The 70,456-nt window shown below is 32.0% G+C and overlaps 9 protein-coding genes and 2 non-coding genes across 13 annotated transcripts in view; 5 read left to right on the top strand and 6 right to left on the bottom strand.

Annotated features, from left to right (window-relative positions):
- The window catches only part of LOC129321012 (uncharacterized), a 5,051-nt gene extending 4,803 nt beyond the window's left edge, over window positions 1-248 (bottom strand). Inside the window, exon 1 of one of the 2 annotated variants that reach the window (XM_054966738.1) lies at window positions 1-248. This exon is cut by the window's left edge and continues 1 nt beyond it. In XM_054966738.1, the coding sequence (XP_054822713.1) occupies window positions 1-78 (78 nt within the window). In that variant the 5' untranslated portion in view covers window positions 79-248. The other variant, XM_054966739.1, reaches the window with a different exon arrangement.
- A 3,385-nt stretch (window positions 249-3,633) lies between these two features.
- On the top strand, window positions 3,634-5,805 carry LOC129320537 (uncharacterized). The gene is made up of 5 exons (XM_054966043.1): window positions 3,634-3,731; window positions 3,839-3,959; window positions 4,119-4,222; window positions 5,303-5,434; window positions 5,525-5,805. The coding sequence occupies exons 1-5, from the start codon at window positions 3,729-3,731 to the stop codon at window positions 5,549-5,551; spliced, it is 387 nt and encodes a 128-aa protein (XP_054822018.1). The 5' UTR covers window positions 3,634-3,728; the 3' UTR covers window positions 5,552-5,805.
- Window positions 5,806-7,073: 1,268 nt separating this feature from the next.
- On the top strand, window positions 7,074-7,155 carry TRNAS-AGA (transfer RNA serine (anticodon AGA)). The gene has a single exon. It is a non-coding gene; the product is annotated as a tRNA-Ser (tRNA).
- A 4,129-nt stretch (window positions 7,156-11,284) lies between these two features.
- On the top strand, window positions 11,285-16,144 carry LOC129320573 (protein NRT1/ PTR FAMILY 6.2-like). Of its 2 annotated transcripts, XM_054966089.1 has the most exons (5): window positions 11,285-11,425; window positions 12,479-12,698; window positions 12,990-13,540; window positions 14,076-14,419; window positions 15,197-16,144. In XM_054966089.1, exons 1-5 carry the CDS (start codon window positions 11,304-11,306, stop codon window positions 15,721-15,723), a joined length of 1,764 nt encoding a protein of 587 aa, XP_054822064.1. In that variant the 5' UTR covers window positions 11,285-11,303; the 3' UTR covers window positions 15,724-16,144. The 2 variants fall into 2 exon arrangements, with proteins under 2 accessions (XP_054822064.1, XP_054822063.1); XM_054966088.1 differs by lacking the exon at window positions 11,285-11,425 and having other exon boundaries at window positions 12,190-12,698.
- A 1,037-nt stretch (window positions 16,145-17,181) lies between these two features.
- Window positions 17,182-18,773, bottom strand: LOC129320574 (probable sugar phosphate/phosphate translocator At5g25400). The gene has a single exon (XM_054966090.1). The coding sequence runs from the start codon at window positions 18,558-18,560 to the stop codon at window positions 17,523-17,525; it is 1,038 nt and encodes a 345-aa protein (XP_054822065.1). The 5' UTR covers window positions 18,561-18,773; the 3' UTR covers window positions 17,182-17,522.
- Window positions 18,774-29,365: 10,592 nt separating this feature from the next.
- On the top strand, window positions 29,366-32,262 carry LOC129319839 (beta-glucuronosyltransferase GlcAT14B-like). Its single transcript, XM_054964919.1, has 4 exons — window positions 29,366-30,022; window positions 30,997-31,072; window positions 31,201-31,316; window positions 31,449-32,262. Exons 1-4 carry the CDS (start codon window positions 29,467-29,469, stop codon window positions 31,961-31,963), a joined length of 1,263 nt encoding a protein of 420 aa, XP_054820894.1. The 5' UTR covers window positions 29,366-29,466; the 3' UTR covers window positions 31,964-32,262.
- On the bottom strand, window positions 31,911-36,088 carry LOC129319838 (pentatricopeptide repeat-containing protein At5g66520-like). Its single transcript, XM_054964918.1, has 2 exons — window positions 34,448-36,088; window positions 31,911-32,036 (listed from the first exon to the last, which is right to left on the bottom strand). Coding segments are annotated over exons 1-2 (1,539 nt in total). The 5' UTR covers window positions 35,985-36,088; the 3' UTR covers window positions 31,911-32,034.
- Window positions 36,089-37,206: 1,118 nt separating this feature from the next.
- LOC129319201 (2-alkenal reductase (NADP(+)-dependent)-like) lies at window positions 37,207-39,365 on the bottom strand. The gene is made up of 5 exons (XM_054964195.1): window positions 38,970-39,365; window positions 38,651-38,828; window positions 38,207-38,373; window positions 37,982-38,064; window positions 37,207-37,645 (listed from the first exon to the last, which is right to left on the bottom strand). The coding sequence occupies exons 1-5, from the start codon at window positions 39,243-39,245 to the stop codon at window positions 37,267-37,269; spliced, it is 1,083 nt and encodes a 360-aa protein (XP_054820170.1). The 5' UTR covers window positions 39,246-39,365; the 3' UTR covers window positions 37,207-37,266.
- Window positions 39,366-46,972: 7,607 nt separating this feature from the next.
- On the bottom strand, window positions 46,973-51,485 carry LOC129320950 (heme oxygenase 1, chloroplastic-like). The gene is made up of 4 exons (XM_054966639.1): window positions 50,657-51,485; window positions 49,013-49,236; window positions 47,452-47,559; window positions 46,973-47,189 (listed from the first exon to the last, which is right to left on the bottom strand). Exons 1-4 carry the CDS (start codon window positions 51,111-51,113, stop codon window positions 47,097-47,099), a joined length of 882 nt encoding a protein of 293 aa, XP_054822614.1. The 5' UTR covers window positions 51,114-51,485; the 3' UTR covers window positions 46,973-47,096.
- Window positions 51,486-52,245: 760 nt separating this feature from the next.
- TRNAS-GCU (transfer RNA serine (anticodon GCU)) lies at window positions 52,246-52,327 on the top strand. Its single transcript has one exon. It is a non-coding gene; the product is annotated as a tRNA-Ser (tRNA).
- Window positions 52,328-53,385: 1,058 nt separating this feature from the next.
- Window positions 53,386-56,210, bottom strand: LOC129319516 (SPX domain-containing protein 1-like). Its single transcript, XM_054964621.1, has 3 exons — window positions 55,781-56,210; window positions 55,128-55,254; window positions 53,386-54,156 (listed from the first exon to the last, which is right to left on the bottom strand). The coding sequence occupies exons 1-3, from the start codon at window positions 56,090-56,092 to the stop codon at window positions 53,714-53,716; spliced, it is 882 nt and encodes a 293-aa protein (XP_054820596.1). The 5' UTR covers window positions 56,093-56,210; the 3' UTR covers window positions 53,386-53,713.
- Window positions 56,211-70,456: the final 14,246 nt, after the last annotated feature.

The raw sequence follows: 70,456 nt of genomic DNA, 5'->3' as shown, positions 1-70,456 counted from the left end.
AAGATTGACCACCTGGATTAGAGCTTGTCTGAGTTGAAAGGACTTGAAGGAATTGGCAACGTCTCCGATCCACCCCATTGGCTTTCTCCCGAATCACAACGAAACGGAGAGCGTTACGACTCGAATAAGCAGTGGAATGGGTTATGCGCTAATGCCTCTCTGGTCTCTACCTTGCAGAATTGCATAGAGCCATCATGCAGCTTGAGCTTCTGACAATCACTAGACGAATTTTGCATCCAAAAACCTGCAGCTTCAGAGTTCTGTTTTTTTGACCTTAACCTTCAGACACGCATATACGTGGCTTTATGAATGTGCATATGACACGTGTATTTCTATGGGCTGATGCGGACAGATGACAAAATAGGAATTCTCGTAGATAAATGCCCCCCGGGCTAAAAAAAAAGTATTAAATATTTTTAATTAAATTTTACTTCTATCATTTATTAATAAGAATATTTTTTAAAAAAATATAATAATTTTAAAAAATTAAAAATACTTTATATTTTTTAATATTTAATTTTTAAAAAATATTTTATATTTTTAAACGAAGAGAATATAATTTATTTGTCAAATTTTATATAATAAATGAATATTTTAAAAATATTTTAAGTATTCTTTTTGTAATAGTTGAAGAACACATTTCTTAAAAGGTTATATATTAAAAAATATAAAATATTTTTAGTATTTGAATATATAATTATTATTATTTTTTTAAAAGTATCTATAATGAATAAATTATTTTATATTTATTTTAGAGTAAAATACCTAATTAAATAGTAAATATGAAAATACAGTGTTATTTTAAAAATAAGTAACTACTTTATTGAAGATGATTAAAAATATCTTATATTTTTTAAAAGATAGAGCATGCATTTAATTTTTGAAAAAATAGTAAATAAATTAGTTTGTATGATAAATAAATTTAAAATATAAATAGAAATTTAAAAGAATATATGAAGAATGATATTTTAGTCTAACATATATGATTTAACTGTCAACTAATGATTAGATGAGTGAAAATAAAAATTTAAAAATAGAAAGTATATTTGTATTTTGTAACTTTTAATTATTAATTTTAAGAGGAATTTGTATATATTTTAAAAATAAAAAATAATTATGATTAAGATAAAATAGAGGGAAAAGTAACATATTTTACTTTAAAGATATTAGAATAACTTTTTAATAGTTATATTTGTGTTTATTCTCAAGAACTAAAACATGTATAAATCTAGTTCTTTTTGTATTTTTCCTAGACATTAAGACACTGTGAAGAAAAAAATCATATAATTATATAATACATAATATAATATCAATGTCATATTTAAATTATTACAGAGCTTGCTTGAATACTACTATAAAAATGCCTTCACATCTATGCAGCAAAATCATATAATTATATAATACGTAATATAATATCAATGTCATATTTAAGTTATTACGGAGCTTACTTAAAAACTATTATAAAAATGCCTTGACATCTATACAGCATCAATATTTCAAATGATCTCATATGTTCGTATCAGTATTATACTTGTCAATACTTATTCAATACGTATTCATAAAATATTAAAATATTATTTTTTTTAATTTAAAAATTTTTAACCTTCAATTCGTGTCTGATGCTTCTCAGTTGTGTGTTAATACTTCAAGACCAGTTTTAAGAAATTTAAATTTGCTAAATATTGTGATATTAATCTTTTTATTCCTAATACGTCTAGAAAATAAGCTTTAGACGTAAAAAAATAAAGATTATATTTTCTTAATTATGAGACATAGGAATGAAAACTTTTGGTTTGTAAATCCTACGCAGGGACTTATTAGTATAGATGTCAAGCAGGAAAAAATTAGGCATAGATAAAGTAATTATAATCGACGATCAAGATTATGTTTTATTTGGTGTTACTATATGGTGTTATTTAAACATACTAGTTTGGATATTTTTAAAATTAAAATTTTAATATTTTTAATACTTGCGAATATATATAAATATACATAACAATAACATTTATTCCACTAAGTGAGGTCCATTATATGAAAATTACTGTGTCATTATACTCTATTATTTATAAAGTTTTTAGAAAATGTTGCTAACTATAAAGTTTTGATCAACAACTTCTATAAATATTTTTTTTGACCTTCATATACTTATTCTCACAGGATTTAAAATTATATATTTCACTCTTTTATTGATACTTCCCATTGTCTTCTCCATGTATATTCAAACCATCTCAAACAATTTTCTACTATTTTTTCTTGCTACACCCACTTTTTCTCATTTATGTTCATTTCATATTTTATCTTTATATGTATGCCTATATATTTATATCAACATTTTCATATATGTTACTTAAGCTTTATGCTTCTACTATCCCTTTAAATCCTAACATTCATTACTATATAATATAACCAATTTTATAGCAGTTCAATATAATCTCTTTTTAAATTTATTGGATAGCTTGTGATTACAAACAACTTCTTTAACATTTCTCCAATTAAACCACTCAACTTATTCCAATGTGCAAAATTTTCATCAATTTTTTCATTATGTTGAATAATAGCTCCCAAATATATAAACTTTTTCATTTAAAGTATGATCTAATTTCTCAATTTTATTTTCAAATCACCACCTGCTGACTTCTTATCAAAACTACAGTGCCAATACTCCGTCTTACTTTTACTTGGATGGAAATATTTTGACTGTAATATTATTTTTCACAACTTAAGTTTGTAATTAATTTTTTTCTCAGTAAAAATTATATCGTCCACAAAAAAGCATGCATTTGAAAATTCATCATTGAATATGCTTGTTGAAACATCTAAAATTATGATTTAATGATGATTCTTGATGTAGTTCAATCTTTATAAAAAAATTATTTGTTTTACCGTCAAATGCTCTTACACTAATTGTTATCATTTTATACACGTATTGTATAGCTCTAATATAAATAGCTCAGAACCCTTTACACGTACAGCATAAAAATCACATTTGGTACAAATTAGATCCTGTACTTTTTAAAAATAAAAATCGAATATCCGATTCGCGTATCATATCCATGTAACATAACTTCACATCAATATAAATTAGAGGCTCTTGAAAACGTTCCTTCAATTAAGAATAACAACAAAGATGGACAATCCTCCGAAAAAATTGCATTTTGTCATCAATATATAATATAAAATTTATTTATAACCAATAATATTATTTTTCCAGCCATTGCTAACCATTGTAAAAAACCCTGTAAAAAACTCTGCCCATTATATGGTGTTTCTGCAGCCATTGCTGACCATTGAAAAAAACCCTGTCATGTAAATCACGCCATTCATTTACCATATTTTAACCAAATGTTACATTGAAAATGAAAAAAAAATCAATAATATGAGCTAAATATCCATATGATTGATAATCTTTAATTTTTTCTGGTATAATTTTTGTTCTGTTTTGCTTTTGTTACGTAACAATAAATCGACGACGACGAAACAGAATTTGCGTTAGAAAAGGGAACTTACTAGTGAGCCCAAACCAACGTAAATTTGGGCCTTCAATAATAGAGATCCATCTTCACTCCACAAAGCCCAGACCAATACAGAAGAATTAAAAAAGACTATATATGACGATGTTTCCGCTGACAAGCAGCTTCTGTTACTTAAACCTCAAGCTCGGGTGCGCTTCCCCTCGTCATCGCAAGGAAAAACCCTAGCCTCTTTTTCGTCTCTCGACGCAACCAATAATGGTAACCTTCCCTCTCTTCGTCGTTGCCTGATTGGTTTTCTTTAGTTCAGAATCATTTTCCTTATTTCTTTCAATCTTCCGTGGTTCATTCTTTGCTTGCCGCTGCAGACCGGAGAGGCTGTGAATCCTAAAGCTTACCCTTTGGCGGATGCCCAACTCACAATAACAATACTGGATCTTGTCCAGCAAGCTGCCAATTATAAGCAGCTCAAGAAGGGTGCTAATGAAGGTCTGGGTCTTATATTGCCGCGTCTAATTTGCTTCCACATGTGTTATTATTATTATTTGCCGTATTTGCTCGTTTTCTGTTGTTATTTTAACAAGTTATTATCCTGGTCCATTCACAAAAAGCAATGTATTAATATTGATACTCTTTATCTTGTTTCAGCAACCAAGACGCTGAACAGGGGTATTTCTGAGTTCATAGTTATGGCAGCAGACACTGAGCCACTTGAGATTCTTCTCCATCTTCCTCTACTTGCTGAGGATAAGGTGACTTTGGATGTTTCTCCTCTTCTCTGCGAACTCTGTTTTCTTACTCTGCAATGAATGAATTAGCAGTGTTATCTCACGCATTCTTGGCCTAATTGCTATTCTTTGCTGCATCGATGTTTAGCCAAAATTTTTTGTTTGATTATTATGGAACTCGATATTACGATATAGATGTGTCTTTGTTACTTGTTAGCTGTGCCGCTCTTGTATAATGATCAGGAGATGACATTCGCGTATATCATCATCTTTTGTTTCTGAACTTAATGCGGACTAAATTGTTAATATAGAACTATTTCGATTTGACAGGAATTTAACACTGTTAATCCTATGTGAAAGTGGCTTTCCTTTGTATTTAGAGAACTCAATACAATTCCAACTCTTGTTTAGGGACATGGAGCCTGAAACTACTGAATTTGCTATTTCAGTATTGGCTAGCGGGTCCGTGTGTTTTTGGCGATAAACTGTATTTTTTTTCCTTTTGCTCAATGAGGCTAGCATTTAACTGCAATAATTTTCTGATGGAACAAGAGACTTGTGATGGTCATTTCATTTCTTTTTTTTTTGTAGCATTACTATCCATTGTTCAGTAATATGCTATATGTTTGTAAATCTGCCGTTATTGTTGCTTGGGACAGGTGTTGTTTATATAAGATTTTTTAATTTGTATATGACTGGCGATATATGTCCATATAGACTGTGATATATGTGTTATGCTTAACCTTATTGATCTAGGAAGAGGTCCATTGATGCAGATTGGCTTATTATTTTTTCCGTATCCATAAAGTACTGTGTTATGTCTTTGTCAAGCTTTTATCATTATAGAAATTAAACCCCTAGATTCACAGCAAGTGTGATTAATCAACGACATCTTGTGGTTGGACTGGACGATTGAAAAAATTATCTGACGTAATTTTGTTAAACTTAAGGTAGCTTAAGATGTTCACTTCAGAGTGGAGTCTTGCGCATGTCTCAGCATTCCAGCTGCTTTCATTTGAATTTAATATCTTTGATTTTACATCTATGTTACTGTTCGACGACTTGTAATGCTATGATATGAAATTATGCCCTTAAATTTTGTAGAATGTTCCCTATGTATTCGTTCCATCAAAACAAGCACTTGGACGAGCATGTGGAGTCACACGGCCAGTGATAGCGTGTTCTGTGACAAGTAACGAGGGAAGTCAATTGAAATCCCAGATACAACAACTAAAGGTAACCCTTACTGTTAGTTGCAAATTACATCAAGTGTTACCATATATATTGAATGAATATGCATTCTGATGATTTTTGTGTGGAATGCAGGATGCTATTGAGAAGCTTTTAATCTGAGAAATGCTATTCGGTATGATGGGCTTCTTGGGTTGTGGCGATGCTCCTCCAGAGGCTTTGACTGGACGAGATGTTGTGTTATCTAGGGGAATATAGATGTGTGTTGACCTACATTGTCGTTGATTATAAAAGATTATCTGAGTGGTATTTTTTGCTTTAGTATGAGTGATGCTTTGAACTGGGATTTTAAGTTTTCTATGTGACTTCAGATATCTCGAGAAATTACGCACCTCTCTCTTCTACTTCGAATCTAACGAAGTCTCTTTAAAGCAATAATTAATTTTTTAAAACTTAAGGTCCAGGTGTATCTAAGCTAGGCTAGTGTTAGCTGGATCACTTACCACGATCGGCATGCTAGGCTGTTTTTTTTTTCCCCCCGGAACTAGTCACTTGTTGCACTTGCCTACAAATTTAAGTCGTTCAATTGTGCACCGCGTAAAATATTTAGATTGCGAGTTGCGACAGTTTGAGATTGTATAAAATTTCAACCGTTTAGCTTTAGATTTATTTCACTAAGCTTTAAATTGTTAAAAATATTTAATAATCTTCAATCTTTATTTTGCGGAAGGGAACAGTTGGAAAATACACGATTAAAAAAGTACCAACGGGTTGATTAGGCATCGTCGTTGTTGTTTAAAGATTCCGTAGTTCGTATATTGTTTTTCAATAAGTGTTGATGTCAATCGAATTAAAAGAAAACGGTAAAACCTAGTTGTAAAAACGTGATTACTGGTTTTGAAGTCATTGATAATACTTCATGTTTTAGTGGTGCATGATATTTTCAAGTTTTAAAATTTCATGCTTTGATTACTTCTGATAATATTCAATAAATATTAGTAATTCATTTGAAAAGTGATTGAAAAAGTCAACCAATTAACTCAATAGATAAGTGGTTAATGAAATGTGTTATACACATGCATCTTTAGAAAAAAGTTAAAACCAATTAACTCAATAAGTAAGTGGTTATATATTCAATAGAACTCTAGGAAATATAGCTTATGAGTAGTATATTGTTTAGCTTATCTCAATTTCATTAATTTTAACCATTGACTCAAACTCTTTTTTTTAATATTATTTTCCCTAAAACATTTATCAATAAGACCATGGGATAATTGTGTAAAGAAACTAAAGACTAGTCATGATATAGTCAGGGGCTAGTTGTCAAAGATAAGAATATTAAAATTTTTATAAAATATCTTATGGTCTAATGCATAAGTGCATTTGTTAGCTTTTTTGTAAATATAATAAAAAAAAATCATTCAATCTTTCATAATAAAATTTTTGATATTTTTAATGATTACGGAGAGGGGATAGATATTATAACAGTTGTTATCAATAAATACGTTAATTTTGAATAGTCTTTCATTTTAAAAAAGGTTGATACCTTTTAAAATTCTCAAGAAGTCAGCTGGGCCTGGGCATGAGTCTCGTTCTTTGAATTCACTATCTATCTTTTACGTCCTAAAGATAAGTATTAATTTCACTTTATTTAATAGTTCTAGTAGAGAGTGAAAAGATCAAGGTGGGCGTGCCGGAGTGGTTATCGGGCATGACTAGAAATCATGTGGGCTCTGCCCGCGCAGGTTCGAATCCTGCCGCTCACGTTTTGCAAAACATAGAGTGAGGGAGATTGAGTGTGAGCACAGCATTCTACCAATGCCAATCCTCACATTCAATGAATTCATACCTGGAAATGATAACGTTAGCTTTATGTCTGTACGATTCCTTAACTTCCACCATCCCAGGGCTTAGGATTGTGGCATCACCATTCTGGGCCACGTACGTCATTAGTGGTTCACACCCTCTCTCTCCCCATCCCCTTTTCCTGTTTCAAATCAATCAAATCCTTTACCCTTCATCTCATTGTCAACTCCATTAAACACTGTTCACCCAATATGGTGGGATCGATTTACCACTTGACTGTTTCTCACCGTCTGAGGTACCCAAAATCTGATTCTTTCCAGGTCAAATTCAACAGTCTGTATCACCACCACACACCATCCCACATTTGCTTATCCAAGATTCTGCACAATCCTCCTTACAGTGTTCCCACCACGTTCATCAGAATCAATTATTTGCATACTACTAAGGCCTCACAGAAACCTGTAATTCACAATAATTGGTGTTTCCACAAATCTTGAAAATCGAAACACAGGCAGCGTCAGAGATTTCTCCCCACCCCTTCATGTTTTGATTCTATGGTAATAAGCAATAAGAACACATGCCACTGCCATTTGAGTAAAATCACGTGCTTGCTCATGATTAAAACCATCATGGCATGATATTTTTACTGTGGATGAGCACACGTTTGTTGGAGAATAAAGTTCAGATTTAAATGTATAAGCTCGCGTGCTTTAGGATAGCACAGAGCTTCTCCATTTGGAGAATTAAAAGAAAATAGTAAGTTTTAAGAGTAAGGGAAAATCATAATCAAGGATTATGTAGATTACATGATTTTGATACTATTCTGCAAGATTGAAAGACCTAAATATAATTAAAATGAAGTAATTAATTGTTGTTAGAATGAAAATGAGACTTTTTTTAGAGTTGTTAATAAAAAAATTAATTGTTGTTAAAATAAAAATAAATTTTTTTTTCCTAAACGGGGACTTATTTTACTAAATCACAATACTTGTTCCTCTCTGATATAAAGTTAATTTTTTGAAGTTATTAATAAGGGAATTGATTGTTGGTAAAATGAAAATAAAATTTTTTTTCTCAATGGGAAGTTGTTAAAAGTGTGCGTGTATGGGGGTAGTTTTATCTTTTCAAAATAAATTTTAATTCAACTTAGATTCTTTATCTTGCAAAATAATTTCAGAATTATTTAGTCTTGTAATGCAATTAATTGTCTCCAATGATCCTTAATTGTGATTTTTCTTAAGAATAATCATAAGGATGCCCAACACTCCTCTTGTAACAAGAGGAAGTATGTCTGAGCCTAGAATGGGTGTGAGGGGTATGTGTGTTTCCTTCTTTAAGGAAGGATGTTAGTGTCGTACTAAAATAAAACTTTTGAATGTTTTCCCGTTGCGTCCAGTAACAAAAAAAAATAATAATAATAAACTTTTAAGATGAAATGCTTTTGCTCTAGCAAGACTTTTGTCCCTAATTGGAAATGAAAATTTTTGCTTTTGAATGAAGTTTTCATCTATTAAATAGAGATTAACAAGCCAGACGAAACAATGATTCTGCAAGATTGAATTTTTCTGTGAAGCAGAATTACAAACAGATTTTTTTAAAAAATATTTAAAAAAATAAAAAATTATATGGAAATGATTATTATTTAATTTTTTTTTTAAGATTGAATTTGATATCCACCTATCAATGTTAGTTCAAAGCATAACCAATTTTCTCACTCACGTAAGTTGCAAGTAAACTGCAGATTGTAAGCTGCGAGCATAAGAGTTATTAAATATTATAAATGGATATACATTTTCTAAGAAGTCATAGCAGGAACATTTAACACAACAAAGAAGGAGAACTACTAGAGCTGATATTAAAACAAATATACACCATGGATGGAGAAAATAAATGACTTATTCCAGTGATACAATGGATGCAGCATTTGATTGCATAAACATTAGAATCATGGTGAAATCGTCAATTTAAGCTCTTATGCTCTTATTCATATCAATTATTCAGAATTCACAAAATTCAAATCAGACTTCTAATGAAGGAGAATAAGAAATCTTCCGATACTAGACATGATAGAATCCTCGTTCACACAACAGAAACTCATATTTCTTCTGTTCAAGAAACTAGCACCACAGATACGACTATCATGGACCATACTGAAGGATTAGAGTCAAGAAACTAACATTCTTGTGGGATTCATGTTCCCGGTCCGCAATTCCTGGTGGATCATTTTCTTGATCACCATAATAAATTGGTGAGCTGTAGTAGCTGCTGGGCTCTACTGTACTCTCATTCTAATTGATAGGCATGGCTCCCACTGTTATTATATTTGTTGCCTGCTTTTCAAAATTAATCTCAATTCTCCATACTTTTCAAGAAAGAAATTATGTATTTTTTGATAGATCTGAAGTGGAATAGCTGTTATGGGTAGGTTCTCCTACCCAATAGGCTAGTATTTTGGAATAGGCTCTCCTTTTGCACCTTTGCTCATAACATTTGAGCATTTCATTGAGAAGCTAGTGTCATAAAGAGAGTTACTTATGGAGGGTTCTGCTGGATAGAAGGCTAAGCGAAATGTCATGGAGTAGTTTACCAAGGACTTTGGCTTTCAAAAGAGATGACATTGTTATAAGTCCTGCATTAAGAAGCCTAACAAGTGAAGCGGGGTTTATAAATGTGAGGGACTCTCTTTCCTAATAGGCTCTAGTCTTTTGGGATGAGCTCTTTGTTTAAACTAGTGCTCATAATAGTAGCCACGTATGTATCTAAACCATTACTCAAGATTTCTAATTTCCTGTAGTACTAATGAAAATGCCAACCAAAATTGAAATTTAGTAATTTACTTTACATACATATATATCAGATATAAAGTAAAGCATATACAGTGTCAAGAACTTGCTTGCAAGCAGTAGTCAATAGATAGATTTGTCAAGGTAAATTAAATTTCAAATCCCCACTAAGAGAGGTGCCCACATTTAGTATTTGATTGTGCATTAAACAAGATTGCCTCTAATAAAAGGACACTAGTGTATAATCAAAAAAAGAATAAACTAATTTTTTTAAGGTACTTCTATAATGCATAATTGCATACTAATGATTAGCAGAAAGAATTAGAAAGTAAACAGTAGATTCACCAAAAAGCTTTTCCATGCTGCTGCTTGCTCTAATGGCTGGTCACTGTACAATTGTCATGGTCTTGTCTGTTAGTATGTGTGGCCTAGCACAGAATGTACAGTCCAGATCACACGCATTAGGAATTATGAGATTATTAGAGCCACCAGTTTAAAGTCAAACCATTATGCTTTATTGAACGTTGAAACAGTATTTAATAGCAAAATCTCTCCAAAAAGGCGTGGCTGAAATGCTTTCATTGGATTTTCGTCCAATGGGTGTTCTACTGTATTTTCAAGTAATCAGAGACAAGAAAGTTCTATGAAAAGTGATTATTCAATTCGATATTGATCAATGGGAGTTAGAATACACTTCAGGGATAAGTAAATTAATGGATGGCTTTGATTCTATTTAAAACTAGACTATGAGCACTATGCTTAATTTACAAAAAATGAGGCAAGTTGCATAGTTCATAACTTATAAATAGTATGACTTTCTATAGATTTGTATCATATATTAATATATTAATATTGTACTAATTTAAATGGAGACCTGACTATAACTGATATGGATAAAAATCAGTCATACATGGAGGGATAGTGGCAATGGTAAATACAATAATGTTTTTTATTATTCTCCTCAATCAACATCATTTTTTGTTTCTTCAGCAATATTTTTAACACTAGCTGCGTATAAGACAAGAAGTTTGAAGCCATCCGAGAAATATCCACTTGCTATTGCCGCCACTAACATAAACGTTCTGAAGTGGGAATGATGTGATTTCCCTACTTGCCCATGTGATGTTCCCACTGAGTTCATGTTATATGATGAATGCTCTGCCTTTAAAAGGGGAAGCTCTGAGATCTCAAATCCAAGTTGCGAGTTGAAGCCAAGAATTATAAGTTTCTGTGCATTCTAATTTTAGCACCTCATTGAATGGTTAGTGCTTCCTTTTTAGTATTGACTTTTGATCACTGTCTGATATGTCACCTTAGTTTTGCAAATGCTTTCATTTCCTATGTTTCAGGAGAAGTTGAATTCGACAGTTGAAAATGCTGTGGACTACAAAGGTTCTCCTGCTGACAGATCTAAGACTGGTGGTTGGGTGCCTGCCTCTCTCATTCTAGGGTTGTCTTTCCACTTCGACTTGATACTATTGGCCTTGTGAATTCTGAAAATAGTTTTTCGATTAATTGTAATCTGTAATAAATCAGAACAAAGTATAGTTACAATGTAATATAAACCTGACTATAATTGACCCCTTGACATTGTAAGATTTGTTATTTGATTTCATGTTTGTTTTCTTAGCTACAAGATGGTGATTCATGCAGTACTTGCAGGCTTGAAAAAAAGTTGATGTTTCATAAAAAGGCAATATAGAAACAGATAGAGTGTACCTAGTACATTGCGAGTAGGACCCATGCTTGGAGTTCTGTCCCTTGTCATCAGGAGCTACTCATAATATTCCATTTGATTCAATCCAATTACTATTCAGGGAGATAATTTCATCACAGAGTGGAGAAAATTGTAGTGAGACATAACTAAAGCTGACACATTATACCATGCTACTAGAGTTGGAGAACATGCAAGTAGAATAGAATACATTTAGCTATCTAGCATTCCAATGTATTGTTTATTTGGAATGGAGTTGGAAATGGCATAATACCATACAAGGTCCGTCCAAGCAATTTTTTTTTTCTTTGGTCATTCGACTAGTAAATATAGATGACTTCAATACTATTAGCCAGAGTGCTAATGGCTTATTTTGGGTCTCCGAAGCAATACAAAGGTTCAACTTGAAGAATTTTCCCCAACCTTTTATTTTAAGAGACTACTTGAGTAGGTCGCTGACGCTAAAGTGATCTCTCTTGAGTGAGTTAAACATCAATTGAGAATACAAGTCGTACGGGGAGATTTGAAACCTTACTTGTGGAGATGCAAAGAATTTTATGTAGTTTATTTAATCTTATTTTATCCCACAACTGTTTCTAAAGATTGAACCTTATTTTCTGCAAGAATATTATGCTTTTTCTTAACTAAGAGCTTCATTAGTTTTCTTTTTGACACAACACATTGCTCAAGTTACATAATAACATCTGCCCAATGAACTGAAAATAGTAATACCAATCTTCACAATAGAAACCAAATTAAATAGAAATTAATTTTCAAAATTCTTGCAGGAATTGAAATTGTTGAGAGGCTATCCACCATGGGGATAGCAGTGAACCTGGTGACATACTTGATTGGAACCATGCATCTGCCAAGCTCAACTTCAGCCAATGTTGTCACTGATTTTATGGGCACGTCGTTTCTCCTGTTTTTGCTTGGAGGTTTTCTTGCTGATTCCTTTGTTGGAAGATACAGGACAATCGGAATCTCCGCTGCAATACAAACACTGGTTAGTTCATATTGCACCTAAAAGTTGCATTTATTTATGTTGAGCTATTAGTTAACTCATTCAACTTCCAACTGCCAAATTAACCAGTCAGCTTTGGCTTGGTTGGTGGATGCAATTGGGGTAAAAAGACACATTAAAAGCATTTGAAGGAATACAAGATTAAATTGAAAGAAAAAATTTGTAGAGGACTAAACTGCAAGTTCACCAAACAAAAATAGGATTCCAAAGATGAATTTTCATGTTATCATGTATTCTCATTGGTTTTGACTTTGAGGAGGATGGTGATTCCAGGGCACTGCAACATTAGCAATCTCAACAAAATTGCCACAACTACGTCCACCACCTTGCAATGCTACAACAGGCGGTGAGAATTGCAAGCAAGCTAATGGATTTCAAATGGGATTTTTTTACATGGCTCTGTACATTGTTGCTTTAGGGACTGGTGGCCTGAAGTCTTGTGTTTCTGGGTTTGGAACAGACCAGTTTGATGAGAAAGATGAGAAGGAGAAGTCTCAGATGGTCTATTTCTTCAATAGGTTCGTCTTCTTCATTAGTTTTGGAACTCTGATGGGTGTCACAGTGCTTGTGTATATAGAAGATGAAGTGGGTCGAAGCTTGGCATGCGGAATATGTTCTGCTTCTATGGTTATAGCCATTTTGGTATTCTTATCTGGAACTAAAAGATACAGATATAAGCAAGGCTTGGGAAGCCCCATTATCCCTATTTTCCAAGTCATTGTTGCTGCAATAAGGAAAAGGAAGGTCAATCTGCCATCCAATGTTGAATCTTTATTTGAGGACACCCCTGAGGCTTCAAGAATTAAGCATACAGATCAGTTCCGGTAAGGTGGACTTTTAAGTGTCACATCATTGTTTACATCATATTTGAATTATCTGCTTTTGGCTGTGGATATTAAAGAGACTGATCATGGCTATAATAATAATGCGGGCTACTATAGACGATTATTTTATGCTTATCCATTTCATAGTCTTGTATCTTTAACAAGGAAAAAATAATCCAAGACACATCATTTTAGCATTGTGTTCATAAAACAAAGAAAATCATTTTGCATACAAATCCATCCTCTAAGGATCTATGAGCATAGTTCTCACTCAACAAATTCATGTTACATCATTGTTCACTAGCATGCATAGCTCAAACCAAGAAAACATCATAGAAGGTTTTAGAGGTTTCTCTCTTCTTCCTCGCCTCACTCCACTGAATCTCCCCTTTTTTTCTCCTTCGAAGCACAAGATAACTCTTAAGAACCTTGATTACTGGAAACAGTTTCTCATCCCTTGGTTAAGAATTTTGCTGAGATTAGAGGGATCTGTCTTAATGATTTCTTTTTTTCCTCGTTTCATTTTCTGCTATAGTTTCTTGGAGAAAGCAGCAATTGTGGCAGAAGGTGATTTTGAGAAGACGGTATCTGCTTCTGCTCCGAACCCTTGGAAACTATGCTCATTGACAAGGATAGAGGAGGTTAAGATGATGGTGAGTCTGCTACCAGTGTGGGCCACAACCATCATGTATTGGACCACATACGCACAGCTGATCACCTTCTCAGTTGAGCAAGCCTCCACTATGGACAGATCCATTGGGAATGTCCAGATTCCTGCAGGCTCTCTCACTGTCTTCTTTGTGCTAGCCGTACTAATCACTATCGCTGTTTATGATCGTCTCATCATGCCCCTTTGGAAAATGTGGAAAGGCAAACCGGGTAAACTTCTGTGGAGAAAATATGAAATGATAAGATATTCCAATTTGTTTGGGTACAAAAGATAAGAGAAATGGAGAAAGAGAGTAAAGCAACTTGGTTTACTGGTTAAAGATTGATGCTAGTCAAAACAATATATACTTGCCATGTTTAAGTCATTCATTCATTCATTCACAGACATTACATGTCACAAAAGTACTTAGCTCAACCTGCATAAATTATTGGTATTTGTCACGTCCACGTCAATTTTTACTACATACCTTACATCAAAGGTAACTGTCAGAAACCCATAACAATTTATCACAATAAGTGCGTCTATACGTTTTATGAAAATTCCGTGCACACACCATATGTACATACAACAGTTTTAATTAGCATAAGTTGGCATGTGGATCTCACATGTTCAGACCAAATCTCAGCCATGTCATATTTATTCGTGTGGTGAACATAAGAATTTGTTACGAGTTATTGGTCTTTGGTGTTATTTTGAGTGCAGTTATCACATCTAAACAATTTTCAGTGTTCTCTACATAGCTGACAGCTATGACTAAAAAGTTGACATGAAAAATCCATTGCAGAAAATTTTGAATAACAAATCCACCCTTTAAAACAGTTATAGGTAACTATATTCCACGCAACGTTGGGATACATATGTAGATGCAGTTGCATATAAATATTTTTACCATATGTACACAAACAAATTTAGAAACCAAAGCTATCTTCAACGCCTAAATGTAACAACACTATTCACAAGAGAAGTTACCTCTTTCTGTGAAATAGGTTTTACCAACCTACAGAGAATTGCAATTGGGCTAGCACTTTCAACTTGTGGAATGGCAGTTGCTGCATTATGTGAGAGAGAAAGATTGAAGGTAGCAAAAGGAGCGAGTCCAACCTTAAGAAAGCTTCCTATAAGCGTTTTCCTGCTAATTCCACAGTTCTTGTTGGTTGGTTCTGGCGAAGCCTTCGTATATGTAGGCCAACTCGACTTCTTCTTAACGCAGTCCCCAAAAGGCATGAAATCCATGAGCACGGGTCTCTTCCTGACCACCTTATCTCTCGGTTTCTTTGTCAGTAGCTTCCTAGTCTCAGTTGTGAAGAAAGTGACTGGGACTAAAGGTGGAGAGGGATGGCTAGCTGATGATATAAACAATGGAAGGCTGGATTTGTTCTATGCACTGTTAACCATTCTATGCTCAATAAACTTTGCTGCATTTCTGGTGTCTACAATGTGGCACGGGCCTAAAAGATCTAAACCTGCTCCGCAAATGGCGGTAGTGGACAAGTCATTGGCAGATAGGTTATAAGGATTTTTTATGGTTAATTGTAGCCAGCCAGAAGGTTTTACAAAGTTTGGTTTGTTATTCCTAACAACGTCGAGGACTCAGCATAGATATTAGAAAATAAACCATGACTCCTCACCAAAAAGATTTTGGGTTGAGCCGCCAAAGCTGATCAAATAGAAGTACTTCCGATTCCACTGGTGAGCGAATTTCCCTATGCTCGGAGAATTCTGAATTTTGATGCAGCATGGCATGAAGAAACAAGAGATTTGATTTGCAGTTTGATATGTCATTTTGTTTGCAAACTGGGTGGGTGTTCAAGCTGGAGCTCGAATTCCTTGTCCGGTGAAATAGTAAAATAATTGTCTTACATATTTTTGTCTGTCGTGTTTGTCATTGTTTGGTTTGTTTATATAATCTGTTATTTGAGTCTCGTTCTGTAATGTTCTGGTTGAATGAATAAAGTATATTACCATCGTCCTGCTTGTTAAATCTCATGGGCACGCGCACGTGCACACATGCATGCATGTATGTTTTAGTTTGTAAGATGGTGCTAGAGCTATCGTCAAGTGTTCGAACGTTAACCCCATAGTTATACTTATTGCCAAGTGCACAAGTAGAAGAGAGGCAAAAAGGACTATATCTCTTTGTTAGTTTGACAAACTCTATCTATAATCACCATTTTTATTCTCAGAACATCGATATAAGCTTGTAATTATGCATGTCAAGTCGATCATGAGATGCTAAATATAAACAGTGATAAGAGTTTAAACCTTTCACTGGGCAACAACAAAGGCACCATATACCAAACATCAACAAGGGGCTAATAAGCAAACCTAAACGTTTGCAGACGGATGGGTGGCCAGTGATAGCTCCATTACTGTCGTTTCAAAGTTCCTCAATAGTTGCGAGGGGATAGAATTTCAAGTTCTGTTTTTGCCATGATAGTTGAAATTAGATCAAAGGGCTATTTCTGGCCTACATAACACCAAACTACTCAGATAGTACACAAAGTTCCAATGAGCCAAGCAAACCAGCAAGAAGTTGAACAAAAATAAGACTGTTAACCAACTGCAGGCTGTCCTGTTCTTTTTCGACGTTTTCTTCTCAAATTTCGTAATAATATAGATCCACGCTTGTAAAATGAATTCAACATGCAGCAATGTGAACAGCAGTTCTGAAAAGCTCAATTATATCAGACCAGAACCTAGAGAGTAGAGACTAAAGTTATATACATTGCTCTAAAATTCCACATATTGAAATTTCTTCGACATTGAAAATGCATTTTAGTCCAAGAAACGGAAACGGATTTCAGGTGACCAGGAGTTTAATAATATGACTTCTTCAACAATCATACATTAACATGTATGAATCAATCTTCCAGACTTCCACTTAAGGCAACAAATATATGCTACCTGGCTCTAGATAGCAGAGCCAATTCCATTGCCAAGGGGTGAAATTGTAGTGAAAGTGGGAGGCATAAACATAAACATAGAGAATTACATATCAATTATAATAGATTTTAGTAATCGTTCACAGGGTTTTCTCCAAAATAAGGTACATGGGTAATATTTAATTCATCCTCTAGTCATCTAGGTGAACTGGAAATACAAGGGGCAAATGCCGATCGTAACCCGTCGCGCATCATCTCAGCTAAGACCTACATACATCGAAAGAAATTATAAAGGGATAGTAACATAAAAACCACACCCGTATACCACAAACCCAAAAACGCAGCCAGCCTCTTCCAACTTCAATCAAGGAATCATAATTATAAATCTCTTAGAGAATCCAAAAAAAAAAAAATTAGATCCGCAGTTACTTCAATTCTGGTTCTCGTTCTTCTTTCCGGTGTTTCCTGCTTCTCTCTCTTCTAACAATCTTCCAGCCTCCTCATCAGCTTGCTGAGCCTTCTTCTGTGCCTCCGAGGCCTTGAGAGCCTGCAACTTGGAATGGTTATAGTATGCAACCCCCAAAAACGCCAGTCCATATCCAATTAAATTGACGGGTGTGACTGTGTCTTTTATCACAGACCAGGAGAATGCAATCAACAACCAATCCTTCACCACTCCAGCAACGTTCATGGTCAAAGCCGAAGTCTTCCCGACAAGTAAAAACACCGCAAGATTCAAAGCAAAAGCACAAAACGCATTTGTCCCGAAGATTTTGAAGTCCAGATGAAAACTTGAGTGATCCCTCAAAGACGGGTACTCCACGAGGAACCAAGGGATGGACAAGAACACCAAACAACACGGGGCGACATAGTAAAGTGAGGTGATGGGGTTTAGTGAAATACCCTTGGAATTCAGCAAAATCTGAATCAAAACCAGCCTGGTGGCTTCGAATGCAACCGCCAAAAGCTGCAGAGTAACACCCCACGCATCGAATTTAGCTTCACCGTACGCGGCAATCGCAACCCCAAGAGAAATCGAGATCATGTTAGCCATAGTTTCACTCTTGAAACCCTCCTTCTTAAACAAAACCCCAATTGAATAAACAGCGACGGGCATAAGAGCTTTAAGCATTTGAATAAAGGATACGGAAAGGTATATATATGCGGAATTGGAAAACCATAGGGAAAGGGAGTAGAGTGCACCGATGGGCACGACGGACTTGAGGTAGAGCTCGCGGGACATTGAGACGGGCTCAACGAGCTTCAAGACGCGAACGAGGAGATAAGCGATGGAGGAGCAGAAGGCCATGTGGATCATGGTGAGGGAGATCGGGAACGGCCAATTGTACATCTTGCGGTCGAGGATGTACTTGTTGTAGACGATGACGGTGAAGCTGAGGAAGATCCATATTGCAACATAGGTGTAGGAGAGGATGACTTTCTTAACAACCCCATCGGAGACGGCCATTTTTGTCGATGGAAGACCCAACCCGTACCTGAACCCTAACTCAGATGAGAAAGTAAGGGTTTTGGAGAGAGAGAGAGAAGGATGGGGCTCACCGTTCACATAGATCTCAGGAGTAGATCATTCAGTTTGAAATGGGGTGTTTTGAAAAGAAGACGAATACGACAAAGTGAGAGGTGGAGTCTATAGATGAATGTGGAACTGGGAGTTTCAGCTTCTTGAGTGGAAAGTCAACAACTCTGAGCAATTCAACTTTGGTCGACACTCGGTGCGTCCATGATCCAACAACCTAAGAGATAGGATGCAGCGACTTGGATCCCCGTGATTGGTTGCTGCATTCCGAACTTAATTACTAATAAAAACGGTTAAACTTAGCCAATGTCTAATCAGTAAATAAATGTATATTCGGTGTAAAAATAATTGTACACTATTTCTAAAGTCATAGAACTCCAACAAAAGATATCTTCCATTTGAATCAACCAATATCCCATGTTCAGCTGAATTTGACCACCAAGCACCGGAGATCTTCCATTTCTGTTTTCTTGACTTTAATGAATGGAATTACGGGTCTTATAAGTAACGTGTGCCATTATTAACGCCGAAATGGAAGGAGCCCCCAATCTTCTACATGTTCATGTACTTCAATAAATACAGGGCGAAGAACTCCACAACTATTAAAAAATAATACTCCCCTAAATTCAGATTAAAAAAATATTTTTAAATAAAATTTCACATATCAATAAACTTTAATAACTACACTTAATAATCTTACCTTTATACAATAAAAATATAATTTTTTAAAAATACTTCTTATTATATTGAAAAGGGATAATGATGAATATTAAATAAAAATAAAATACTATTATAATAAGTTTATTAATGAAATGTTAATATTATCAAAGTGTCTTGTATTTTATAATTTCGAATCTCTCTTAAAAGTATCTTATAATTTAAAATGAATGGAGTAACTAATATTCCTATAATTATAAAAATTGTTTATCTTTAAATTTTATCCTTCTTTAAAATCAATAACCATGATAAAATTTTTCTAAAAGTTACAACTTAGTGCAATTAAGGAGGGATAATTTTAAAAAAAATAATTATTATTCTTTTCATCTCAATTTATAAGGCACTTTTAAATAATATTATATATATTAACAAAATTTATTAAATGCACTTTATAATGTTTTGTTTAAGATAGAAATATAAATTTTTAAAAATATTTTAAATTTAATATTTCTTTTGTAAAAGAATATGATAGAAGGAGGGGGGGAGAGAATAATGAAAAAATATTATTAAAAAAAATTATTAATAAAATATTATTTTTATTATAGTATCTTGTATTTTAAAATATTAAATCTCTTCAAAAAAAAATTTAAATTAGGATGGGGTACTACATCTTTATTTTATATTTAGAAGCGAGTGAGGTTTTAAAATGTTGTCATGTAGTTAGCACCGAAATAAGTAATGTCACTGGCTTGAATTTTATGCACCGCTAGTTGCAACTTCTTTTGGACCTTTTCTACTTTTTTTTTTGTTTTAAATTTGGACGTTTACTTTAAAGTAAATTTTATTTTCCTAACATGTGAAATAATACTTACTCTGGAAAAAATACAATTAAAATGAAATTAAAAATAATAAAAAGCAAGGAAAGTCTCTTTTTCCATTGCATACAAGTATCATTCTATTCAAAAATATGGTTGGACATTAAGTTTATATTCAGTATATGAAAAAAAAATTTCTAAAAAAGAACTGAGAAATGTATCTAAAAAGAAAGCAAGATAGATACTCCATTCGATTAAAAATGTAAGGTATTTTTTTAAATAATTAGATATTTAAAAATGTAAAACATAATCTTTTAAGGTGTAATTATTACTTTTTTTTCAAAAGTGTTCATATTGATATTAATTTTATATTTATTGTAGCATGTTTAATAGAAATAAATATAAAAAGATAAAGTTAGTTTGAATGGAGGGAGTATATTTTTTCCCTAAAAAATAATTTTTTCACCTACTAAACATGAATTCATCACATTGTGAAGGATTAAAGCATCACTCAACTCAACCTCATTAATAACAAAGAAGGGTCTCATTGTTATAACTTAGGACACAACACTAGGGAATTTTTTATAGGAAGAATTCATACAAAAAAATTAATTACCATAATATTTATTAATTAATTTTTTTTGTGAGGGATCTATATGTAATTTTTTTTTATATTAAAGAAAAAGTATTGGAGACTATTGTCCATTGAGTAGAATGGGTTTAAATTGGCAATGGCATGATTGTTAGCCGTGGTGGGCATCCCGACTTGGGACCCAATACACACTTATTGTCCATTCATCAAAAGGCCTCTCATCATCCTATCATAGCCCAACACTAAAAGGCTAATCAATTTCTTGTTGTTTTTCGGCCAGGAAGGGGTAGTCAATTAAAAGTTAAAAACTTTCCACAATTTATTATCTTTTCTCTTTAGTGTGTGTGTAAGTAAGTATTATATTAAAAAAAATTACAAATCTTTCCTCGAGGTATAGCTTATACTTTACTTTTAATAATGAATATTATATTTTTTGTTGTCGTAGCTCAGTTCTGCGGTAGTGTCTTACCTCAACTACCTATCTATTATAAGAATATATAATATAAAAAATGTAAGAAGCCATCCCTTTTATTTTGATAAAAACAGATAAAAGTTATTCTAATTACAAATCATATTGCATCTCATTTTAGGTTTTATGCAAATGCAAATACAAGGTCTACTGGTGTATATTCTAATTGCATGTATGCTGTAAAATTTATTTTAAAAAATATCAGACTAGCGATGATCAAAGTCCAAGGAAGGCAAAGCACCTTGTGATGTTAAATATAACCAAAGAGGCTTCATATAAAATGCCAAATGCGCGCTAAAATTGATTGAACATGAATGTCTAGCTATGGTTTGGATCGCTTGTTAAGTGGTGTGAAGAAAATTGTAGCACGTACACTCACTCAAAAGGATCCATATTGTCTGGTTAGATGAAAAAAAAAAAAAAAAAGGATCAATGTTTGAGGACCTTTCGAGTATTTTGTTAGTGATTAGTTTATAAGTATTTTCATAAGTGCCTTTTAAATCTAGAGACATGTTTTGGCCCTGATATGTCCCGAAACTCAAGTCATATAAAGTTTTCTATATAAAAAAAACCCAATATTTATCTTATGGTACTTAATATAACTTATGAAAAATAAAAGGTTGGCTAAAATACATAAAACTTTTCTGGACTTTGAAGCAATTGTATATAATTCTCCTCACTTGCAACAATGTTATTCAACTTAAAAATTCTTCCTCCATACAACACAGCTATAAGCAAGATACTGCAGAAGATGTATTGAATAGCTAGACAACAACACCAGATGTAATACTATTAGTTCCCTATAACATGAATTTATTTTCCCCTTATTTTATTTCCAGTGAAACCACGCCATGTTGTTTCACTTATTTGAGATTGACAATGAATAGAATTTGGACATGCATAAGAAGAAGCCGAGATGCATTGCTTTTTCACTGGTTTTACAATTAAGAGAATTTGCAGCCCCAATACGTACCAAAAAACCAGATTGTGGAAAATATATGATAAATTATACTTGATAAAAATTATATGATAAATTATAATTTATGTACAAGTATAGTAAATTATACATAAAAATGATATCATAAATCATATGATTTATTATACTAGATAAATCATATGATAAGGGAGACCCGACTGTCGTCACTTTCATTACTGACCAACTCAATTTTTTATGTAAATTATATGTTTATTTAATAATTAATAAGTATTGTTGAAAAATTAACAAGTAATTTAGTTGCTTTTTTGGAACAACGGTTAAACAAGTCTTGTTATGGTATTAACAAGTCAAGTTATATAATTAACAAGTGTTGTTTCATAATTAACCAGTAAAATTACAAGATTAACAAGTATTACAATTTAGTTGAAGGAGTCATGGATTTAACAAGTAAATTTAAGTGATTAACAAGTCTTGTTAAGATATTAATAAGTATAATTATATTATTAATAAGTAATGTAGTTATGTTGTGGGAGTCGCGGACTTAATAAAAAAAGTTAAGTAATTGACAAGTCCTGTTAAGGTATTGACAAAGTATAGTTTCGTGATTAACAAGTAATGTAATTTTGCTACAGGAGTCATGAGATTAAAAAGGAAAGTTAACTATTTAACAAGTTCTGTTAAAGTATTAACAAATAAAGTTACGCGATTAACAAGTAATGTAATAATCAAGTGGTTTGAAAATAAAGTCTGTTATATATATATATATATATATATAATTTTATTCATTATATGATTGAATGAGTTCAATGGTTTAGTGGTCCATAACCTTTTGGTAAGCCAAGGGGTTATGGGTTTTACACCCACCTTAGCCTCCTTTAAAAAATTAATTCTCCATAATTTTCAACTACTGTTGGTGGTGGTCTAACTAGCGCTTGGAACTCCGGTGGAGCTTTGATCACTTGTGGTGGTGCTTTGACGATAGTGGTTGATAATGACTCTCATTTCTGTACTTGAGAAGCAACATTAATTGTGTACAAAACATTAACTCTCTATTTCAACATTCTGCTTCAAAATAATCTCTCTCTCTCTCTCTCTATATATATGGAAGAGCAGTGCTAATTACACTTGGACATCAAGTTTTTGCTAGACAACAACAAAAATTAAAGTTGCTCTCTTTGAAATCTCAGTCACCTCAGGCACACTTTTCCTTTTGTTTATAGTCGTCAATTAAGGTAGAGTCTGTTAAGCCGACCCTTGTAAGCCTAAAAAAATTTAGGGCCAGGCCACTTCTTTAATATGTAAAATGATAAATTAGGTTTAAAAAAATTAACCCTTTTTACCTCTAAATAAAAGGGTTAGCCCATTTAGGTCCTCTTATATATATATATATATATATATATTAAATTTAATATAAAAAATAAACACAACATATTAAAAGTAAAAGAATTAGAAAACTAAAAACCCTAGCTTGCCTCCTTCATAGTCGTTTGATTTCTATCATTCATGCTTTTTGCATGGTTTTGAGTTGAATGGTAAATTATTATTTACTTTGAATACTTTTGCATATTTTAAATATATTGAAATTATGTTTTTGGTTTATTATCTGTTGTAAATAATGATGAAGAAGAAAGAATGTATGAAAAACTTAATATCTTTACCACTGATAAGGCTTCACAATGAGAATAATCAAATTATATTGATGTTAATAAAAACCATTAAGATTTAACTAATGATACTCGCAAAGTTTAATTGTCATTAGTGTTAATTTTGTAATGTTGCTACTTTTGATTAGACTTGAATTTGTTATTGTATATATTATCTTAAATTTATATTTCCAGACTTAATATTATGTATAATAACTTTTTAAAATTTTAAATATATTTTTTATATTTTAAAATTAAAAAATAAAATAAATTTAGAGTTGAGGCCTTGAGGGCCGATCCTTTAGCCCTTAGGGCTAGGGCCGAGTTGGCAAAAATAGAACTCTGAAGTATAATCGAGTTTAATAAGACCAACCCATTTAGACCTTAGCCCTTTAAGAGTTAGGATGATTCTAATTGACAGCTCTACTTTTATTAAAGCATGAATACATCCTAATAAAAAAGGCTCAACATTTAACCCATTACTAATAACATTACTGACACCTATTACCTAGAAGAAGTGCAGGGTTTAAGGTTTGCTAGATTTTCTAAACTTTGAATTCTAGATTTAAGGGATTTTTTTTTATGCTTTTACATATTACTTTTGCTAGGAAAGACTATTATACAATTCCAAGTATTAGATTTGTAAAAGAAGTGTTCAATATGAACTTTCTCAAAGCTATATGATAAGGATAGTATTTACGAACGCTAACTGGAATCAAACGAAGATTACCTATTGCGTTTAAATAGTGTATGATATCAACAATGTAAAATATCGTAAGTACATGGCAAATGTTTTGGCAAAATGACGGTTAAGGTAATGTTATAAGATGGATGCACAGTTGGTTTGGAAGAAATTAAACTAAATTTTAAAGGTTGGTATACAACTAAATCTTGCCTCAAGGTAAATTTCAATCCTAATGCTAAATCCTCAAGTTTTCCAATTTATTTCTCACGTTAAAAGTCAAGGTATTACAACTACCCCAAAGCTAGACATGTTTGGCTTAAACTTATTGACTAGTCCAAATCTAATACTTTCTTCTCTCTTCCCTTACAAGATTAAATTGCTTGGAAAGCTAAAAAAGAAGCAAGAAATGGAAATTCCATGAAACTCAATTGGCAAAGATTATTTGCTCATGTCTGCTTGAACATTTAAAAACAAAGATGATAATTTTTTACTTAATGGATGATGACACTGAGACACCTAAAAGATTATCTAAAAAATCCAAACAACCTAATAATGGTAAAATCTATTTTTGTTCCTAAACATTAATTTCCTTAAATCTATTTTACCTAAATTTTTATTTTTCGATTGCTAAACCAAATGGGATCCTAAGTACAAGATTTTGAGTTAGAATGTTTTTCTGCCCAAAAATTATCTTTGGAAAATTATTCCTATTCAAGCTATGTGAATTTTTAAATATAGTCTGATATTCATAAAAAAATAGTTTAATGATATCAAATATTAGAGATTCTTTAATTCTCTAAAACATATGCACACTATAGGGTCTAGTGTTTAGGGTTTAGGGCTTACAGTTTGAAAGTTTTGGGGCTTGGGGTTTTAGAATTTAGGGTTTGGGGTTTCAAGTTTTAAGGTTTGGCATTTAGGGTTTGTGTTTTAAGGATTAGGTTTTTAGGCTTTCGGGTTTAGGTTTTAGGCTTTGGGGTTTTTAGGTTTTGAGGTTTGTGGTTTTAGTGTTTAGGGTTTAGGGTTTGGGTTTAAGGGGTTTAAGGTTTTAAGGTTTTGGGGCTTAGGATTTTAGGGTTTGCGGCTTGGGTTTTAGAGTTTTAGGGTTTAAGATTTGGGGTTTAGGGTTTTAGATTTTAAGGGGTTTGGCACTTAAGGTTTAAGGAGTTTAGCATTCAAGGTTTGTGTTTTCAAGTTTAATGTTTTAGGGTTTCATGTTTAAGTTTTAAGCTTTGGGGTTTTTAGGTTTCGAGGCTTGTGGTTTTAGTGTTTAGGGTTTGGAGTTTGGGTTTAAGGGGTTTAGGTTTAGTGTTTTAGGGTTTAGAGATTAGGTCTTAGGTTTAGGGTTTAGGGTTTGGACTTTTAGGTTTTAAGGTTTGGGGGTTTTTTGGGTTTAGGGTTTACGATGTAGAATTTAGAATTTAGTGTTTTAAGGTTTGTGGTTTAGGATTTTAGGATTTAGTGTTTATGGTTTAAGGCTTTATGATTTAAGGTTTAGGGTTTATAGAGTTTAGCATTTAGAGTTTATGGTTTAAGGGTTTGTGTTTTGGGTTTAGGTTTTTGTAGATTTAGGATTTGGGGTTTAAAGGTTTTAGGATTTAAGGCATTTATCAGCTACAATTTTAGAGATTTAGTATTTAAGGTTTGCGATTTTAGGATATAAGGGGTTGACCAGTTAGAATTTTAGAGATTTAATATTTAGGGTTTGGGGTTTTTATTGTTTGAGGTTTATTGTTTAGGGTTTTGGTTTGCATTGAGGGTTTTTGCCCTTTAATACAAGAAAGCTATATATTATTGATAACAAAAACAAAAAGGGATACAAATAATACAAAAATAAATATTTAAAATTTTATATGGTAATAATAATATTTTTTTGTCTATCAATGCCTCAACTATCTAAAAAATATAAAAAATTTATTAGCTATAATTTTACAATATAATGTTGTGTTTAATAACGTTTTTTTAGCTAAATGACTTTTTAACCCTCATGCAAAAATAATAAAATTATCAATAGAGGCTTTGAAAAATAAAATTAAAAATCAGTAGGGTTAATTTTAAAATTTAAATATGAGAAGGGTCATATGCATCTATTTCAAAGTTTGAGAGGGTTTTATACATTTTTGTCTAAAAAGTTAAGTAAAAAAGAAGTAAACTAATAACAAATAGATTTCTGATTAAATTTTTTTTAAAAAAATAACTTGCAAATATTAATTTAAATAATTAAAAATCTATAAATTTATTGTAATTATATATAAAATATTTAAATTTTAAATATAATTCTTCCATCATGATTGTAGTTAATGGTCAATGGAATTGCTTTCAATTACAGTAAATCTTGTTTTATTTCACTAGACACCTGTCCGCAATCCACTTCTAATCTTAAACCGAAAACAAAGCGCGTCTTCCTACTTTCGAGACTTGTTCTTTTTGACTCTTTAATTTTTTTTTTTTTGACTCTTTAAAGTTTAATCGACGGTAATCATACCTTTTGCTTATAATTCATACCTCTTTAATCAACAGTAACCACATTATATTGCCTCCACTCCTTAAGTAACAGCTACACCAACTTAAATCTGTACATCTTTTTTCTTTATGCCAACTGAAACATCAGATATAGCATCACATATTAGATTTTTTTTTATTTGAATGTTTAAAAATAGTATATTTTATTAAAATAATTTAAGTCACTGAGTTAGATATTTTTTAAATTTACATATTTATTATTTATCTTTTAATATTTAGATATAAGAATTTTTTTATATTTTAATACTTTCTCTACTATTTTTTTTTCTCTTCTTTTTTTTTTTTCATTTTTCTTCTACCTAAGTTTGTACTTTTTTAAGTTTTAGAGGTTTCACATGGATTTAATTTTTTTTCTCCTTCTCCTCCTCTCTCTCTTTTCTTTAATCACTTGGTTTTTTCATCTTTCAGTCTTTCATTGTTTTTTCTTTTTTTTTTCTGATCAAATAACTCATGATATTATATTAGATTTTTAAATATTAAAAGATAGATTATAAATATTTAAGCTTTGAAAGTATCTAATTAAGTGACTTAAGTTATTTTGGTAAAATATATTATTCTTAAATTTATATATTTATTATTTATCTTTTAATTTTTAAATGTGAGATTTACTTTTTATGTGTTAATACCACAATGCTAAAAAAAACAAAGAAAGAAAAAGGAAACCAAAATATGCAAAATCATGCATTGCTCAGTTATTTCTGGTAATTTACATTTATGCAAAAAAAAAAGCTAATCCGAATTATTCACTATCCATTGAATTAGACATATTCACATTAAAAATAAATGAAAACTTTTGTATTATATCAATGACATGAAACGAGTTGAACTGTTGAAGTGACTACTAATCTATTCCATCCATTCAAAAATATTAAACATTTTTAAGAGATTATATGTTAAAAATATAAAAAATTTTGGCCATTTAAAGTGTAATCATTATCTTTTTTTTTTAAATACTTCTAATGATGAATGACTTTATATTTATTATAGGGTATTTAATAGGAGTAAATATAAAAAGATATGGTTAGTTTAAAAGTATGTAATAATTTTATTGAGGGTGAACTTTAGTTAAAATTTTTTATATTTTTTAATAGAAAGAATATCACTTATGAGACAATAATATTAAAAATACATCACTACAATATTTTTATTTTATGGCAATAGTTAGAAGCTGTTGTAACAGGTTGAAAAACCATTATCTATAGGCATAGGCAATGAGTTTTAAGCATGAAATCTGCCCTCATTACCTTTAATTTAAGGCAATAATTTTTCATATTTTAGACTATAAGTTATAAAACTGTTGCCTATAGTAAGACATTAGGCAATGATTTTGGGATGCTAAAATAAGCAATAGTTTTTACTTGTTACCTATGACATAAGTATAAGCAACACTTAAGAATTATTATGAAAATATTAAGTAAAAAAACATTATATATATAGATGTATAAAAGAATATAGATAAGCTATCAAATTTTGGATTTCAACCCTGATCCATTTATTTAAAGTAATGAGATGACTTTAACCGCTCTTCTAACATGACTTTTAATTATTATAATGCAAAAATTATATATATATATATATATAATTGTTATATTAAATTTTAAATTTTTCTAATTAATAAAAAATAAATTAAGAAATTAAAATAAATAAACAAATAAAAGAATATAGATAAGTTATAAAAAAATAAAAATAATTTTTTATTAATAGAAAAATTAATAGGCAGCGGTTTTTAAATATTGCTAAAAAAATATTTATAAGCAACATTTATTTTTTTGTTGCCTCTTAAAATAGAAAATAATTTTAAAATGTTGCAAAAAAAAGTGTAATTATAGGTAACAATTTTTTATATTATTTATTTGAAAATTTTATTGTAACACTTAAAAATTATTATTTATTCTACTTTAAAAAATAATTTTAAAATGTTACTAAATATTTATTACTTAAAGTAGATAGCCATAAAAATGTTGCTTATATTTACATTAGGATAACATTTTTAGAACTGTTGCAATTAAAATTATTGTTTAAAGTAAACAATGTTGCAGTGCATTATACACAGAAGCACTTCAATGCATGCAAAAAAAAAAAAAAGTAACGGAGAAATTTAAGAGAAAGTCATTAACATAAATTAATTAATTAATTAATTAACTCTAACAGCAAGTCATTAATTAATAAAAATATAAAATACCGTATGATTACATTAATAGCATGTTTATGTACGTACCATTAACAGGACCGTGACTATACTGAGTTACTGAGTGAGAAGTCAAGTTCAAGCTCTTTTATTTTATTTTATTTTATTTTGAGCAAAAGAAAGTGCTCTTTTGTTAATTATTATCACATTTCCCTCCTTTCCACTACGAGCCATAATTATAATTTCTCGTAGATTCTTCATCACTTTGCATCAACTTCTACTTTTCCTCCACCCCCCATTGTCTTCCCCACATTTCATCTTCAGCCTCATTCTCACTCTCACTGTATCACACAGACACGCAGCCTCACTTTTTCCCCTGCCCTTGCCAATGGATCCCAACAACAAGCCACAGAAGAAGAAGTGCTTTCTCTCACTTGTTTTCTCTCTCCTCCTATCCACTTTCCTCATCTTACTCTCCGTCTCCGTCTCCTCCAACCCATCCTCTCACTTCAATCCTTCTTCTCGGAGCGTCGTTGCCCATGAAAAGCCGCGTTTCGTTGAATCCAAGCTTCGCGTGTCCCCCACGTCCGCCGACCCTGTTCCCAGAATCGCCTACTTGATATCTGGATCAGTGGGAGATGGCCGGAGTCTCAAGAGGACACTCAAGGCTCTTTACCATCCGAGAAACCAGTACGCCGTGCATTTGGACCTCGAGGCCTCCGAAGAGGAGAGGCTGGACTTGGCTAAATTCGTCAGAGACGAGCCCGTCTTCGTGAGATTCGGGAACGTGAGGATGGTAGTGAAGGCTAATTTGGTTACGTATAGAGGACCCACCATGGTCACTAACACGCTTCATGCGGCGGCTATTTTGCTCCGGGAAGGTGGAGATTGGGATTGGTTCATTAATCTCAGTGCTTCCGATTACCCGCTGGTCACTCAGGACGGTACGAATTGCTCTGCTCTGCAAAATTTTTCTTTCGTGAATTGTTGCTTTGCTTGAATTGAGGGATCACTTTCTTCTTTTTGTTTCTTGTGTGTGCGCTTTTCCTTTGGAAATTGATTCAATTCAACAGGGCTTCTTCTTCTTTTTTTTTTTTTCCCCTTTCTCCCCTCTAAAGATCAAGACAACACTCGATTCTGGGATTTATTGAAAATCTTGTGCTTCTGAATTTAATGCCGTTTTGTTGGGGCTTGAATCCGCCAGAATCCTGAATTACTAATTGTTTCTTTCTATTTTTTGGACAAAACATTATTACTAATTGTTTCTTAATTAATGTTTTCCAACACTTGGCTTATTAATTAATTACCTAAATGCATTAAAGATTCACCGTATAGTTGTCGGTGCACTGCTATCTCTGTCCCTTGGAACTTGGAAGCTTTGATGGTTAGCTGAGTCTTGTTTGACTCAGGTACTTCCGGTTCGGTATGGTAAGAAAGGTTTTTAAGCATGTTGAAATTTATTTGTAAAATGTTTAAATTTAAATACCTTAAATATTTAATGCTCTGACGGTTTTAAATACTCCCTCTCTCTTAAATTATAAAACATTTTTAAATAAAATTTTAAATATTAATAAATTTCATTAAATACACTTAACAATTTTATCTTTTTAAAATAAAAATATAAATTTTTAAAAATATCTATCATTTAATATATTAAAAAAAAAAGAACGAAAATTAATTATAGAAAGAGAAACAATAATATTAAAATTGATATATTTAATAAAACCTTAATCTACTCAAAATGTGTTATATTTTGAAATAGATAAACTCATTTAAAAGTGTCATATAATTTGAGGTGAAGGAAATAATATAGATGGGGATAGGATAATTTTTTTTTATGCACGCCTAACTTAAATGTTTTATAGATAAATTTCGCGGCCTTATAGTATTAATTTGAATGACTTCTTTTGCGTAACAGATCTGCTACATACACTCTCAACCATACCGAGGCATCTTAACTTCATTGAGCACACCAGTGATATTGGCTGGAAAGAGTACGTTGCTAACTCTTTTCAGATTTTGTTCACTGTATCTAATTTCTTCAAAATCACCGTGCTGTTAAAAAAAATTCAAAATGACCTGATCTTATTTACCAGTTAAAAGTTTACCATTTTCAATATAGGCATCAGAGGGCCAGGCCTATTATTATCGACCCAGGTCTTTATAGCGTTCATAAATCTGATGTATTTTGGGTGACACAGAAAAGAAGTGTGCCCACTGCTTACAAGCTGTTTACAGGTGAGAAACCTGGTCTCTGATGTCTCTCATTTTGACTCCGCACTACCCAAAAAGCAATAAAAAAGAGAACTTGATCGATTGAATTCAATTAATTGTATAAATCCAAGGACTTTGCTTCTTGATTTTGCTCAGGTTCTGCATGGATGATGCTGTCTCACCCATTTGTTGAATACTGTTTGTGGGGTTGGGATAACTTGCCAAGGATAGTCTTGATGTATTACGCCAACTTCTTATCATCACCTGAAGGATATTTCCACACAGTTATCTGCAATGCTGAGGAGTTTCGCAACACAACTGTGAACCAGGATCTCCATTTTATATCATGGGACAACCCTCCAAAACAGCATCCACATTTCCTTACAGTTCATGATTACCAGAGAATGGTGAACAGCCATGCTCCTTTCGCAAGAAAATTTGGCAGGAACGTACCAGTACTAGACAAGATTGATTCTGAGCTCTTGGGCAGGAAGGCGGATGGATATGTGCCTGGTGGTTGGTTGAGACAGACAAATTCAAACATCACTAAACCAGATTCTGTTGTGAGAAATACTACTGATCTTAGGCCTGGTCCTGGTGCTGAGAGGCTGAAACAGCTCATCAATGGTTTGTTATCAGCAAAGGATTTTAAGGCAAAACAGTGTCCATGAAAGCTGGGTTCGGCAAACCCTCCTTTCCATTGCTCAGAAGCAAAATGCCAAGTCATCTCTTCATCAGGTCGCTCTGGGATCATCATCACATGGTAAGAATGATAGAACGCAACAGAATAATGAAATGACTGTTTCTCTGCAAATACACTTTACCGATGGCCGACTTTACTCACACACATTTGGTATACTACCACAAGTTTGGGGTTATTATGTATCAGATTGCTTCATACGATATTCAGGAATTTTTACTGGACTACTAGTACTACCAGTCATCAATAAAATTTTATTATTCTGAATAATGTCTTGATAGCAAATGAGAAATAAGAGAGTTCAATTTTTTTTTTTTTTCTGGTTACTGTATTGCTGAGCCTGCAAGAAGAAGATTGGGTACCCTGTGACCGTGGATTGCCTGGATTGCTAGCTCTATTATATTATAACGGAGAAAATAATTAAATACTACTTAAGTTAACTATATTCATTTTTTACTTTTACTCTTTATAGTTTATTTTTATAATTTCTCATTCTTTTTATTTGTTTTATGAAATTTTAGTTCGTTTAATTTTAAAAATAATCTAAAAAGATCATAAGTTAGCACAAATAATGGTAAATTTATTAAGGTTGACTTGACACTATTAAACTCATTAAATGATTAGAGAGAACAACATGATAACTTGAAATATAAAAAATGCTCAGTTCATGGGCACATAAAAATTTTAGTTAGAGATTTGTTGGATTCTCAAATAGGTTTTGTAGCTTTATATGTCCTGAAGAACCTTAGGGATGCAAATGTAGAATTGATTTAACGGTTCTACCTCAGCAAAATTAACACTGTTCAGGCCAACTCATGGTTTTTCCGAGTATTTTCTAATTAAACTAAAACAACTAATATTTCACACAAAGAAAATAAAAATAATAAAAATATATATGAAAATAAATTATAAAGACAAAAAATAAAACAAAATTAAAATATAGTGACCTGGATTTTTTCTATTACAACGTAATTTCCCCATTATACCTCTAAACAATAGTAGGTATGAAGCCAAGAGCCTTGTGGGTGCACATGTTCTTAAAGACAATAGAAGAATATGCCTAAAGTGATACATTGGCTCTACAATCAGGGGAGAGATTCAGTCTTCCTTCCCGTATTCTTTCTCTCCTTATTTTTTTTCTCACCATTAATTAACATTTAGACAATGTATATTCGATCTCCTATAAATAATTATTAAAATATTAAGAAATATAAATAATAAAATTCAAGCTGTTAAATTTTAATATGAATAATTAAAAATTCAGAAAAATAAAATAAAATAAAATATTTTAAAGAGATCAAATTTAGATCGTCTAAATGATGATTTAAATTGTTAAAAATTAAATAAAAAAAAGGCAAGAAAGAGGAGAGAATCTTCCCCTACAATTATGAATTGAATAGAATTTATGGGAAAAAAGGATTAAAATTAAATAGAATTTATCTATGATATACTATGTAGTGAACATCTTTTTTAATAATAAATATTAAATACAAAAAAAATAATCACAAGGAAGTCATTTTCTCTTATATTCCAAAATCATTTTTATCATCATCATCATCATGAAATATCAGCACATGATGAATTATTTTATCAATCAAATGATTAACTTTATGTTTATTTATCTATTTATTTTCTAAACAAGCAGTGCCCTCCATAAGTTTAAAAGGATGCTCAATATTTATCGGACACTATCAATCAACTTTTAGACAAGCACATTGGATCTCGTCCCGTCGATTAATTGAAAAAAAAAATGCTTTAATCCAAAACAATAATGATGTGAGGCCCGTCATTGCCCTTTGGCATCCTATTTCTTTCAAAAATATGTTTTTTTAAAAAAGAAAAAGAAAACATGTTTTTAAAAATGTGATCAACAAGATGACAGGACAGCCTTTCACTCTCCTTAGTCGTTTGTATTACTGTTTTCATGAGATGGACGGGTAAGAGATTAGGGTTACAAAAAAAGTAAAATAGCATTTATTAAAAAAAAATTGACCTTACTTTAACAGGCTCAATACTTTAAAATAATATAACTAAAATTACAGCTAAGTCAAGATAGAAAATATTATAAAAACTCGTGAAAAATATAGAATCAAAAGTTATGTTTTTTATAAATATTATTTTGTTTGTTAAAAAATATAAAATATTTTTTAAATAGTTATATATTCTAAAAATGTAAGGTATTTTTAATCTTTTAAAATATAATTATTTTTTTTTTTAAAGTGTTTCTATTAATAAATGACTTTATATTTATTGTACGGTGTTTAATAAAAATAAATATGAAAAAATATAATCCTATACTCTTCATGAGTCGAAAATTTCCCAAAAATGAATTTGGTGGGGCAAATGAAAAAATTTAGAGGGGAAAATCTACTTCCCCTCTTGAAAAGCTTATTCCCATGATCCCATTAGACATCCTCTAAATTCACCATCTTGAGAAAAGAATCAAGCAACTTACATATTTCTGGCGCCTGTGGATGAGATTGATCACCAGCATGAAACTCTTCAACTACATTATTTACTTCTATTATGCTACATCCAGGTTTCTTTTTCATTCCTGCTTCTGATATCATCTTCCTCACCCTGCTAGCCTCTACATCCCACCCAGCTTCCTTGTATATATTGTATGACAGAACATGAGTTCCACTGTCAGCTACACCCATATCAACCAGCTTTTTCCACACTCTGTTTCCAATGTCCACGTTGTTGTAAATTCTACATGCATTTAGAAGAGCACCCCACACATTGGCATCTCCACCTGCAAGTCCACCCATCTTCTCTTCAATAAAATTCTCTGCTTCCTCCATCATGCCTGCTCTGGATAAAAGGTCAATGACACAAGCATAATGCTCTGCCCTGGGTTTAATCCCATAAACAATGTTCATTTCTTCAAAAAATTGAAGGCCTTCCTGAACCATCTTTGCATGTGTACACGCAGTGAGGACTGCCACAAAAGTAGTCTCAGAGGGCTTAGTCCCATTTATAGCCATTTGATGAAATAGTTCTAAAGATTTGCTTGCATCACCATTCAAAGCAACCCCAGAGATCATAGCATTCCAGGCTCCAGTATCCTTACACGGCATGGCCTCGAAAACAGATAAAGCTGAACCAACACATCCACATTTGGAATACATATCCACTAAAGCTGTGGCCAGTATAGGATTTGACTCCAAATTGAATCGCTTGGCATAAGAATGAACCCACAATCCTTGCACGAGTGCACCAAGATGAGCGCAAGCAGTGAGTACGGTTACAAGGATTGACTCATTTGGCTTGTTGCCTGTGTTCTGCATTTCTGAGAACAAAGCAAGCACCTCCTTGAAGTTACTAACTCGAGAGTATGCTGCCATCATTGCACTCCACGATATAACATTTCTTTCAGGCATTTCATCAAACAGTTCTCTAGCGCTTTGTACATCCCCCATCTTGCCATAACCATCGATCATCGCTGTCCATAACACCACATCTTTTCTCGGAATTTTATCAAACAACAATCTTGCAGTTTCCACTTCACGAGCATTGGAGTAAAATTCAATAAATGCACTGACAACAAAAGGATCATCACAGTAACCAAATTTAATGACATGGGCATGCACCAAACGAACGGTTACATTCGAACAACGATCTAACACAATACAGGCCTTAATCAGAGCCGGAAAAGTATAATTATTGACTGGAACGCCATTTTGCAACATCTCTAAGTAACATAATATAGCGGGAACGGGTGAATTTGCCTGAACGTACCCCCTGATCATGGAATTGTGCATGAAAGTATTACGGTGATCCAGGTTGGCGAAAATGGAGGAAGCGTAAGGTAAAAACAAGCCATCATCGGCGGTCGCAGCGACGAAGAGAAGCGGCGCGATGGCGTAGGGATTATGTGTGAGGTGGCATCTGAGAATGTGGGCATGAGTCTGCTTCAGTTGGTTCAAGTTCTTGCACTTTTGCGCCAGGGCCGTCAGAAATCCGCCGTTCTTAACGGTTTTTTGAATCATATGTGAACCAACGTGGCATCTACAACAGATCAATTGGTATCCTAAATTTTGCGGAGCTTTCTCTTCCTCCTTTGGATTTTTATTTTTGATTTACTTCTCATTGAATCCGTCGACACTTGCTGTTGCACATACATATACATGCATTGCATACAATATTATTATTATATATACACAAATCAGGTGACCATCTAGCTAGAAGCAGTGGAGAATTTTTATTTTGTTGATATGGACGATGATTTTAATTCTACTTCAGTTTCACATTTTTCATCAAGAAAATTAAAATTTCTTTCTGTGTTTAGATAGGAGGAAAATGAGCCAATAACATATTGGTCCAATGACACCTAACATTCCCTTGAAAGAGAGTTGTAGGTTTTATATTCAATATCGAGAAGACGTGAGTGTGTTTTACTCTTCCCTTGAGTGAAGGATCATCCTTCCGGCCTTTTCTATAGAAAAAGTGATAGATATGTAGGTGTTTGCATTTGAACCATTTAAAAAAAAAGAAAATTGAAGGAAAATGGAGAACAGTAAAGGAAGGAAAGATGACATGAACCACGATGAAAGCCAAAAAAGGTGATAAATTTGAATTAGCAATTAAAAATTGGTGGAGAAATACAATATTTTGTTGCTATATTTTGAAAAATCATATCATTCCATACACAATATCTAGCAGTTGCCTTTTGCTTCTTCCTATGGTTTTAGATGAGAATTCAGAATTTTCAAGCTTTCAACACTTTTTAAGTGTTAATTTTTATTACTGGTCGTTGTAAAAAAAGGGTGATCAGAATTTAACATTTTTGCATGAGAAAAATAATATTGGTTATAAAGAATTCATATGCATTCAATGTAACACCTAGAACTTGTTGATCTAAATTAAAACCATTCAAGATAATTGCTTTCAACGCATGTTCCCCCCTAAAAAAAATGTAAAGGTGTTATTGAGTGTCATTGCAAAAGCCTAATGCTTGGTCTTTATTACGCATAGGCATAGGCACATTGAGTATTTCAACTTCTAAAATAAGTTTATATGGAAGCAATCTAAATATACAAATCCAGAACTAAAATAGCTTCACATTTTTTTTATTAGGAGAACCATACCAAATACCATTTGACCATGAGTTTTTCAAAAGAGTAAAAAATTTTCATAGAAACCATTTGTGGAGTTAAATTGATAGCACCAAAAAAAAAAAAGAAAAGAAAAGAAAGAAGAGGAAACCAAGTGTGCAGATATGAAGAATTTTATTCATAAAGATGAAGAGAGTTTCACATCAAATTCTCTCCATCACTCTCGTGCAACTTTGACAATTTTCTTGCCAATGTTGTCCCCATGGAAAAGTCCAATGAAAGCAGAAGGGATGGTCTCCACTCCAGATGAGATGTCTTCAAGATTCTGCAATTCCCCACTACGAAGGTGATCCGATGTCTGTGACACAAAATCTGCAAAAAGGTTCAAGAAATCAGCGGCCAGGAATCCTCTGATGTTGATTCTCTTGTACACAACGTTGAGCATGTCTGGTGCAGCTCGCTTCTTTGCATCAGTGTACTCAGATATCACCCCACACACCGCCACTCTTCCAAATGCATTCATGTTATCCACCGCAGCCTCCAACATGTCTCCACCAACGTTGTCAAAGTATATGTCTATCCCGTCTGGAAAGTACCTGAAATGAAATTCATCATATCTCTGTCAGTATCATTGTCAAATCATATACTCCCTTTTCATCCTATATATTTATTACTCATCTTCTAGAACAAATTGATGGTCCTATATATTAGTGAATTTGCATAAAAGTTGAAGTATTAATTATCTTCTTTTCAACCACATATTTTATTCCCAATTTCCTAGAAATCGTTTCTTTTAAATAGGGATAAACTAGGGGGGAAAAACATTTTCAAACCATTTTAATAATTTAACCACTTTTCTTTTCAGTGAGATATCTAGAACGAACTTGTATTTAAAAATGAATATAGTAAGTATCTACTAAACACTACGTTACTTTTTGAGAGCAGATTTTAAGTCTGTTTCCTCTTTGTAGTTGAATGCATCATCAAATCCCAGCTTGTTTTTCAACAATTCCACCTGAAACAGGTTACTTCCGCATTAGTTTTGTAAGCTAAAAGGGGCAATTTACTTAACAAAACAGTAATACATGGCCATGACTGAAAGGAAAAAAAAAGTCTAAATTTTTCAAACAAGATGGCCCAATCAGCTCAAAGATAACCTTTTTCTGGCTTCCAGCACAACCAACCACATAGCAACCAAAAAGCTTTGCATATTGTCCTGCCAAACTTCCTACAGATCCAGAAGCAGCAGATACAAATACTTTCTCTTCTTTTCTGGGTTTGCACACCTCAAAGAACCCAGCATAAGCTGATAGTCCATTGAACCCTGCCATAGATAGTTATAAGAAAGAAAAATTAATGCTTCACAACAACTAGTACCAACACACATCAGTAAAATTTCACGCAGCAGATGTAATTCCAGGGAAGTTGTCCACTCATCTCCTTTCTTTAATATAGCTAACTAACCCTTGTTTTAAGGGACAAAGTCCCACAATTGAGCCTTAAGATACTAAGATTCTTTATGCTGTTATGAATAATGTGATTCAAATTGATGGTGGGATTTAGGCCCAAAAAAAAAAAATTGATGATGGGAAAAAAGATACCCAGAGCTCCAATATGATAAGTGAGTGGAAACTCAGAATTGTTAAGTTTGTTAATTATGCTTGCTTCTTTAACCAAACTGTACTCAGCCCAAGTGAATACTCCTACAACCACATCATCCTTCTGATACTTGGGATTCCCAGAAACCACCACTTTGCCAATGGCTATACCGTCAATTGCCTGCAAATGCAATGCATATCCCGGTGTCATTCATTAACAAAGCCATTCCAAGTCATACATGTAGATTTGGTCTTGAACTATATATCCATATAAATAAATTCAATGAATGATAATCAGCAGAGTGCGCGCGCGCTATGTAACCTGATTAGGGGTGATGGGGGCTGCGAAGTTAATGGATTTCTGAGAGGAGCTATGGCTCTTCATGCGATTGATCTGGTAGGGGTCAATGGAGATGTAGAGATTCTTGACGACGATGTCGTCAGAACCAGCCATAAGTGAAAGAGATAAGCTCTCAGTTTTGAGCTCGAAGTGTGACTCTTGTGGTGCATCTTCTATGTGATTCTTTATCACTGCGAACCTGTTGCTCACTTCCATTATTTCTTGTTCTTCTTCGTTGTGCTGCATCAGGGCGGTCATTTGCTTATTTCCATCGACGAAACAGAAACAGAGTAAACGACAGTTCGCCTGCTCTGGTCAATCTAAAAGGTTAAATGAATTAAAAACCGCACAATGATCTTTTTTTTTTTTTAATACAAGGCCACGATTTTGTCAGTTGAATGAAAGATATGTGAGCAAATCGACCCACATGCTACATTTCCAAATGTGGAAATATATTGGCAAGATACTATAACTTCATCGGAAGTAATACTCTGCCATTTCAGTTTTATTGGCACCGAAATTTTTTTCCACTTTTCTGTTAAAATTGAGGCACAACATAATCCTTATAATTTTATCATCTTTTGCATTAATTTCTGCAATTTTTTTCACGTTTTTAATCCCCATAATTTTTGAAAGATTGATTACATTTGTTTTCCAGGTTTTTATAATTTTATTTTTCTTAATATTTTTAGTCTTTGTAAGAATTAAAAACATTAAAAAAATATAAAAACTTAAAATTATGCAGATCGATAATTATATTTTCTTTAAAATTAACATGCGTATTTTTTTTGTCAAATCAAGTTACATATAGAAAATCACGGAAAAGTCCCATGCAATCATTCTAACCACACAGAAGACCTCCTAAATGTTCAAATCACTGTGTGGTTTCCGGGAACTTGATTGTAAACAAGATGTTTTGTTAATTTACTAAAATGTTCATATTTTCCAAAAAAAGAAAGAACACACACACACAAAGATCTCCATCCCTCCCTCCCTGTTTTTTCTGATAAGCATCTTTACCTCCCTAGCTCTTGGCATCTTCCTTCTTCTTGAGGATAGACATGTATCGTCTTGTTGGAAATCAAATTTGGCAGAATTTAGCAGACCAATGAAGCCGCCGCTAATGCCCTACGCATGAGAGTCGAGCAAGCTTGAGCCCGACGTGAGGACGACCCTAGACGCGCCAAAACCGACAAAAACGACACCAACGACTCAATCGTTGCCCCACAAACGGTTTATCAACAATTATATTAAAGTCTCAAGAATTAATCACTTTAAAATTTATTAATAATTGAACTAAGTTACATTCACAATTAATCCCATATAAATGAATTAATTACTGCAAGATTCATTAACAATTGAACTAAATTGTATTGTTAGTTCAGTTGTCAATAGCCCTGCAGTAATTAAGTTCCACATGTCATGCAATTTAGTTCAGCTGTCAATGGACCTTGTAATAATTAATTTTCTTGTGTGGGATCAGTTGTCAATGTAGTTTAGTTCAATTGTCAATGAATTTTGTAGTAATTAATTTTCTTGCGTAGGACTTCATGCAATTTAATTTAGTTGTTAATAGACCTTACAATAATTAATTCTCTTGTGTGGGACCTAACTATAATTCTCCCATCATCAAAATCCAATTTAATTACATGCAATTTAGTTCAATTGTCAATAGACCTTGCAGTAATTAATTTTTTATGTGAGATGTAACTATAATTCTCCCATCATCAAAATCCAATTTAATTGGATATCATCCTTTTAAGAGTGGTTAAATTTAAATCATCAAATTCGATTTAATAGTATATCGTCCTTTGTAAGGAAGGAATTTCAATTCCCAACCCAATCCAACTTCTCTCCTCTCCTCAACACACCTTCATAAGATCTGTGGACCGTTCAGATTCCCTCTCCTACATATTATCTACATGTCCTCGAAAGATTTGAATCATTTCCAAATTTAAATATTTTTATTTTTATTTTATATTTATTGAAATAAAAATTTTAATAAATTTGTTTAGATCACCCATCCCATCTGCACACCATAAATTTAATATCAATGATTTAAATTTAATATTAATTTTTTATAATTTTAATAAATTGACTATGCAAATTTACGTTTAAATTTTAAAATTTCAATTTATAATTTTTTTAAAAAAAGGAAAAATTTATATACTTATGTTTGTTTTCAATTAAATCAAGACAAATATCTTTTATAGATTATTTATTCTTTAACAAATTGTTGTTATTAATATTATTAATACATTAAAATTCACATGTTTTGATTTGATTGAATAAAAATATATTAAGAATATAAAATTTATTATATGAGTCTTTCCATTTTAAAAAATATGTTTTGGAGAATGCATTTTGGAATATTATCTTTATTTTTAATATTGCATTACCAAATTATAAATTTATAAAAATTATAAAAATTAATATTAAATCTGAACGTGAATTGCAGAGTTATTTATAGTCATTATCAAATATTTTAATATCAAATTTAGACTATTTGTATTAAATTTGAACTAGTTTATAAATATAAATAAAAATTTCTGGACAAACTTCGTCTTATTTTAGTGCAGCGACGGAAAGTCAGGTCCCTAAATCTAATCCTCTTCAGCTCTATCTCACATCACAACATGAATATGTGTGTGCGTAATATTAATATTATAATTGAATATCATTAATAAATATAATTGAAAATTATTAACATATATCATATAATATGAAAACTATAAAATACATCTTAAAAACAACTTCTAGTTTATTTATGTAAGTTTATATTTCTCATATTAATTTAAATATATAGCATATAAGAGAAGTAAGAAATAAGTATCGTAGAAGAGTTAATGCACATCAGCATAATATGATTTAAAAATCCATGAAAATATTTGCCAACCATTAACTTGGTCATTGCCAAACCCATTATGTTTCAGTATATATATTCTTAAACTGTACGTATTATTACTTAGTTGAAAAGAACGATTTTCGGCGAAGCTTGAGGTTCATGGTTCAGTACTGTCAAATGGAAGTAGCGGAGACGTAAATAATTCATGGTTAGGTCCATCCGGCACCAAATTGATTAATGTGCCGCCTTCATCCCTCTAAAGATATTATCGAAGATGTTAGCCTTTTATATTATAGGAATTGAAGCTTATATATTAAACTTACACACAGAGACTTTAATTTTTATGTTGACTTCTTAGTTAGATTATTTTATATGTTAGATATCAATTTTAGTGCCTTTAATTATTCCTCACCTCTTTTTCAAGAGGCAATAAATGATGAAAATGATTAATTAAAAATCCTGTTTGATATAATCTCTTTTGATTTGTATGATATTTTATATTTAACAAGGAATAAAGAACAATTTTTACAGAGTCCATTTATTATTACAATAAAAAAAATAAAATGGTCATATCATAGGTAAAAAATTATTAGCGTATGTAAGAGGGGCATGTCCTATTTATAGGATATCTTTTGAAAATAATTTTTGGATTAAAATATAAAATATTTTATAATAAAAATTAAACTATTTTTTTAATTTTATTATTTTTTAATTAAAGTAAAAAATATTTAATATAATTGTATAATTATTTAAAGTTAAAAATGAAAATAAAAGTACATATTTTTTATGATATAAAAAATTAAATTTTTTAACATATGTAAAATGATTAAAATTGTGTTACAATAACAAGGGAGTATATAGATTCTATACTTGCTGTAGCATTTGGGTTGGAGAGAAATTCAGAGGTAAAGATTCAAATTTGATAAAAATGACACTAAATTCAGACAAAATAGAATCATGACGCCGGCAACGTCTCGCTTGCCTTGATTCCTTTGAACAAACGCTTGATGTTCGCACCCACGTAATTACTTTAATCATTTTTTATTAAAATTTATTTAATCATTTAAATCGCTATTTGGTTATAAATGCGTTTACTTCGTCCCGTTTAAAGCTAAAGACACAAATTAATCTAATTTAATTCAATAAAAATTTGTGTTAATATTAGCCACACAATAGACTACCCAACTAATTTGGAAGTGTTTGTATGTATGTATATAAGATCCGTAATAAGAGTCGAGCTTGAATGGTCGAATTTGAAAGCCCTATTTAGATGAAAATTCAAGTTTAAAAAATTTGGTGGTTTTTTTAAAAAATCAAGCCTCTAGACCCAAATCTTGAAAAAGAAGCTTGGACTCAGGTGACTTTTGAAGCCTTAAAGATTAATGATTTTTTAAATATTATATTGTCAAAATAATTAATGTTGGTTCTTTTTTCATTTATTTTAGCAAGATATTGACAGATTTTTTATTAATTTTTTAAACATAATTACTTTGTAATGTTTATTTTTTGGTTTTTATTAATATTATACTCTGTGATACACAAGTTTTTGCATTTATTGAATTTAATAAGGTTAATCTAAATTAAAAATTTTTATTTTTATTTTAATACTTAATTAAGATTTTATATATATATATTTGTATTTATTTATATTATTAAATTTTTTTATTTTTTTGAAAAAAGGCTTACTTGATTCTAAGCTCTTCAAATAAAGATTGAATTTTAAAAATCCATCATTTTTTTTAAAAGTAAGCTTATGGTCCCAAGTCCCGCCCATTTTTTCACCTCATGTGTGTATGTATGTAACTGTTTTAATTATAAATTATAAAGTTCAACAATTATAGAAAACTGTCAGCTTGAGAATGGCGTACTAAACCTTGCCGAACTGCCATCATACAATCCATATAGTAATGTTGATACATAAAGACGGAGAACTTGTGCTGGCCAAAAAAAAAAAAAACAGAACTTGTAGCTTCTCTCTCCCTCTCACTCAGTCACGTATTTGACTCTATGAGATCCAGCAAGAGTTGAGGCATCTTCATATATGATGGACAGAAAATTCAATTAGTATCCACCAAGACTTGTACCCCATCACTTTTTTAAAATGTTAAATGAAATAAAATAGAAAAAAGGACAGTAAAATTCATTTGAAATATATAAATAATAATTTAATCCTTCACAAATGTCATAATTTCTATAAAGTTTTAAGGAGTTTTTCTATTATTAATGAATTTATATAAATTATCAAATTACCTTTATTAAAAATAAATGATTCATAATTTTTTTTATATTTGCAATAATGTAACAATAAATTATAACTTCACATATTAAATTCCTTATTTGTTATTACATTGTTATGAATATAAGAAGAAAGGTTGCGAATATAAGTATGAAAGTTATAAATTATTTATTTTTAACAAAGGCGATTTGATAATTTATATAAATTCATTAATGATAAAAAAGTCTCTAAAAATTTTAGAAGGATTATGATATTTTGAGAGATCAAGTTATTATTTATATATTTTAAATGAATTTTATTATTATTTTTTTAATAAAATATTGCACGCTGAATTTGAGGGGGCCGGCAAACTTCTTGTTGGAAGTTAGAAGGGCTTCTTGGTTATGAATGTCTCTTCCGATACGAAATGAATAATGGTGAAGAAAGGGATTAAATCAAGGAGAAAACTTGTAAAGGGATGAATGTTTCAGCCAAACCGAGTACAATAATCATTTTGCTACAATAAAATCAGTGCCTCTTGTCAAGCACATTGATCTCTTAGTGTTCGTCCCCCTCTGAGCTTCTTTCTTTTTCTTTTGCTTTTTGGTATTTTACTAATGTGGTTTCTGGAAGTTTTTTTTCGACGAGAGAGAAAGCATGACAGGAGAAGGAGGAAGAGCCGGGTGATGAATACTCCGTCATTTTTTTATATATATAAAAAAAAAATATCACATAATTTAAAAAAATTAATGAACTATAATAATTATGTTTGAAAATAAAGGAATCGCACTAAAATATTTCATATTAATCAACATAAATATGCATTAATTATTTTTTTGTAATTTAAATTATGAATAATGATTTAAAAAATTTATAATAAATGTGATGGACCTCATGGCACAAATGACATGGCATTAATAACAACGAAACTTGATAATGGTAATTATGAGCATGGTGGCATAAAAAGAGCCCAAGGCAAGGAGCAGGAGCCCAACACTTTCAATCCACCATGCTAAAAGACCCTTTACAACATATTAGATGTCCAATGACAAGAGCCCGAATTAAAGCCATGAAGCAAACCTTATTTAGTCTTGTGTAAGAAGTCTAAGGCCTCGTTTGGTATGATGGAAAAGTTTTTGATGGAATCGGAATTGGAATTGGAATCGGAATTAGAATTAGAACAGAATTGAGTTATAAATGTATGTTTGGTATGAAGATGGAATCTGAATATAATATTAATAAATATATGTATTTAAAATAGATAAAGACCAAAATGCCCTTATAAAAAAATAAAAAACTCAACCATCATGATGGAATGTGTATGTGGGGCACTTATGACAATTCCATGGAATTGTGACAATTCTATCATGATGAAGATGGAATTGAATTCTAGGTATTTTGATAGAATTGGAATCCATAAAGAATTGGATTCATGCATACCAAACAAGTGAAAACATGATTTCAATTCCAATTTCATTTCTCTTGGACCCAATTCTAATGTACCAAACATGACCTAAGAGTTTGGAGAACATTGAAACACTCCTTTCAAGCCTAAAAGAAAGCCTCTAAGCATGTATAATGTGCTTAGGATTCAAATCCACAAAGAGTCAAGTCCAAGAAGTGCAAATCCTAGCCCAATATAAAGAAAACTATAAATAGAGCCTCTTGCAAGTAAGAATGCACAAAATATAAGTGAAGAAGTCAATGGTGTCGTGATTTTAAATCTTTTATAATCCCTTGATTGTCTCCTTAATTGCTTCTTATTTTAATGGTCCTTTGACTTGACTCCCTTTTCTTAAAGAGCAAGACTAGTTATAGTTTTCTATTTTGAATCTAGTCAAAGATTAAGATTAATTATATTATTTTTAATTTTTAAGTTTTGTAATCCCATAATTTTAGAATTACATCTCCTAAATTATGTGACTGAATATTTATTTTATATTATTTTCTTTCTCCTTTTAGTATTAGAAAATTAGGATTTTAATTTTAAAAAATAGTCTTCTCTATGAGCCTATATATATTAAGCATGCTTTCTCTTGTAAATGAAAAAGAAGTTGAATGAAATTATTTATTTTAGAGTTTATAATCCTTGTGAACTTTAGTACTTTATGATGGCATCTCATGTGAAAAACAAACGTAATCAAATCTTGTGATTTCTTCAAAGGTTGAAATTTTTAGAGGCAGGTGCTTTAAAAAATCTTATCCTTAATCATTATCCCATTATTTATTACATTTCTTTCTTTATTCTTATCATAAATTTTATCTTTTTCTTTTTATTTTTATTGTGTTTTAGGATTCTGTTCTTAAATTAGCACGATTCTACTTCTGTGTCCCCTATCAAAATGCTTATCAAGATATGTAACTTTACTTATAAAAAAATTCAAAAATAATAATATTTCTAACAAATAAAAATAAAGAGAGGACTTGTATAGGGATATTTTAATATTTTAATATTATAATTATATTAATACAATAAAAATAATATCACCTTTTCACTGCCACGCCAAACATACTTTTTAATTTCAATATCATGCCTATTTCCATTCCTATTCGACTATTCCCATTCCCATTCCACCGTACCAAAACAGAACCGTGACGACAGCTCATATTTGGAAGGGTGAGCCGAGTGCTGAGAGAAGCGCAGACCGTCTTGCTAAGCAGCGGCCCATTATCAAAAAGGCAAAAAACGGCAAAAATCGCGCCAGGTTGGGGTCGAACCTACGACTTTCTGCTTAGGAAACGGACGCTCTATCCACTGAGCTACAGGCGCCGATCGGCGTTCTTGTATTTCAATAGTTTTACGTCGATTGCGTGAAAACACTTCCTCGCAGCCAATCCAAAAACCAGCGAGAGGTTCCGACCAGTTAGTGAACCTGTAGTGTAGTCACGATACTAGCATACAATAAGCGAAGTGCAAATCTTCGGTTAATATTCCGAGTTATGACATGGAATTGAACACGGAATAGTCATACAATGCACACTGTTGTTGTTGGCTTGCGCCATTGGTACACATGATCAGATCAAGTGCGTAGTCCAGTGACGAATTACATCATGATAATATTAGACGCAGAATCTCCCCCGACAACTTGAATGATTTTTCTGTTTCTTCCAGACAATGATTCTTCTCCTCCCGACTCCATCCCTGAAAAATAAAACACCAACCAACATCCATTCTCAGAATTCCCTCTAGAATCTCATTTTTCATCATAAAATCTATAACTGCATTATCACCAACTATGAACTATGTAAAAAGATTTCATACTTTTATTCTTTGGCTAGATTTTTTCACATGAGCAAGCTTCATGAAAATGAATCTCAACTTGATGTAAAAAATCTTATTTATTTTAATTTTCTTCCCCCAGGTAAAGAGTCCAGGGTCAAAGGAAAGGGCACAAGAAACTTACTTCAGCAACTTTATTCAACTTGTCTCTCACATACTGCAATAACTGCGAGAGATCACCATCCCATTTATAGAACTCCAACTCCTTGCAGTTGAGTATCTTTTCAGCTACCTATAGAGACAGATTTGAGATTTAAGATGATGGTCAGCATAAAATGTATCAAGTAAAATTACCTTCAGGTTTTACCTCTAATGGAGAAAATGATTATAAAATATCTGCAACTGAATAAAGCCTCCTTTCTAATTTGTGAGAACTACTCCTTGCTGGAACCACAACGTGCCCACACATAGTGGTGGGCATTGGGCAACCACGTCCGTGTAAATTGCTACTTAAATATTTCCCTCTCTCTATAACTCTAGAAATTTTAATTAACTACAAACTTGAGTTATGGAAGAACCTTGAAGTCAAAAAGTTTCCGTTAGAGCAGGAGTAAGACGAGATATTTGCATTATAATTTTAATAAGAAGTCAGCCAGCAGTAATTTGAAAGTAATGTTAGGAGATCAGATTATACCTTAAATAGAAAAGTTTAGATAACTATGAGCTGTTATACAACATAATGAAGAAATTGATAGGAATGTAGCACATAGGATGGAAGCTGAGTAGTTTAATTAGAAAAAAGCTAAAGAAGTTATTTGTAATTAAAAGTTATTTAATAGGTTTAAAGAGAAGTTTTATCGAACTACTATCAAATCAACTATGTTATATGATAGTAAATGTTGGGCTTTGAAAGGATAGCAATAACATAAAGTTGGAGTAGCGTATATGAGAATGTTAAGATAGATATACGGACATACACAAAAAGATAAAATCCATATATGAGAAAAGGTGAGCATGGCATCTATTGAAGAGAAAATGGTAGAGAATCATTTGAGATGATTTGGTCATATCCAGAGAAGGCCATGAGAGGCACCGATGAGGAGATTGGAACGAATAATCTTAAATCCTGTAAAGAAATGTAGAGAAAGACCAAGAAGTACACTTACAGAAGTGGTTAAACAAAACCTCCTAGTCAACAATATTCCTAAAAATTTGGTTAATGATAAAATATAATGACATCATGCAATTCATGTCACTCTCTACCTAGAAGAATAAGGCTTGTTGTTGCTGTATAACTCTAGATTTTGGAAATTCTTGTTATTAAAAACTTTGAACAGAAGTTATCTTCCAATGAAGAATTATAGTGACAGTGCATCAGCTATGTTGACATCGGACAAAATAGAAATGTGTCAGAAGATCTATTCCGTTTAAATCGAAGAAAACGGGGACATTCCAAGTACTTTGAAAACCTTAATTCCTACGGTTATCTTAAAATTTTATATCACCCATGGCCAACAATAGTAACAATGCAGAAATAAGAGATGACGTTATTCTACAGGGAAGGACCATGTGTAAAGATAATGATGATAATGATACTTTCCCCAACACCAACGCACCATATGATTCATACTACAAAAATTAGCATGATTGACACTTCAAATCTGATGTGCTGGTGAATTGATTTCATACAGGATATGAATTATTGACATAAATTGAAGAGGTTTTACATGAATGTGATTGATTACCTTCCTCCCAATCATTCGACCACCAGCTGTGTGGGCAAAGAAGATATTGTAGAAGTGACAAATGAAAGCCTGGGGATCCTTCTCTGATAACTCCTTAAGATAATTTGCATAGGTTAGACCAGGGGAAGATGGGTCGGGAATGGTATGGCCTTGTTCACGGAACCACTGCAAATCTTTTGCTAAACTTGCAGACCTTTCCAATCCTGTATTTCTGAATTCAGCATCTACAGAAGGAACAGGGAAATTCAACAAACTAACAGCCAATATAAAGGAAAATAGACATGCAACAAGGAACAGGAATTCATAAGTAATTTGCATGCTAAAGAACAGAGATCAACCACGGCACAGCAACAAACCTCAGAAGGCTGAACTTTGCATGAAAACAAACAAGTCCTTGACATCAAGAAGATCAAATATGCATGTGAAAATTCCTACTGCTTCTACATTTGCTTACAAATGTAATTACACACCCACCATATCTCAGTACCAAGACTAAGCATCACATAACTCTCAGCAGCCTAAAACAAAAGCAATTACTAACTGAGTGTGGAACCACTTGTCTCTGGAATACCAACTTTTAACCATTTCTATATAAAGATAAACAAACCAGGCTTTGATGCAGCTTTGTATGTATAAGCTAATTTTGGAGATATATGACAGGCAGAAATGCTTCCTCTAGGAGGCAACCAGGCACGAATTTTTTACACTATCAATGATGATGGAGTTTATCCCAGAAGAAAACGACAGCTATAAAAAATAATTTTTTGGTGAGGTGGGTAAAAGAAGGAAAATTACTCCAGACAAACTACTGAAGGTTGTCTAATTCATGATGATTTTCCAGGCTCACAGGAGGTAAGGCAGGCATTTATGAGGCTCACAGAATACCACCAGTGTATTTTGGAATAGGGTTCAGACTATGCATCAGACTTCAATTACAGTTTTTACAGGATTTAGAAATCATCAAAAACACAAAAATCAACATTTACAACAACAATCACCCTTATCCCACTAGGTGGGGTCGGCTATATGGACTGCATGACACCATTGTATTCTATCATTTAACAAAGATAAACATTTAACGCTGGTAAAAGCCTTGTAAGGATTCAGAATTTCTGAGAAGAGGAAATCTGAGAAGCAATGTTTCTCAACCAATGAATAATCCAATATAGACAACCACATTAACCACTCAGAGTGGTTGATATTTCTGTTCAGTAGATTTTGGAACTTGGATTTCTGGGTTCAACTTCTCCATAACGACACTACATATTTCCACATGATTCAAAATCAGTAAAAACAGTAAATAGAACCCTTTTAGAAATCTGATTTCTTCAACCATTGCCTCGTCGAAACCCCACAAATATTGCAAAACCCACAACATAAGAACAAACGTCAGACAAGGAAACAACAGGAAATTAATTACATTCGTCCCACATTAGTAAGCGGTCAAGATGAAGATGAGTGATAGCAACCAGATGGACAACTATGTCAACCTAAACCATGATCAACACACAGTTTCAGCCAATACTATTGAACCATCTTTCATCACACAACTAAAGGTCAACTCAATAGAGTACGAATCATAATAGCACATAGTATCATAAACAATCCAAAGGCAATGAAAATTAACTCAAAGCAGTAACTCACAATAAGGATAAGCAGCATCTTCAATTATCTTCTCCACTGTATCATAAACCAATTTGCTATCGACGAGAAACCTCAAATACCCATCAATTGTGGGTTCCCATTTGGTCACTGGTCGTTCCTCCGGTTCCTTGACTTCTTTCTCACCCTCCTTCGCCTGCTCTCGGGTATGCAACTTCATGGCCACAAACCTCATCTCCTCCACGAAACCCTTCGACTCACCCGGATAACGTTTTTTGGGTTTCTCAGCCGTTGTTGCAGAAACGATAGGCCTCATGGGCATCTTCGAAGTCCCACCTGGAGCCCGAATTTGCAAGGATAACCTTCTGGGCAAGAAAAAGGGGCCAAATTTTGGATTGCCGATGAAACTGGGTACAATGGAAGAATACTGACGAGATTGTCTGATACGGAGTTCGCTAAAGCGGGATTTAAATTGAGAAGCTGGGGCAAGAGAAGCCATGGGACTGTGCTCACTTGAATTCAGTCTGAGACTACAGAGGCGATGAGAATAAACCAAGTCAATTAAATTAAAGTAGTCTTGAAGACGCAATAGAAACTCCACCACAATAATCGCGTTGATGTTGTAAACTTTCGGTCAAGTAAGTGTGTGTGTGTGTGTGTGTGTTTATAAAAAGACGTTATCAATCTCCTGGTCTAGCGGATGAAAAGAATCTCCATTACAGAGTAAGGGAGTGAGGGTATCGTGTTCAAATGGTTCACCAAAAACAAGCAGCAAGTCAGCAACCACAACAGACTTATTTGATATGATTAGAGAAGAATAAGAGCTCGTGCTCTTCCTCATATATAAGATTCTTGTTCGTTTTCTGACTTCTGTTGATATTATTTACGGAAGGAATTGGGAAGATGTTTCTCGAAGCAGCGAAAGGTTGGAGATGCCTAACAAGGAATTAAAAAAAAAAAAAAGTTATGCCGATTTCTCTGGTCGACACTGTGCCAAGCAGGACGTCCCGGTTAAACGACATCGTTCTCCAAGATCATAAGTCGTTAGAGATCATGTGCATGGGCTGTTTCACACATCTCATGAAAACAAATCTCATCACAAATCATTATCAATAGTAAGTATATGAATATATGTAAACTTATCTCAAACTCTAATAAAGTTCTAGTTATGTTTAGTTGTTTACAGTAAACTCATGCATTTTACTGACATTATCACAGCTAATAATTGTTCAATGCTGGACAAGGGGGAAAAAAACAACTTAACATCTGATGCAATTCTTATAAGAGAATATTGAAATTTCCTTAAATTATTATTTAAAAGAAAAATAATTGTAGGTAAACAATAAAATATATTTAATTATAAACAAATTACACTTCGAATTTTTCCTAGTAATTTAAATATCTCATTTGAATTTTTCAACAGTGGAAATATATAATATTACTAAAGCCTATTTTTAAATTTTTATAAATTTTTTTTTTGGTATAACATGAGAGATAATGTAAACTTTAACGGAATTAATTTTTAGAGAAAATTTCAGGATCAATCAACCGGCCATATATATATAAGTTAAGCGAATCAAAAAGAAAGAAATAAATAAAATAAAATATTTTTCAGACATCCTACCAACAAAGTCGCTTTGGCCGAGTGGTTAAGGCGTGTGCCTGCTAAGTACATGGGGTTTCCCCGCGAGAGTTCGAATCTCTCAGGCGACGACGACCTTTTTGTCCTTTTCTTTTTTTTTTTTTCAGTTTCCGTTCACGCCACCCTTACCAGTTGAATCCCAGTGCACGTATCCCTCCTTGATTTTTACATCAGATCAAGAACATCAATCATATATCTCTTTTCTCGTTTTACATTTCATTCCGTAATGCCCATGTGTTGCCCCCCTGTATGGTTCCGGCTAGCCACTGCGAGGGTCAAGTTGAATGTTCAGAAACAAGCATGACTCTTTTTGGAGAATCTGAATCTCTATATAAAAGATATGAGCTTTTATGAGGCAGACACAGACCGACATGGACCATGATTCTGCCATGTTTCAAGTGTTATCATGATCATGTGAGGCAGGATTATGCCAGGGGACAGCTTCACGAGCTGCCATGTCAATAACAGAGTCAATGGCCTTCATTTCCCAATCCTACGCGTGAAGTTTTTACATGAAGTCGTGACTGCTTCATCAGTTTTAGGTTGAATAATAAACTTAATGGAGTTACTTGATGTGATCGTGATGTGAGTGCAACAACGAGGCTTTTTCTCCTTCTTCTTCTTCTTCTTTTTTTTTGGGGGGCATGAGTGCAATAAAACGAGGTTGAGAACTAGCGAATTTGGAAACAAGCAGGGTCTTAGAAATGAAGTCTGCCGGTCCGTCCTATGCAGGTCATGAGCAATCATTAGAGGATTTAAAAAAAAAAAAAAACAAGAAGAACATTTAAAAATTACTTAATCTTCAGTTCGCATTTAGTTCTGAATTTCTTGAGCATGGTTGCGAAAATTATGCTGTTTGGCGATCACTTTTAACAAAACGTGGTTTGGACTTCAGAAGTATGGTTTTCGCTTTTCAGACTCCCAACATTTTTCCAAACAACAGAATTGTGCTAGCAAGGTTATATAAAAATATCTACGAATATCCAACACTTTAAAGTACGCTAATCCAAATGAAGGGTAGCCTGCCTCACAATTACCACCACATATATTTACAGATTCATCTAGGTCGAGAATTCTCCATCATAAAATTAAAATTTGTCAAATGCATTAAATTGCACGAAAATGCATCTAAAAAGAAAATCTTTAAACGTCTATAACTAACATTCAAGCAGGAAGCAGATACAGAGCATGTAGTTACATTACATACTGATACTTAAATATATAAGCGTTAGCAAAATGTCGAAACATGACTAATCCTATAAAGTGAAGAGGTTTTATTATCAGGAACCTATATGATTCTATTGATCCAACCAATTCCTTCTTTACATTTAGCATCTTACGTCTGTGTTAGTATCTAAGGCACGCGCATAACAGAGGCATCATTTTCAAGGAAAAAGAAGAGGGACGAAACCCATCCCACTGCTCTGCTTCTCAAAGTATGAAAGTAACCAAGCAGGTCACTTGGCTGTTTGTTCCAGAAAAGGTATTTTCTTCCATTTTTCTTCCAACCCACTCATTTGCAGTGGTGGCAGGGAAAACATGCTAACTGTAGAGCTTCCACTTCTAATCTCCTGCAAAACATGCAATGCTGATATGGTACTCTTCATATAGAGGCTCTCCATGTACTCAATCGCCGATAGTTCCTTCGGTATCAGTAGACCTTTACTCTTGGTCATAGCTGAACTTGAAGGATCACACCCTTCTGTTTGTGAAGTTCCCTCATCGTAGGCTGCAGGTTCATTTGCCGGAAAGAGGCGATCCAGCATTGACTCACATTCCTTTACAAGCTTGTAGAGCAGGTCAGTGGTAAAAAATGGCTGTTGCAATACCTTCTGGATGAATGGCAATCGAATGAGAGCCCCGGTTCTCTTATCATACTTCTTTAGTATTTTCACTAGTCCTGTAGAAAAAGAATATCGATTTATATCTGAAGGTGTTAATGAATGAATTTTTAAGTTACATAAATCTTCGATTGATGCTCAAAAACACTGACCCTAAGCTGGCCATAAAGGCTATCATATGTGAATCACTTATCTAAATAAAGTTTATAGCACTAATAAAGTAAGGGTGAAAAAGCAATTGAGTGTTGGAGGGTAGCTACGTATGAATAATCCGCCAATTAGGGATTTGAAATTTTATTGAAAACGATGATTGTGATTGAGAAAGAATGAGGGGCAAAAGGACTGACGGAGAAAGATCTCTTGCTCTTTTTACAAGATCCTGATTGGATCCATGTGCTGGGTAAAACGAACAAGATTCTCCTTTGCTTCAGCAGAGATCAAAAGATAATCATCTGCTATAATTATACCGAGTCTATCAGAAACTAAGATCCGATTTCATCCGCTTTTAAAGCAGTTTCAAAATAGAATCTCTTTAAATTTAAAAGAGCCAGACCTCTGTTCAAAGGTCATCAATGATCATGGCTCTATACCTTGTTAACAGGAAGTTCTCCAGGTCGTCTTCAATAAAAACATTGACGACAAAGAATTTTTCAGGAAGCAACAAAAGTAGATATAGAATTAGAAGCCATAATATAATAGCGCTACTAGCAAGGTTAATTGACAAACTTCATGCTGGTCCAAAAAAAAAAAAATATTGACAAACTTCACTGCAAAAGAACTGTACTCCAAGTTGACTCAAATTCCTCTCCCATTTATTCCATCATACTAGAATTTATTTGAAGTTTTGAGCTATTGGTCCTTATTTTAGCACGCAACAGCTACAAATTCTGATATTATTTATATCAATTTCAAGAAAGACAAGCATATGATTACCCTCTAGCGCACACGCACAACAGATTAACTGTGGATGATTTGTCCTAACGCTAGATTTTTCTTTTTCTTTCTTGAAAGTAATAAATAGAAATAGTACCTGTATAGTTAAGGGCACTGTAGTTTTCCAGCAAGACCATCTCTCCATGGAAATCGACGATTTCTTTCCGAATTTTCAGTAACTCTTCATTAGAATCCTTAACTTTCGCCACTCTGTCTTGCAACTCCTGAATTTTAATCATAATAAACATAAGTGAGGAAATTAATTCTCGATATAGACCTATTTTACTCGTCACTAAATAATATGCTCAAGACCACCTTTAGATTAGAATACAGGATATAAAGCAAGCAGTGATAATATTTTGGAAATTTGAAAGCCAGTAGCACAAGCATGTTGCGTTTCAAGTTTCAACATCAACAATGCAGAAGAAACGGTGACGTATAGCACTGTGCAGATTTTTCTTTTGGACAGTGAGTAGAGCACTACACAGATTATTTTTGGGGAACAGGTCCGAGTGTAGTGGTCTGTCAATCATTCTCCCAAACCGAAGAATTTAAAAAAAAAAAAAAAGCTGTGCTAGGTTGCGTCTCCGCTTTTTCTAAGTATATATTCCAAAGCATTTCTAGCCGGGGATCAAAAACGAAAGGAAAAAAAATAAAAAATAAAAAGGATCTAAAACATACTGAGTAGTGATTTGAGCTTAAAATGGGAAAGTCCAAGTTCGGAAGCCGGGAATAGAATGATTTTCTCACCTTCAATTTGATAATGTACTCTTCCTCCTTCTCAACGAAGAAGTTATTGAATTTCTCGAGTTCGTTCTCCAACAAGTTCCTGAAGTCGCACTCCTCCTTGGACATGCCATCCTTGTCTCCGCCCTCCTTGGAGTCGGCGGCGTCGAGTCGCGGCCGTTTGGCGGCCCTGTCGGAGCCACCATCGTGGCCAACTTTAGCAGCAGGCTCTAACTGCTTCAACTTCTTCTTGAGCTCCTTGTAGGAGAGGAACTTGTCCCGCCACTCAGGCAGGGTTTTCTCGATCTGGTTGCTGAGACTCTTACCGAATTTCATGCTTCGCAGTGAGAAGAAAGGCACAAACAACTTCAGCGAAGAAACGAAGCGAATCGAAGAAGGCGTAAGTTGAGGAGAATATGTGAAGTTGTGAGAGAGGAAAGAGAGAGAGGGTAAGGCGTGAGGGAGGAAGGTGATATAACGGTAAGGGAAGGGAATATTCGGAGGGCACTAGTTGGAATATCCAAAAAAGGGTATATTTGGGGTTTTATTCCCCTGCCCTCCTACCTCTCATCTCAACTACTATCATGTAGCCAAATTGACTCACATTTGATCTCAAATTTTGAAGATTGATTTTTTTTATGAATGATTGAGTCTAAAATTTTAAAAATAAATTATTTTTTTAATAAAATTGTTTATTTAGATTCATGATGAATTTATTCTCATTAGAATTAGACAAGTTAGATCACATGAACAGATAAAGTGAAAGGTTTGTTAAATCAATAAATATACTTTTATTTAAATAATATTTATCGATGCAACAAATATAGGGGGTTAGGATAACGCATATTCGATTTCTCTTTATTTCTTTTACTTTAAAGAGAGACGGATGATTTTTATATCTATTGTTGATTTAAAAAAATGAAATTTTATATTTATTGGTGAGGATATCATATGACTTGCAAGCCGCAACATTTCATGTTACCTTAAAAGGTGAAATAGTAAGTTAAAGGAGTGTTCCATGACGATGTATTTTGATCATTTCTCTACATTCCTACAAATCATTGAACTAAAATACAAGGCATGCAAAATTCAGAGACATAATTTGGTGTGACTTATGCTGATGTTTCTGGCAAACGTGTAATTAAATCAACAATCTCTATAATATCATGTAAGAAACCAATAAGATGGAAGGATTTGGGACATACAACGTTGTAAGAATTCTTTTGTTTTTTTGTCATTTCATTATTATATTTCAGTAGTTATGAATGAAAAGTTTTATCTAGGATCATCATACAAAAGAAAACATTATACATTATAAGAGTGATTATATTCCTAAACACATGCCGAAAAAAAAAAAAAGAGATAGCACATATAAATCCCATTTATGAACACATTATCAAAATTATTTCTTGGTCACATATACACGCTAACATATAACAAGCTTTCGTATAACTTTGTTAGCTGGTCCCAAGTGGAGATATTCGGGGCACGAATTTTTTAATTAATTACCATTTTAGTTTGTGTGTGTGAGTGCTAAGTATAGAGAGAGAGAGAGAGAGAGAGAGAGAGAGAGTAGAAGGCAAATTAAAGGGCGCCTTTGCTTTGCTCGCAGAAGACGCATGGTATAATTCCAAGGCATTTGGAATATCCATTCCACTGTTGAGTTTTGGCGTGAATGATCATATCTAATATCTACCCAAATTAAACATATCTTCCTTCCACGTCAACATGATTTTCATATAACCAGCCATTTTAAATTATTTCCCAAACTACAGTACGTAGTACATTTCAAATTGAACTTAGAATATCATATTTATGAATACGAGCTACGTGTGCTTGCGGAACAAGAGCTAGTATGAGTAGTTATATTCCCCAATCGACTCAAATAATTATTCACTTGTGTTGACCACAGTGCCAAAATTGATGGTGACGTCAGTTTAATGGGTCAAATTAAGTTGGCCATCAACCTAACATGGTGACTTAAAAACCTATTCCATGAAACATATTTGTATCAGTCTGTGCTCGGATATGCTTGGGCACAATCTAGATACTCCTTCCTCAGTATTAATATGCAATTAAATAAGTGTTTTACAAACCGTGAAGAGCGTATTTGATACTCCGTTGGTTTTAATCAAATATGATCCAATAGCCTTTTCTATAAATAAAAAACAGAGAAAAGTGAAGTGTTATTGAATTTGATACTGCTGAATTGCAGATATAGTGGAGAGGGGCACAACAGAAGAGAGGGGAAGGTAATGAGAACTAACTAACGAACAAGAGCATTTGTCACGGGACATTATTTAACAATTAATATGAAAATATTTTTTTTCCAAAAATAAATTAAATAAAGGAAAGGTGGGAAGAGGGGCAGATACAAAATAGAAAAAGAGAGAAGGAATATTCGGAAAGAGCTTCCTTTATTCTAAATGGGTCTCCACTCCTCATTTTAAAGCTCCTTGGTCCCACCCCAACTTGTTCTTACCTATCTGTGTCTATTTCTACTTTCTATTCTATCTCTTGCCCAACACACCATTTTTTTTTTTTTTTAAGTAATCATTTAGTTCTTATAAACTACCCGACTCGGACTACAATCATTTTTCTAGAAACATATCTTGACTCAAAATATATGGTATTGGTATTGAATTTTACCAAATATATATATATGATATTGAATAAATTTCATACTTGTTCCCATTTATATCTTTTTTAATTTATTACTTTTAAATACTCCATACTTAAAGATTTTGCATGTGCCTTTAGAAAAATTCAAAGATATAAATAAAAAAATATAGATATTTTTAAAAGAATAAAGTTTCAACTAACTTTTTTCAAAACCTTGAATTTGTTAATTGACACAATTTTGTAGTCTACAAGGAGTATAATTTATTTTTGACTCAAATATAATTTAGTTAGTAAACTTTAACTTATTGTAATTCAATTTTTATAATTTTAACTTAATTACAATTAAATTCATCTAGTTTTAGTAAATTTAAAACATTAGTCCTCAAGTTGTAAAAATAACTTCAATCTTATAATTTTATTTTTTAAAATAAAGAGATTAATGTTTTAAATGATCAAAACTACAGAATCAATTTACATCGAATCAAAATTCAAAAACTTAATTGCAAGTAAGTTAAAATTATAAGAATTATATTATAATGAGTCAAATTTTTTAGACTAAATTATAATGACCTCAAAATTATAGGAATCAAGTGATTAAATTTCTCATGTTTTTAACATCTATGATCTACCACCTCCATTTCTAATTTCATATGAATCAGGTTAAATTTATGACAAACCATGCTCTTATCCATAAATTCCAAACATATATCTCATTTTTTCCCCGAATCTTGTACAGGATATACGGATCTACATCTCATTTCAAAATTAGAAATAACTATTTCATATTTTGTAGTAGTCTTTGTTAATGCTTATTATTAATAAAAGACTATTTTTTGCTATAATTTTGAATTTTTATGATAACATTGTATAAACATAATTTAATAGTCCACGAGTCAGAGAAAAAGAATTATCAATTATATATTTGGATGGAAGAAAGCATGAACGCGTCTTGGGTCAAATCATCAGAAGAAGATCCCAAATGCTAAAAGGCATATACCACACCCAAGTGACATTTGTGGCCTAAGCATTTGGTCCCTCAAAAGAATATCTAGCCCCACCCATTTGTTTCTATTTTGTTTCTATTTCTTTCCTTTTCTTAGTTTATAATCTGCCTAAAGTCTCAACTTCGACCCCCCGCAATATTCCCCAAAAAACAAGATCATCCCCAACAATTCAAACACTGCATATTTTATTATTTAAATATTAGTTCTCATATTTTAAAAAATAAAATTATAAAAATTAAAAATATGTTAAAATTTATTGCTAATATTTAAATTACTAAATCATTTTAATATTTATAAATATTAAAAATTTAAAATATTTGTAATCTTTATAATTTTATTTTTTAAAATATTGGAACTACTACTTAAATAATTAAAAATATAGGAATTAAATTGTAAAACGTAAAATTTAAGAATTCAGTTACAATCAAGTTAAAATTATAAAAATTAAATGAGTTAAAATTTAGATAATAAATTACAATTGAATCAAAACTATAAAAATTAAATAATTAAGTTTTTTAAATAAAAAAGAATTATATTCAAGTCCAATAATTTAGTGACAAAATGAAGCTTGAGAGTCTGGTAATAAAAAAGGGGGGGCCTCAGAGCCCAGCATCATCGATGATACACTGTTAGTGTGCTGATTGCTAAAAAGGCCCAGCCCAACATAGTCAACTGGCCCAACAAGCCTTTACGAGCAAGAGTATCTAGCTCATAGTAGATTATCACGATCTTGGGCGCCCACATGAATGTATCGACACTCGACCTTCATAGCTTGACGATAAAAAAACATTCTCGTCACTTTATTCATCAATAGCTGATATTTCCATTCCTTTTTTTTTTCTTTTTGGCCAAAATCCACTCACTGGATCTCATATAAAAATTTTACCCGACATTATCTATATAGTTTTTTTGGGTTAAAATACTCTATGGATTCTAATTCATATTTATTCTATGAACTTGTGTTTTTGTAAATGATTCTAGGAACATAATGTAAAATATTATATGCAAAAAATATGGATGCCTCTCATGCAATGCTAAACTGGTCGTACTTTTTTATGTAAAAAAATACACTGTAGTTTAATAAAAGAGATTAATTTTCTTTCTAACCAAAAATAAATTTAAATGAGCTGGATTTTGACCAATCATTAGGATTAAGACAAGTCTTGAAATCCAAAAAATACTTACAGTTTTACAGAGATACTTATAAACTAATTATCTGCCAATAAGATTTTTACATCATAGCAAAAGGCATACAAATCGATGCTTTGTGTCAGGTAAACAAACATTAATCCACTTATATTGTAAAGTTTATCTGATGATTGTAGATCTTAAGTGAAAAGATGTTTATTTAGCTGATGACACATTAAGCCTGGGTCCGTGGGGGTGTGTCTAGTACTGGGATCCAAAGGTTGAGATGAAATAGAGCAGGTTTGAGTGTAGTTGATTGGGTTCTTCTTGTGACCCAGTTAAACGTGGGTGACTGGGAGGAATTTCTGTATCAAATTATAAATAGGACCCAATTTATTTCATCCTTTCATTCTGGCTTCCCCGGCTTTTTCAGCAGAACGTTCATGGCCTCAGTCTTGACTACCCTGTTCGGCTTCTCTCCACTCTGTCTTCCTACATGCAAATCTTTATCCAAAGATTGAAGAGAGACAAACACACTGTCCCGTGCTGATGTTCCTTTCCTCACTGCTCTTTGGAATTCGAAAACTCATCCTGTTTGATCGGAACGGCGTTCTCCAGGTCTCCGATGACCCACTCCAGTCTGAGTACGGAGACCGCCTTAATATCGAACCCCAATGCCTTCAATTCCTTGGCCAGACTTAAATTCCAAACGTAGAGAGCAAATAATAATGAGCTTATTCAGTTTCTGTTCTCTCTTTTTTTAAAAAAAAAATGTTTTAAAATACAGTTTTCAAAATTATTTTAAAAATAAATCAAATGAAAATTGTTTGGTTATGTCAATTAAAAATAGTATTCAAATTTTAAACTAAATTGATAATGATCGTTATAAACAATTAATTGTGATGATTAATAATAGAAATTGGTTAAAGTAACTGTAGATTTTAATAATCAAATATAATGTATTTTAAAAAATAAGAAAATTAAAAAGAAAACAATTTGAAGTTATTTTTATTTTTTGTTTTCAAGTGCAAAAGATGAAAACAATTTTGAAAATAATTAAATGAAAATACTCCTCCAAATAAATTTTTAAATTTTTCTGTTGTTAAATACTTACCCAATAGTCTTAGTCTTTTTTCTTTTGGTGTTTTTCAGTTTCTTTTTCAATTCTTGTCATTCTTCTGAAAGATTAAAGGGTTGGGAGGTTTGTCTTGATTTTCCAATGGAAATCAATGGGCATTTTTGATTGCCTTTTACATTATGCATCAATCTAATAGAGTACTCTATTTGACTAATCTATGTCTACTGCTTTACCTTGCAGTCTTTGCTATTTACTACTATTGCATTTTGGCGGTTTGTTCTCATTCTTTCATTGGATCATGGGTTGTCATGTTTGTGGAAGATTTTTTTTTCATTCGTTTGGCTAGAGAAGATCATTGCTAATTTGGAATTATAAGAAATCAAAACTCTGCAATGTAATATGGGAATCAGTAAAAAAGACTCAAAATGGGGTTCCTTAAGTTTTAGTAAAGCTGACAAAATGGGTTGGCTCTTGTCGAGCTTGGGCCTAAAAAGGTTAGCACACTTAAGCCCAAGTATCCTTGGACTATCTCATATCTAAAGTTTGACCTTAAGCATAACAGGCTTAGGAATGCTTATAGTTGGCCTTGCAGGTCTCAGGTCCTTTTACTTTTTTCTTTTCAAATTAAAAATCATTCATTCATTTTACTGCAACATAAATCTTACTTGGATGTCAACTCACACAGACAACAAATTACAAGTAGCAAATCAATTAAACAACATCTAAAGATGTTAGAAACACAATCCAAATCAAATGATAGCAAGTAATGAAACTAAGATGAGCTGAATCTATCTACCACTAAGAACTAGAGATGGAAATCTTTAAATCAATACACATAAATACTGAAACATTAGTAGCATTATCATTATGAGCACCTCGCAAATTCAATCGAAGGAAACTAATATATGATATATACAAGCACCTCATAGACTTGATAGCTTCAAATAGTGCCAGCAAAGTGAAGGAGCTTCAATCGGTTGAAGGAGAAGGCTTCATGAACTCGGAGACTTGATAGCTTCAAATAGCACCGGCGTCATAGACTCACAACGAGCAAAGTGAAGATCAGGAGTAAGCCTCAGCCATTAGATTGAGCATCAACAAGGATTGATTGACGCAACATTAGCTGTCATTAAGGATGGATCTAGAGATTAGATTTGGGGCTAGATAATCGGTGTCTTGATGAGCTAAGTTCAAATCTAAAAGGTGAAGGAGAAGATTAAAAAATCATGTGACTGCTGACTGAAGACTAAAGTGAATTATTAGGGTTGGCTTTTTTTCTTTCCTTTCTCTGAAGATATGGGTTCTAACTTACATATGGAGCTTGAAGTTTTGTTTTTGTCCAGCCAAGTGAGGTCTAAGTCCATGGGAACATAGGCTACATGATTGAAAAAAAATATCACACGAGCTTAAACAAGGTGGCTCTCGACTCGTTAGGGCCAACACGTTTAAATTAGGGCCTAAACGAGCTATCCCATTTGAGATCATTTACCATTTGAGAATTCTAATTGCAAACCTAGCCTTCTTACTATATGAGCTTAAACAAGTAGGCTCGATAGGCCAAACCCTTTTTTTTGACTCTAGGTTTTAGTTATAATTTCAATGTGTGATATTATACATATATGTATCAATTAAATGTTTCTTTAGAAGGTCCAAAGTTTATTATAAATATGTGTAATTACGGTTAATTTTAGGTCATGGATTGTTTAACACCGGATGACTCAATTTCTTGAAAAATGATGTTTGAAATCCTATTTTCAAATGTTTTCAAACCTACTTAGTGTCCCATGCTTTTTTTTCTGTATGTCTTAGAACTCTAATGGTTACTCTTTTTTTATTTGGAAGTTATTCCCATAATAATAAACTTGAGATCCCATCTTGAATGAAGATTTTCAAGTAACAATTGAATTTTCCAACTTTTTATTTGAAAAAATTACATTCAAGTTCCACAAAAGGACTTTTATTATCGAGAGGTCTTATGAATTTTATAAAACACTCCCAAGTCTCAAATCCTGTATATTAACAACTTCACTAAGGGTATTGATAATTGGGCAATGGCCATTTACAACTAGTTATTATAATTTTTTATTTTTCTTTGCAAGTTGTAAATGACCATTGCCTAATTGTCAATGCACTTAATCAAGTTGTCAATGCACATATTTTGAGATTTGAGATTATTTTATAAAATTTATGAGACTTCTCGGTAATAATTTTTTTTTGTGAAACTTGAATATAATTTTCTCTTTTGTTTTTGACATAGTTAAAATGTTTGGTTTTAAATCTATTATACCATGGTAGGGGTTATTTATATGTTTAGATTTAATAAGTGAATTTTTATTAATCATAGTGGACTTTTAAACTTAGGTCTCATCCCTTCCTACTATGGTTAGCTTTTTGTAATTGCTGTTAAATTTTATTTACCATGGTAAAGTTCTAGGGTGATTATTCCTTAATTACCATGATAATATATGATTATTTATTGTTGAGTATAAGGTTAAATGATTTTTTTCACTTAATACTATTTTGATTATAATTATTACCTAGATCCAGATTGTAATCTCTTATCAATATCTTTCTTTGTCCATTAATTGTAATCTGATCAATATCTTTCTTTATCCGTTAAGAAAATCACTGATGATAATATTCCAAATGGAGATATTACTCTCTTCCCATCTCCTTTTTTCTCTCAAGTACAATATTAGAATATAACTCATATTGTGACTAACACTTGTTTAAAGCTAGTACTCTGAAATTTTCAGTCAACCTGTGAATTGTAGTCATAAAATAGATGTAATATTTTGATTCATGAAGCCAATTTTAAAACTTAGAAATCCATCAATGTTGCAGGAATTATATATGTGTGGTCATTGTTGGGTGGACTGATGGGGAGATGTCTTGCTCTCATGATCAAGACAAACATGAACCTTATCCACGTTTGATTTTATATGATCATCAAACAAAGAACAGCATTATGTTGAAAGATATCAGCTGGAAATCGCGCATCAGTGTCCACAAAATTAAATCAGTTCACCAATGCAAGATTGTTCTAGGTGGTAAAAGCTTAACTCATAACACATGAGGTCATAAAATCAAATTTAATTGCTAATATAAAAATTTTATTAATAAATAATTTGTAAATATTTTTATAAATACTTATCGAGTCTGGTAGTATGCCCAGACTTTAATAAATCTTTAAAATCCAACCCACTTAATTTTTTTCTTTTTAACATATCAATTTCAAATTTTCAAAAAATAAAGACAGGATTGGGATGGCCATCCAACTGCTTTAAATATTATCGTACTATGATGGCCCCAACTTGAACAACTCGTTTTTTACTTTTCAGCAGTCATAATTTATCAACTATCTTTAAAAAAAAAAAGGAAAAAGAAACCATGTGTTGAACATTTGCTAATCCAAACTTTAATATTAAAAAATGTATAGATTCATGGTTTGCATCGTATCATGTTAGCCCTAACAGTAACAAGACTATTAGATAATCATTGAAATAAATTAACTAGTACATTGTTTTTCTCATTAAGAACTAAACACCCAATCAAATATAAACCAACCAAGATAAGATGAATTAAATAGGCTCGACTTTTGTCCATAATGATTGGATTAAGTCGATGCGAGAGTTTCTTGAATCAAAATTGGATTGGCGCATCCAAACCACACATTAATTTAAATGGCAGGGTTTCTTAAGGTGTGTTTGGCTGGGGAGAAATGGAGGGGGGGAGAAAGAATGCTGATGAATTGATTTAAAAAATGGATAGGTGGAGTTGTGAAATTTTAATAAAAAATGTAAATTAAAATAGTAATAAAAATTAATTTATCTCTTTTAACCTCACTTCTCTAGTTTGTTTTTAAGAAAATCTTACTCATGGGAACCCCTTCTCCTCTCCATTCCTGTCCAACCAAGCCACTCATTTCCGTTCTATGTTCTATTTTGTTACACGTGTGTATTTTTAATTGGATTATTTTATTAATAAGTTAATTAACTTATTATATTTAAACTAGTGTAATATTGTTATATTTATTCTTATTTAATACGAATGGATGGTTGAGTCAATAGTTATTAAAAATATTCTTAAAAAACTCATTAATTATTATACATTAAAAAACTAAAAATATTTTATATTTTTTATCATCTAACTTAAAAAAATATCTTATATTTTTTAAGGGTGGGAGTATATGTCACCTTTTAGAGAAATCTTGTCTTCCTAAATATATAATTTACTTTGCAAGAATTTTTGTATCATTAGTTGCATTTTTAAAAAAATATATTTCTCATTTTTCTCAACTTTCTATGAAGAAATAAAAATATTTATTTATTAAAATTATGGTACCTATAAGGTGTGAAAATGAAAATAAAAGCAATTTTTTCACAATTTAAATAACATAACTAATTTTTCTTAACTTGTGGGGATTGATTATAGAGCTTTTTGGGCCTCAAAAAACACAGTGGAGGCTTTCAAAGAAAGCAACTCCTAACAAATTTCATTTTCGGTTAGTGTTTCATTACGTGTTGCTTCCGAAAGTATTTGACAATTGTCATTTAATTAATGGCCCTCGAAACGCTAAATATATAGTTGATCCATATGGTTTAAAGTGCAGTGAATGGAGAAATCATTTGTTGAGCAAGCTTTACACTTTTGTGGTTTAACGCTAACCCAACTTGATGATTAGAATTAATTAGGATCCAAATATGACGTCCAAAACAAGTAAAATTAAGGACCACAAAAAGAAAGTCCCTGTAAGTAAATAAATTAATCTCAGTAAGAGGATGACTTTTTAAGTGGCCATGGCAACGTAAAGTCCTCAGAGAAGTGACTGCTTGTTTCTGTTATTAATGCGTGGCAAAGAATAAACGTAAATCTCTAAGCGCACATCTCAATTTAATTTCTTATATATGGACTGAAACTAGTTAGCATTAGATCCAGAGAAAATATTTTATGTAATTATTCATTGAGAAAGAAGCATGGTGATTGTTAAGCAAGTTAATTAGAATCCAGAAACATATAATATAAAGTGAAAATTGAAGAACCTAGGCATGCAACTTCTAAATTAGAAGAAAGGAAGGATAAAATATTGACGGAATTAATAACCCTGTTGTGGGCCTAAACGATGACGCTTTGCCTGTTTTAGATGATGAAAATAACATACGCGAATGCAATTCAGACGGTGGGTCGTCGGCATAATATAAACAAATAAATTGAAACCAAAAAATGATGAAGCATTTTATTATAATTATTATTTCTGTCCTCTGTTTTAATTTATTCGTTTGCTCCACAACTTAGGAAGTTGAACATTAATATCTTTGTAACGAAACGTGGAAAATAAATTTTAAAAAAGGCGTTTAATGTGGTTGAATATTTGTGTCTGTGTGTGTGTGTGTAACAGCCAGCAATATTGTATCAGACAACTGTAGTAAAGAAAATGTTTCACTTGAGCGAGTGGACGGCCATGAAAGCAGGGCTTTAGGATTCTACGGGTTCATTAGAAGGTGATTGGACAGCCGCATAAAACAATTACTCTCTTTTGTTTGCTTGTCTTCAAAGAGGAAAACACAAGCCAAGCATAAAGCAAGATCGATGTACTATTTTAAATCCTAATCACCTCTATTTATTGTCCTCCATTTAACCGGAATATTATTTTAAAAAAATACTCCCTTTATCCTATATTATAAAATATAAAATATTTTTAAATAGAATTACACATATTAATAAATTTCATTAAATATATCTTATATTTTAATTTTTTTAAATAAAAATATAAACTTTTAAAAAAATTTTATTTAATATTTTATTTATGAAAAAATATTAAAGAGATAAAATATAATAGATAATATTAAAAAAGTATCATTAATAAAATTTATTTTTTTAAGTATTTTGTATTTTGTAACGTTTAAATTTTTTTAAAAGTGTCTTATAATTGAAAATAGAGAAAATAATATTTATACATTATAAAATTTGAAAAAGACATACTCACTACATTCAAAAATGTAAGACATTTTTTGATGAGTTAAATGTTAAAAAATAAAGCTATTTTTAGTCTTTTAAAATGTAATCATTGTTTTTTTTAAAGTATTCTTATTGATGAATAACTTTATATTTATTATAAGATATTTAATAGAAATAAATATAAAAAGATACAGTCAATTTAAAAGTAGGTAACTATTTTATTGGAGGTGAGATTCTAATAAAAATAATTTATATTTTTTAAAGGATGGAGTACATTTAAAAACAAGGTGTGAATATAAATCAAAATAAGTAAATAGAGAAGGGTAATTGGGTAATACTTCCTCTTCCCTTATTTGCAAGAGAGAGAGAAATTTTCCTCATCTTGTTCAGGCACATCACTGAATTTATTTTTTATAACTAGTTTACCATTTTATCTATATTAAAGTACGTATATTAAATAAAAATTAAGTTAAAAAATTATTACATTTTTAGCAAGGGTTAATAAATTTTAAAGTTTTGTTCAATATCAATAAAATATATTAGGGTTAATTTATAAATAGAATGGAAAAGAAAAAGAATATATATAATTATATATTTTCATTTATAAATTATTTTTAATATATTTTGTTGTAAATAAAGAAAATTTTAAAATTAATTAACTCTGTTTCAAATTAATAATTATCAAATTTTTTTATATTGAATATATATACTTTAATATTATACTTTATCTTTCCAATAGTAATTGAGGATAAAATGAGTGAAAATTGTGATAAAAATTTAATGATATAATTTATAAATAAAATAAAAAATTCTTTTATTTGTCTCATAAATAGGAGCCAAGAGAGTATGGTGTTGTTTAATTTTGTTTTTTTTTTATGTTTTTATAAATAGGAGTCATGACAAATCAGTTTTTGAAAATAAAAAATAAAAAAATTATTTGAATCTCTATTTTCAAAGACATATTTAAATTGGTGAAATAATGGACAAAAATATTTTATTTCATTAATATAATTATCATTATTGGTTGGAAACCTTAATATTTTATTTTGTCAACAAAAAAATTATTTCAAAAACAGGTAATCAAAGTGGCATTGTATATTTTCTGGGTTTAGACTTTAGAGAAGGGAAAGTAGCTGTTGATGAGGTGGTAGGAGGAGCGACGTCAACCACAAGTAGGCGTTGATTTGCAGACAATGCAGGATTTCTCTCGGACGATCTCTTGTTCAGTCAGCATTATGGGAAAATGACGTACTAGATGCTGCCACATGGTGTCACCCCCCAAAAAAGAAATCAATAATTGCGCCAAAAGCCCAAAGCTATGCACTATGCAGGCCACTTCGTCCGATGCGTACATGTTCTCGAATCTAGTCAGCTAACTCCCTAGTTCCTAGCATCTGAACTATGATTCTCTCAGTCATGGGGTTTTGTTCAAGTGGTTCAACCCCTTCATCAGCCTACATTATTTTCTAAGGCCGCACAAGAAACAGGACGATATTAAACTTTACTTTAATTTAAAATTCAATTTTTTTATAAAAAGAATTAAATTAGATAACTTATAATCTAGTTTTGTTCAGTAATAACTTAAAAATTAACAGGATCAGACTTGATTCATAAGATTAAAAGACTGGTCCTATTAATTTAATACTCACTTAGCTTTTTTTTTCCTCTTTTTATTCTATGAGAGGCAATAATATATTCCAACATAATAAACTCAATTGAAATAGTAAAAATACTTATAATAATAATAAATTCATAATAATTTCTAACAATAAAAAAATATTTTCGTTATAATCCAAATGATTTAAATTTATAATTTTAACAAAAACAGTACTCAACAAAATTCAACAACACTATATTACAATAACAATTTAGAAACAAACTTAACAAATCTTCATACAATCATCTCCTTAGCATCAATTACACTCCAAACATTTGTCAAAAATAAATTAATTATAATTATAATAAAAAAAATTATTAGTACTGGACTGGACCAAGTGGTCCGGATGTCTAGTCTTTTATCCAGTCCAACCCGAAAAAATAGTCTGGTCTTTTTAATTTTTTTTGGTCCTGAAAAATTAATGACTATATAGACCGAACAAGACTGAAATCATCTCAAATTGAACTGAACCAAATAGAACTGAAAGATTTTTGCAAAGCCCTACCATTTTCTATTATTACTCTGTCTTTGAAAGCTTCTCCTGCGCGAATCACGACCACGTTTTAATGCCATTGCCTTGCTTCAACTTCAATGTTACCTTCTTTTTTTGTTTTTTGTTTTTTGTTTTTGTTTTGCATTGCTCTCAGCCAAATATATTTGCACATATGAAGAGACGTGGATGACCACCAGGGATGGGAGGAGACCCCTCTAGCTTTTAGAATCGGGTCCAGCATCGAGCTAGCGTAAAATTTCATCCATTTACATTTTAATAATAAATAATTGATTTCATTCGGCATCGTTGTTGTGTTGATTATTAATTATTACGATTATCAGAGCCTGTATCACCCATTTGAGTGCATCTCAATATGTTTATTAGATATTAGAGATTAATCGAGGACGAATGACAAACAATTCATTACTAGATTTCAAATTAAAACGATATTAACAATTTGTTTAAGTTAGGAGAATTATTACCTTGCTTCCAATAAAAAATATAGTTTTAAATTTTTATTTTTAAATAACTTCATTTCAGAATTTCAGTAAGGCCTTACTTTTCTTTTTATTCCCTCCCCGCCTTTTTATAATGTCATATTATTTAATTATTTCAATAAAATTAAAGAAATTGGTTATCATTAGTTAAATGTGAAAAATATTTACAACAACTTTTCAAAGTTACCCTTTGATTGGCACACTCGCTGTGGGTTGAGAGCAAAATTGAAAGATAGAAACAAGAGCATTTTTAAAAAGAAAAT

The sequence above is a fragment of the Prosopis cineraria genome, unplaced genomic scaffold, assembly GCF_029017545.1.
Source record: "Prosopis cineraria cultivar Desert tree isolate PC_DT_omini unplaced genomic scaffold, ASM2901754v1 PC9, whole genome shotgun sequence".
Classification (NCBI taxonomy): domain Eukaryota; kingdom Viridiplantae; phylum Streptophyta; class Magnoliopsida; order Fabales; family Fabaceae; genus Prosopis; species Prosopis cineraria.
This window is presented reverse-complemented; position numbering and strand designations above follow the sequence as displayed.

What these genes read in the sequence shown, in the direction of transcription:
- LOC129320537 (XM_054966043.1), top strand. An exon ending in CTCTACTTGCTGAGGATAAG is followed by an intron (nt 4,223 to 5,302) that starts GTGACTTTGGAT and finishes TAAATTTTGTAG; the next exon opens with AATGTTCCCTATGTATTCGT. An exon ending in CCCAGATACAACAACTAAAG is followed by an intron (nt 5,435 to 5,524) that starts GTAACCCTTACT and finishes TGTGGAATGCAG; the next exon opens with GATGCTATTGAGAAGCTTTT.
- LOC129320573 (XM_054966089.1), top strand. Translation starts at nt 11,304, where the DNA reads ATGCTTTCATTTCCTATGTTTCAGGAGAAGTTGAATTCGACAGTTGAA. An exon ending in GTGCCTGCCTCTCTCATTCT is followed by an intron (nt 11,426 to 12,478) that starts AGGGTTGTCTTT and finishes CAAAATTCTTGC; the next exon opens with AGGAATTGAAATTGTTGAGA. An exon ending in CCGCTGCAATACAAACACTG is followed by an intron (nt 12,699 to 12,989) that starts GTTAGTTCATAT and finishes TGGTGATTCCAG; the next exon opens with GGCACTGCAACATTAGCAAT.
- LOC129320574 (XM_054966090.1), bottom strand. Translation starts at nt 18,560, where the DNA reads ATGGCCGTCTCCGATGGGGTTGTTAAGAAAGTCATCCTCTCCTACACC.
- LOC129319839 (XM_054964919.1), top strand. Translation starts at nt 29,467, where the DNA reads ATGGATCCCAACAACAAGCCACAGAAGAAGAAGTGCTTTCTCTCACTT. An exon ending in AGTGATATTGGCTGGAAAGA is followed by an intron (nt 31,073 to 31,200) that starts GTACGTTGCTAA and finishes TTTTCAATATAG; the next exon opens with GCATCAGAGGGCCAGGCCTA. An exon ending in TGCTTACAAGCTGTTTACAG is followed by an intron (nt 31,317 to 31,448) that starts GTGAGAAACCTG and finishes GATTTTGCTCAG; the next exon opens with GTTCTGCATGGATGATGCTG.
- LOC129319838 (XM_054964918.1), bottom strand. Translation starts at nt 35,984, where the DNA reads ATGATTCAAAAAACCGTTAAGAACGGCGGATTTCTGACGGCCCTGGCG.
- LOC129319201 (XM_054964195.1), bottom strand. Translation starts at nt 39,245, where the DNA reads ATGACCGCCCTGATGCAGCACAACGAAGAAGAACAAGAAATAATGGAA. An exon ending in CCCCCATCACCCCTAATCAG is followed by an intron (nt 38,829 to 38,969) that starts GTTACATAGCGC and finishes TTGCATTTGCAG; the next exon opens with GCAATTGACGGTATAGCCAT. An exon ending in TTAAAATCTGCTCTCAAAAA is followed by an intron (nt 37,646 to 37,981) that starts GTAACGTAGTGT and finishes ATTTCATTTCAG; the next exon opens with GTACTTTCCAGACGGGATAG.
- LOC129320950 (XM_054966639.1), bottom strand. Translation starts at nt 51,113, where the DNA reads ATGGCTTCTCTTGCCCCAGCTTCTCAATTTAAATCCCGCTTTAGCGAA. An exon ending in AGATGCTGCTTATCCTTATT is followed by an intron (nt 49,237 to 50,656) that starts GTGAGTTACTGC and finishes TTCCTTCTGTAG; the next exon opens with ATGCTGAATTCAGAAATACA. An exon ending in AGTTGAATAAAGTTGCTGAA is followed by an intron (nt 47,190 to 47,451) that starts GTAAGTTTCTTG and finishes TTTATTTTTCAG; the next exon opens with GGATGGAGTCGGGAGGAGAA.
- LOC129319516 (XM_054964621.1), bottom strand. Translation starts at nt 56,092, where the DNA reads ATGAAATTCGGTAAGAGTCTCAGCAACCAGATCGAGAAAACCCTGCCT. An exon ending in AGTACATTATCAAATTGAAG is followed by an intron (nt 55,255 to 55,780) that starts GTGAGAAAATCA and finishes ATTAAAATTCAG; the next exon opens with GAGTTGCAAGACAGAGTGGC. An exon ending in CAGTGCCCTTAACTATACAG is followed by an intron (nt 54,157 to 55,127) that starts GTACTATTTCTA and finishes CTTTTTCTACAG; the next exon opens with GACTAGTGAAAATACTAAAG.